This window comes from Hemitrygon akajei, unplaced genomic scaffold (assembly GCF_048418815.1).
Source record: "Hemitrygon akajei unplaced genomic scaffold, sHemAka1.3 Scf000066, whole genome shotgun sequence".
Lineage (NCBI taxonomy): Eukaryota > Metazoa > Chordata > Chondrichthyes > Myliobatiformes > Dasyatidae > Hemitrygon > Hemitrygon akajei.
In genome coordinates this window covers 1376636-1448724 of record NW_027331952.1, presented here as the reverse complement: position 1 = coordinate 1448724, position 72089 = coordinate 1376636, and positions in this window count along the sequence as shown.

Here is a 72089-nt window from a genome sequence, read left to right as displayed (position 1 = left end):
CCATGTCACACCGGAACGCACCATTGCAGAACGCCACACAAATATGCCCTGAACGTGTTCCCGCCCATAACCTCCTTGTCTCACTGGAACGTACCAATGCAGAACTCCACACAAATATGCCCTGAACCTGTACCCGACCATAACCTCCCTGTCTCACTGGACCGTACCACTGCAGAACTCCACACAAATATGCGCTGAACCTGTACCCTCCATAACCTCCCTGTCTCACTGGAACGTACCAATGCAGAACTCCACACAAATGTGCCCTGAACCTGTACCCCTGCATAACCTCCCTGTCTCACTGGAACGTACCAATGTCGAACTCCATTCAAATATGCCCTGAACCTGTATCCCTCCATAACGTCCCTGTCTCACTGGAACGTACCAATGCAGAACTACACTCAAATATGCCCTGAACCTGTACCCCTCCATAACCTCCCAGTCTCTCTGGAACGTACCACTGCAGAACACCACGTAAATATGCCCTGAACGTGTACCCGCCCATAACCTCCTTGTCGAACTGGAACGCACCAATGCAGAACGCCACACAAATTTGCCCTGAACCTGTACCCCTCAATAACCTCCCTGTCTCACTGGAAAGCACGAATGCCGAACTCCACTCAAATATGCCCTGATCCTGTACCGTGCATAACCTCCCTGTCTCACTGGAACGTACCATTGCAGAACACCACACAAATATGCCCTGAACCTGTACCCCTCCATAACCTCCCTGTCTCACTGGAAAGTACCAATGCAGAACTCCACACAAATATGCCCTGAACCTGTACCCGACCATAACCTCCCTGTCTCACTGGAACGTACCACTGCAGAACTCCACACAAATATGCCCTGAATCTGTACCCTCCATAACCTCCCTGTCTCACTGGAACGTACCAATGCAGAACTACAAACAAATATGCCCTGAACCTGTACCCCTGCATAACTTGCCTGTCTCACTGGAACGTACCAATGCAGAACTACAAAAAATATGCCCTGAACCTGTACCCGTCCATAACCTCCCAGTCTCTCTGGAACGTACCACTGCAGAACACCACGTAAATATGCCCTGAACGTGTACCCGCCCATATCCTCCTTGTCTCACTGGAACGTACCAACGCAGAACTCCACACAAATATGCCCTGAACCTGTACCCCTCCATAACCTCCCTGCCTCACTGGAAAGTACCAATGCAGAACTCCACACAAATTTGCCCTGAACCGCTACACTCCATAACTTCCCTGTCTCACTGGAAAGCACGAATGCCGAACTCCACTCAAATATGCCCTGAACGTGTACCCGCCCATAACCTCCTTGTCGAACTGGAAAGCACCAATGCAGAACGCCACACAAATTTGCCCTGAACCTGTACCCCTCAATAACCTCCCTGTCTCACTGGAACGTACCAATGCAGAACTCCACTCAAATATGCCCTGATCCTGTACCGTGCATAATCTCCCTGTCTCACTGGAACGTACCAATGCAGAATTCCACACAAATATGCCCTGAACGTGTACCCGCCCATAACCTCCTTGTCTCACTGGAACGCACCAATGCAGAACTCCACACAAATTTGCCCTGAACCGCTACACTCCATAACCTCCCTGTCTCACTGGAAATCACGAATGCCGAACTCCACTCAAATATGCCCTGATCCTGTACCGTGCATAACCTCCCTGTCTCACTGGAACGTACCATTGCAGAACACCACACAAATATGCCCTGAACCTGTACCCCTCCATAACCTCCCTGTCTCACTGGAACGTACCAATGCAGAACTTCACACAAATATGCACTGAACCTGTACCCCTCCATAACGTCCCTGTCTCACTGGAACGTACCAATGCAGAATTCCACACAAATATGCCCTGAACGTGTACCCGCCCATAACCTCCTTGTCTCACTGGAACGTACCCATGCAGAACTCTACACAATTTGCCCTGAACCTGTACCGGTCCATAGCCTCCCTGTCTCATTGGATCGTCCCACTGCAGAACTCCACACAAATATGCCATGAACCTGTACCCTCCATAACCTCCCTGTCTCACTGGAAAGTACCAATGCAGAACTCCACACAAATATGCACTGAACCTGTGCCCGACCATAACCTCCCTGTCTCACTGGAACGTACCACTTCAGAACTCCACACAAATATGCCCTGAACCTGTACCCTCCATAACCTCCCTGTCTCACTGGAACGTACCAATGCAGAACTACACACAAATATGCCCTGAACCTGTACCCCTCCATAACCTCCCAATCTGACTGGAACGTGCCAATGCAGAACATCACACAAATATGCCCTGAGCCTGTACCCTCCATAACCTCCCTGTCTCACTGGAACGTACCAATGCAGAACTACACTCAAATATGCCATGGAACTGTACCCCTCCATAGCCTCCATGTCACACCGGAACGCACCATTGCAGAACGCCACACAAATATGCCCTGAACGTGTTCCCGCCCATAACCTCCTTGTCTCACTGGACCGTACCACTGCAGAACTCCACACAAATATGCGCTGAACCTGTACCCTCCATAACCTCCCTGTCTCACTGGAACGTACCAATGCAGAACTCCACACAAATGTGCCCTGAACCTGTACCCCTGCATAACCTCCCTGTCTCACTGGAACGTACCAATGTCGAACTCCATTCAAATATGCCCTGAACCTGTATCCCTCCATAACGTCCCTGTCTCACTGGAACGTACCAATGCAGAACTACACTCAAATATGCACTGAACCTGTACCCCTCCATAACCTCCCAGTCTCTCTGGAACGTACCACTGCAGAACACCACGTAAATATGCCCTGAACGTGTACCCGCCCATAACCTCCTTGTCGAACTGGAACGCACCAATGCAGAACGCCAAACAAATTTGCCCTGAACCTGTACCCCTCAATAACCTCCCTGTCTCACTGGAAAGCACGAATGCCGAACTCCACTCAAATATGCCCTGATCCTGTACCGTGCATAACCTCCCTGTCTCACTGGAACGTACCATTGCAGAACACCACACAAATATGCCCTGGACCTGTACCCCTCCATAACCTCCCTGTCTCACTGGAAAGTACCAATGCAGAACTCCACACAAATATGCCCTGAACCTGTACCCGACCATAACCTCCCTGTCTCACTGGAACGTACCACTGCAGAACTCCACACAAATATGCCCTGAATCTGTACCCTCCATAACCTCCCTGTCTCACTGGAACGTACCAATGCAGAACTACAAACAAATATGCCCTGAACCTGTACCCCTGCATAACCTGCCTGTCTCACTGGAACGTACCAATGCAGAACTACAAACAAATATGCCCTGAACCTGTACCCCTCAATAACCTCCCTGTCTCACTGGAACGTACCAATGCAGAACTCCACTCAAATATGCCCTGATCCTGTACCGTGCATAATCTCCCTGTCTCACTGGAACGTACCATTGCAGAACACCACACAAATATGCCCTGAACCTGTACCCGACCATAACCTCCCTGTCTCAATGGACCGTACCACTGCAGAACTCCACACAAATATGCGCTGAATCTGTACCCTCCATAACCTCCCTGTCTCGCTGGAACGTACCAATGCAGAACTCCACACAAATGTGCCCTGAACCTGTACCCCTCCATAACCTCCCTGTCTCACTCGAACGTACCAATGCAGAACTCCACACAAATATTCCCTGAACCTGTAAACCTCCATAACGTCCCTGGCTCACTGGAACGTACCAATGCAGAACTACACTCAAATATGCCCTGAACCTGTACCCGTCCATAACCTCCCAGTCTCTCTGGAACGTACCACTGCAGAACACCACGTAAATATGCCCTGAACGTGTACCCGCCCATATCCTCCTTGTCTCACTGGAACGTACCAACGCAGAACTCCACACAAATATGCCCTGAACCTGTACCCCTCCATAACCTCCCTGCCTCACTGGAAAGTACCAATGCAGAACTCCACACAAATTTGCCCTGAACCGCTACACTCCATAACTTCCCTGTCTCACTGGAAAGCACGAATGCCGAACTCCACTCAAATATGCCCTGATCCTGTACCGTGCATAACCACCCTGTCTCACTGGAACGTACCATTGCAGAACACCACACAAATATGCCCTGAACCTATACCCCTCCATAACCTCCCTGTCTCATTGGATCGTCCCACTGCAGAACTCCACACAAATATGCCATGAACCGGTACCCTCCATAACCTCCCTGTCTCACTGGAACGTACCAATGCAGAACTCCACACAAATATGCCCTGAACCTGTACCCCTCCATAACCTCCCTGTCTCACTGGAACGTACCAATGCAGAACAACACACAAATATGCCCTGAACCTGTACCCCTCCATAACCTCCCAATCTGACTGGAACGTGCCAATGCAGAACATCACACAAATATGCCCTGAGCCTGTACCCTCCATAACCTCCCTGTCTCACTGGAACGTACCAATGCAGAACTACACTCAAATATGCCATGAAACTGTACCCCTCCATAGCCTCCATGTCACACCGGAACGCACCATTGCAGAACGCCACACAAATATGCCCTGAACGTGTTCCCGCCCATAACCTCCTTGTCTCACTGGAACGTACCAATGCAGAACTCCACACAAATATGCCCTGAACCTGTACCCGACCATAACCTCCCTGTCTCACTGGACCGTACCACTGCAGAACTCCACACAAATATGCGCTGAACCTGTACCCTCCATAACCTCCCTGTCTCACTGGAACGTACCAATGCAGAACTCCACACAAATGTGCCCTGAACCTGTACCCCTGCATAACCTCCCTGTCTCACTGGAACGTACCAATGTCGAACTCCATTCAAATATGCCCTGACCCTGTATCCCTCCATAACGTCCCTGTCTCACTGGAACGTACCAATGCAGAACTACACTCAAATATGCCCTGAACCTGTACCCCTCCATAACCTCCCAGTCTCTCTGGAACGTACCACTGCAGAACACCACGTAAATATGCCCTGAACGTGTACCCGCCCATAACCTCCTTGTCGAACTGGAACGCACCAATGCAGAACGCCACACAAATTTGCCCTGAACCTGTACCCCTCAATAACCTCCCTGTCTCACTGGAAAGCACGAATGCCGAACTCCACTCAAATATGCCCTGATCCTGTACCGTGCATAACCTCCCTGTCTCACTGGAACGTACCATTGCAGAACACCACACAAATATGCCCTGAACCTGTACCCCTCCATAACCTCCCTGTCTCACTGGAAAGTACCAATGCAGAACTCCACACAAATATGCCCTGAACCTGTACCCGACCATAACCTCCCTGTCTCACTGGAACGTACCACTGCAGAACTCCACACAAATATGCCCTGAATCTGTACCCTCCATAACCTCCCTGTCTCACTGGAACGTACCAATGCAGAACTACAAACAAATATGCCCTGAACCTGTACCCCTGCATAACTTGCCTGTCTCACTGGAACGTACCAATGCAGAACTACAAAAAATATGCCCTGAACCTGTACCCGTCCATAACCTCCCAGTCTCTCTGGAACGTACCACTGCAGAACACCACGTAAATATGCCCTGAACCGCTACACTCCATAACTTCCCTGTCTCACTGGAAAGCACGAATGCCGAACTCCACTCAAATATGCCCTGAACGTGTACCCGCCCATAACCTCCTTGTCGAACTGGAAAGCACCAATGCAGAACGCCACACAAATTTGCCCTGAACCTGTACCCCTCAATAACCTCCCTGTCTCACTGGAACGTACCAATGCAGAACTCCACTCAAATATGCCCTGATCCTGTACCGTGCATAATCTCCCTGTCTCACTGGAACGTACCAATGCAGAATTCCACACAAATATGCCCTGAACGTGTACCCGCCCATAACCTCCTTGTCTCACTGGAACGCACCAATGCAGAACTCCACACAAATTTGCCCTGAACCGCTACACTCCATAACCTCCCTGTCTCACTGGAAATCACGAATGCCGAACTCCACTCAAATATGCCCTGATCCTGTACCGTGCATAACCTCCCTGTCTCACTGGAACGTACCATTGCAGAACACCACACAAATATGCCCTGAACCTGTACCCCTCCATAACCTCCCTGTCTCACTGGAACGTACCAATGCAGAACTTCACACAAATATGCACTGAACCTGTACCCCTCCATAACGTCCCTGTCTCACTGGAACGTACCAATGCAGAATACCACACAAATATGCCCTGAACGTGTACCCGCCCATAACCTCCTTGTCTCACTGGAACGCACCAATGCAGAACTCCACACAAATTTGCCCTGAACCTGTACCCCTCCATAAACTCCCTGTCTCACTGGAACGTACCAATGCAGAACTCCACACAAAATTGCCCTGAACCGGTACCCTCCATAACCTCCCTGTCTCACTGGAACGTACCAATGCAGAATTCCACACAAATATGCCCTGAACGTGTACCCGCCCATAACCTCCTTGTCTCACTGGAACGCACCAATGCAGAACGCCACACAAATTTGCCCTGAACCTGTACCCCTCAATAACGTCCCTGTCTCACGGGAACGTACCAATGCAGAATTCCACACAAATATGCCCTGAACGTGTACCCGCCCATAACCTCCTTGTCTCACTGGAACGCACCAATGCAGAACTCAACACAAATTTGCCCTGAACCTGTACCCCTCCATAACCTCCCTGTCTCACTGGAACGTACCAATGCCGAACTCCACTCAAATATGCCCTGATCCTGTACCGTGCATAACCTCCCAGTCTCACTGGAACGTACCATTGCAGAACACCACACAAATATGCCCTGAACCTGTACCCCTCCATAACCTCCCAGTCTCTCTGGAACGTACCACTGCAGAACACCACGTAAATATGCCCTGAACGTGTACCCGCCCATAACCTCCTTGTCGAACTGGAACGCACCAATGCAGAACGCCAAACAAATTTGCCCTGAACCTGTACCCCTCAATAACCTCCCTGTCTCACTGGAAAGCACGAATGCCGAACTCCACTCAAATATGCCCTGATCCTGTACCGTGCATAACCTCCCTGTCTCACTGGAACGTACCATTGCAGAACACCACACAAATATGCCCTGGACCTGTACCCCTCCATAACCTCCCTGTCTCACTGGAAAGTACCAATGCAGAACTCCACACAAATATGCCCTGAACCTGTACCCGACCATAACCTCCCTGTCTCACTGGAACGTACCACTGCAGAACTCCACACAAATATGCCCTGAATCTGTACCCTCCATAACCTCCCTGTCTCACTGGAACGTACCAATGCAGAACTACAAACAAATATGCCCTGAACCTGTACCCCTGCATAACCTGCCTGTCTCACTGGAACGTACCAATGCAGAACTACAAACAAATATGCCCTGAACCTGTACCCCTCAATAACCTCCCTGTCTCACTGGAACGTACCAATGCAGAACTCCACTCAAATATGCCCTGATCCTGTACCGTGCATAATCTCCCTGTCTCACTGGAACGTACCATTGCAGAACACCACACAAATATGCCCTGAACCTGTACCCGACCATAACCTCCCTGTCTCAATGGACCGTACCACTGCAGAACTCCACACAAATATGCGCTGAATCTGTACCCTCCATAACCTCCCTGTCTCGCTGGAACGTACCAATGCAGAACTCCACACAAATGTGCCCTGAACCTGTACCCCTCCATAACCTCCCTGTCTCACTCGAACGTACCAATGCAGAACTCCACACAAATATTCCCTGAACCTGTAAACCTCCATAACGTCCCTGGCTCACTGGAACGTACCAATGCAGAACTACACTCAAATATGCCCTGAACCTGTACCCGTCCATAACCTCCCAGTCTCTCTGGAACGTACCACTGCAGAACACCACGTAAATATGCCCTGAACGTGTACCCGCCCATATCCTCCTTGTCTCACTGGAACGTACCAACGCAGAACTCCACACAAATATGCCCTGAACCTGTACCCCTCCATAACCTCCCTGCCTCACTGGAAAGTACCAATGCAGAACTCCACACAAATTTGCCCTGAACCGCTACACTCCATAACTTCCCTGTCTCACTGGAAAGCACGAATGCCGAACTCCACTCAAATATGCCCTGATCCTGTACCGTGCATAACCACCCTGTCTCACTGGAACGTACCATTGCAGAACACCACACAAATATGCCCTGAACCTATACCCCTCCATAACCTCCCTGTCTCATTGGATCGTCCCACTGCAGAACTCCACACAAATATGCCATGAACCGGTACCCTCCATAACCTCCCTGTCTCACTGGAACGTACCAATGCAGAACTCCACACAAATATGCCCTGAACCTGTACCCCTCCATAACCTCCCTGTCTCACTGGAACGTACCAATGCAGAACAACACACAAATATGCCCTGAACCTGTACCCCTCCATAACCTCCCAATCTGACTGGAACGTGCCAATGCAGAACATCACACAAATATGCCCTGAGCCTGTACCCTCCATAACCTCCCTGTCTCACTGGAACGTACCAATGCAGAACTACACTCAAATATGCCATGAAACTGTACCCCTCCATAGCCTCCATGTCACACCGGAACGCACCATTGCAGAACGCCACACAAATATGCCCTGAACGTGTTCCCGCCCATAACCTCCTTGTCTCACTGGAACGTACCAATGCAGAACTCCACACAAATATGCCCTGAACCTGTACCCGACCATAACCTCCCTGTCTCACTGGACCGTACCACTGCAGAACTCCACACAAATATGCGCTGAACCTGTACCCTCCATAACCTCCCTGTCTCACTGGAACGTACCAATGCAGAACTCCACACAAATGTGCCCTGAACCTGTACCCCTGCATAACCTCCCTGTCTCACTGGAACGTACCAATGTCGAACTCCATTCAAATATGCCCTGAACCTGTATCCCTCCATAACGTCCCTGTCTCACTGGAACGTACCAATGCAGAACTACACTCAAATATGCCCTGAACCTGTACCCCTCCATAACCTCCCAGTCTCTCTGGAACGTACCACTGCAGAACACCACGTAAATATGCCCTGAACGTGTACCCGCCCATAACCTCCTTGTCGAACTGGAACGCACCAATGCAGAACGCCACACAAATTTGCCCTGAACCTGTACCCCTCAATAACCTCCCTGTCTCACTGGAAAGCACGAATGCCGAACTCCACTCAAATATGCCCTGATCCTGTACCGTGCATAACCTCCCTGTCTCACTGGAACGTACCATTGCAGAACACCACACAAATATGCCCTGAACCTGTACCCCTCCATAACCTCCCTGTCTCACTGGAAAGTACCAATGCAGAACTCCACACAAATATGCCCTGAACCTGTACCCGACCATAACCTCCCTGTCTCACTGGAACGTACCACTGCAGAACTCCACACAAATATGCCCTGAATCTGTACCCTCCATAACCTCCCTGTCTCACTGGAACGTACCAATGCAGAACTACAAACAAATATGCCCTGAACCTGTACCCCTGCATAACTTGCCTGTCTCACTGGAACGTACCAATGCAGAACTACAAAAAATATGCCCTGAACCTGTACCCGTCCATAACCTCCCAGTCTCTCTGGAACGTACCACTGCAGAACACCACGTAAATATGCCCTGAACCGCTACACTCCATAACTTCCCTGTCTCACTGGAAAGCACGAATGCCGAACTCCACTCAAATATGCCCTGAACGTGTACCCGCCCATAACCTCCTTGTCGAACTGGAAAGCACCAATGCAGAACGCCACACAAATTTGCCCTGAACCTGTACCCCTCAATAACCTCCCTGTCTCACTGGAACGTACCAATGCAGAACTCCACTCAAATATGCCCTGATCCTGTACCGTGCATAATCTCCCTGTCTCACTGGAACGTACCAATGCAGAATTCCACACAAATATGCCCTGAACGTGTACCCGCCCATAACCTCCTTGTCTCACTGGAACGCACCAATGCAGAACTCCACACAAATTTGCCCTGAACCGCTACACTCCATAACCTCCCTGTCTCACTGGAAATCACGAATGCCGAACTCCACTCAAATATGCCCTGATCCTGTACCGTGCATAACCTCCCTGTCTCACTGGAACGTACCATTGCAGAACACCACACAAATATGCCCTGAACCTGTACCCCTCCATAACCTCCCTGTCTCACTGGAACGTACCAATGCAGAACTTCACACAAATATGCACTGAACCTGTACCCCTCCATAACGTCCCTGTCTCACTGGAACGTACCAATGCAGAATACCACACAAATATGCCCTGAACGTGTACCCGCCCATAACCTCCTTGTCTCACTGGAACGCACCAATGCAGAACTCCACACAAATTTGCCCTGAACCTGTACCCCTCCATAAACTCCCTGTCTCACTGGAACGTACCAATGCAGAACTCCACACAAAATTGCCCTGAACCGGTACCCTCCATAACCTCCCTGTCTCACTGGAACGTACCAATGCAGAATTCCACACAAATATGCCCTGAACGTGTACCCGCCCATAACCTCCTTGTCTCACTGGAACGCACCAATGCAGAACGCCACACAAATTTGCCCTGAACCTGTACCCCTCAATAACGTCCCTGTCTCACGGGAACGTACCAATGCAGAATTCCACACAAATATGCCCTGAACGTGTACCCGCCCATAACCTCCTTGTCTCACTGGAACGCACCAATGCAGAACTCAACACAAATTTGCCCTGAACCTGTACCCCTCCATAACCTCCCTGTCTCACTGGAACGTACCAATGCCGAACTCCACTCAAATATGCCCTGATCCTGTACCGTGCATAACCTCCCAGTCTCACTGGAACGTACCATTGCAGAACACCACACAAATATGCCCTGAACCTGTACCCCTCCATAACCTCCCTGTCTCACTGGAAAGTACCAATGCAGAACTCCACACAAATATGCCCTGAACCTGTACCCGACCATAACCTCCCTGTCTCACTGGAACGTACCACTGCAGAACTCCACACAAATATGCCCTGAATCTGTACCCTCCATAACCTCCCTGTCTCACTGGAACGTACCAATGCAGAACTACAAAAAATATGCCCTGAACCTGTACCCCTCCATAACCTCCCTGTCTCACTGGAACGTACCAATGCAGAATTCCACACAAATATGCCCTGAACGTGTACCCGCCCATAACCTCCTTGTCTCACTGGAACGTACCCATGCAGAACTCTACACAATTTGCCCTGAACCTGTACCGGTCCATAGCCTCCCTGTCTCATTGGATCGTCCCACTGCAGAACTCCACACAAATATGCCATGAACCTGTACCCTCCATAACCTCCCTGTCTCACTGGAAAGTACCAATGCAGAACTCCACACAAATATGCACTGAACCTGTGACCGACCATAACCTCCCTGTCTCACTGGAACGTACCACTGCAGAACTCCACACAAATATGCCCTGAACCTGTACCCTCCATAACCTCCCTGTCTCACTGGAACGTACCAATGCAGAACTACACACAAATATGCCCTGAACCTGTACCCCTCCATAACCTCCCAATCTGACTGGAACGTGCCAATGCAGAACATCACACAAATATGCCCTGAGCCTGTACCCTCCATAACCTCCCTGTCTCACTGGAACGTACCAATGCAGAACTACACTCAAATATGCCATGAAACTGTACCCCTCCATAGCCTCCATGTCACACCGGAACGCACCATTGCAGAACGCCACACAAATATGCCCTGAACGTGTTCCCGCCCATAACCTCCTTGTCTCACTGGAACGTACCAATGCAGAACTCCACACAAATATGCCCTGAACCTGTACCCGACCATAACCTCCCTGTCTCACTGGACCGTACCACTGCAGAACTCCACACAAATATGCGCTGAACCTGTACCCTCCATAACCTCCCTGTCTCACTGGAACGTACCAATGCAGAACTCCACACAAATGTGCCCTGAACCTGTACCCCTGCATAACCTCCCTGTCTCACTGGAACGTACCAATGTCGAACTCCATTCAAATATGCCCTGAACCTGTATCCCTCCATAACGTCCCTGTCTCACTGGAACGTACCAATGCAGAACTACACTCAAATATGCCCTGATCCTGTACCCCTCCATAACCTCCCAGTCTCTCTGGAACGTACCACTGCAGAACACCACGTAAATATGCCCTGAACGTGTACCCGCCCATAACCTCCTTGTCTCACTGGAACGTACCAACGCAGAACTCCACACAAATATGCCCTGAACCTGTACCCCTCCATAACCTCCCTGCCTCACTGGAAAGTACCAATGCAGAACTCCACACAAATTTGCCCTGAACCGCTACACTCCATAACTTCCCTGTCTCACTGGAAAGCACGAATGCCGAACTCCACTCAAATATGCCCTGATCCTGTACCGTGCATAACCACCCTGTCTCACTGGAACGTACCATTGCAGAACACCACACAAATATGCCCTGAACCTATACCCCTCCATAACCTCCCTGTCTCATTGGATCGTCCCACTGCAGAACTCCACACAAATATGCCATGAACCGGTACCCTCCATAACCTCCCTGTCTCACTGGAACGTACCAATGCAGAACTCCACACAAATATGCCCTGAACCTGTACCCCTCCATAACCTCCCTGTCTCACTGGAACGTACCAATGCAGAACTACACACAAATATGCCCTGAACCTGTACCCCTCCATAACCTCCCAATCTGACTGGAACGTGCCAATGCAGAACATCACACAAATATGCCCTGAGCCTGTACCCTCCATAACCTCCCTGTCTCACTGGAACGTACCAATGCAGAACTACACTCAAATATGCCATGAAACTGTACCCCTCCATAGCCTCCATGTCACACCGGAACGCACCATTGCAGAACGCCACACAAATATGCCCTGAACGTGTTCCCGCCCATAACCTCCTTGTCTCACTGGAACGTACCAATGCAGAACTCCACACAAATATGCCCTGAACCTGTACCCGACCATAACCTCCCTGTCTCACTGGACCGTACCACTGCAGAACTCCACACAAATATGCTCTGAACCTGTACCCTCCATAACCTCCCTGTCTCACTGGAACGTACCAATGCAGAACTCCACACAAATGTGCCCTGAACCTGTACCCCTGCATAACCTCCCTGTCTCACTGGAACGTACCAATGTCGAACTCCATTCAAATATGCCCTGAACCTGTATCCCTCCATAACGTCCCTGTCTCACTGGAACGTACCAATGCAGAACTACACTCAAATATGCCCTGAACCTGTACCCCTCCATAACCTCCCAGTCTCTCTGGAACGTACCACTGCAGAACACCACGTAAATATGCCCTGAACGTGTACCCGCCCATAACCTCCTTGTCGAACTGGAACGCACCAATGCAGAACGCCACACAAATTTGCCCTGAACCTGTACCCCTCAATAACCTCCCTGTCTCACTGGAAAGCACGAATGCCGAACTCCACTCAAATATGCCCTGATCCTGTACCGTGCATAACCTCCCTGTCTCACTGGAACGTACCATTGCAGAACACCACACAAATATGCCCTGAACCTGTACCCCTCCATAACCTCCCTGTCTCACTGGAAAGTACCAATGCAGAACTCCACACAAATATGCCCTGAACCTGTACCCGACCATAACCTCCCTGTCTCACTGGAACGTACCACTGCAGAACACCACGTAAATATGCCCTGAACGTGTACCCGCCCATAACCTCCTTGTCGAACTGGAACGCACCAATGCAGAACGCCACACAAATTTGCCCTGAACCTGTACCCCTCAATAACCTCCCTGTCTCACTGGAAAGCACGAATGCCGAACTCCACTCAAATATGCCCTGATCCTGTACCGTGCATAACCTCCCTGTCTCACTGGAACGTACCATTGCAGAACACCACACAAATATGCCCTGAACCTGTAACCCTCCATAACCTCCCTGTCTCACTGGAAAGTACCAATGCAGAACTCCACACAAATATTCCCTGAACCTGTACCCGACCATAACCTCCCTGTCTCACTGGAACGTACCACTGCAGAACTCCACACAAATATGCCCTGAATCTGTACCCTCCATAACCTCCCTGTCTCACTGGAACGTACCAATGCAGAACTACAAACAAATATGCCCTGAACCTGTACCCCTGCATAACCTGCCTGTCTCACTGGAACGTACCAATGCAGAACTACAAAAAATTTGCCCTGAACCTGTACCCCTCAATAACCTCCCTGTCTCACTGGAACGTACCAATGCAGAACTCCACTCAAATATGCCCTGATCCTGTACCGTGCATAATCTCCCTGTCTCACTGGAACGTACCAATGCAGAATTCCACACAAATATGCCCTGAACGTGTACCCGCCCATAACCTCCTTGTCTCACTGGAACGCACCAATGCAGAACTCCACACAAATTTGCCCTGAACCTGTACCCCTCCATAAACTCCCTGTCTCACTGGAACGTACCAATGCAGAACTCCACACAAAATTGCCCTGAACCGGTACCCTCCATAACCTCCCTGTCTCACTGGAACGTACCAATGCAGAATTCCACACAAATATGCCCTGAACGTGTACCCGCCCATAACCTCCTTGTCTCACTGGAACGCACCAATGCAGAACGCCACACAAATTTGCCCTGAACCTGTACCCCTCAATAACGTCCCTGTCTCACGGGAACGTACCAATGCAGAATTCCACACAAATATGCCCTGAACGTGTACCCGCCCATAACCTCCTTGTCTCACTGGAACGCACCAATGCAGAACTCAACACAAATTTGCCCTGAACCTGTACCCCTCCATAACCTCCCTGTCTCACTGGAACGTACCAATGCAGAACTCCACACAAATATGCCCTGAACCTGTACCCCTCCATAACCTCGCTGTCCCACTGGAAAGCACGAATGCCGAACTCCACTCAAATATGCCCTGATCCTGTACCGTGCATAACCTCCCAGTCTCACTGGAACGTACCATTGCAGAACACCACACAAATATGCCCTGAACCTGTACCCCTCCATAACCTCCCTGTCTCACTGGAAAGTACCAATGCAGAACTCCACACAAATATGCCCTGAACCTGTACCCGACCATAACCTCCCTGTCTCACTGGAACGTACCACTGCAGAACTCCACACAAATATGCCCTGAATCTGTACCCTCCATAACCTCCCTGTCTCACTGGAACGTACCAATGCAGAACTACAAAAAATATGCCCTGAACCTGTACCCCTCCATAACCTCCCTGTCTCACTGGAACGTACCAATGCAGAATTCCACACAAATATGCCCTGAACGTGTACCCGCCCATAACCTCCTTGTCTCACTGGAACGTACCCATGCAGAACTCTACACAATTTGCCCTGAACCTGTACCGGTCCATAGCCTCCCTGTCTCATTGGATCGTCCCACTGCAGAACTCCACACAAATATGCCATGAACCTGTACCCTCCATAACCTCCCTGTCTCACTGGAAAGTACCAATGCAGAACTCCACACAAATATGCACTGAACCTGTGACCGACCATAACCTCCCTGTCTCACTGGAACGTACCACTGCAGAACGCCACACAAATATGCCCTGAACCTGTACCCTCCATAACCTCCCTGTCTCACTGGAACGTACCAATGCAGAACTACACACAAATATGCCCTGAACCTGTACCCCTCCATAACCTCCCAATCTGACTGGAACGTGCCAATGCAGAACATCACACAAATATGCCCTGAGCCTGTACCCTCCATAACCTCCCTGTCTCACTGGAACGTACCAATGCAGAACTACACTCAAATATGCCATGAAACTGTACCCCTCCATAGCCTCCATGTCACACCGGAACGCACCATTGCAGAACGCCACACAAATATGCCCTGAACGTGTTCCCGCCCATAACCTCCTTGTCTCACTGGAACGTACCAATGCAGAACTCCACACAAATATGCCCTGAACCTGTACCCGACCATAACCTCCCTGTCTCACTGGACCGTACCACTGCAGAACTCCACACAAATATGCGCTGAACCTGTACCCTCCATAACCTCCCTGTCTCACTGGAACGTACCAATGCAGAACTCCACACAAATGTGCCCTGAACCTGTACCCCTGCATAACCTCCCTGTCTCACTGGAACGTACCAATGTCGAACTCCATTCAAATATGCCCTGAACCTGTATCCCTCCATAACGTCCCTGTCTCACTGGAACGTACCAATGCAGAACTACACTCAAATATGCCCTGAACCTGTACCCCTCCATAACCTCCCAGTCTCTCTGGAACGTACCACTGCAGAACACCACGTAAATATGCCCTGAACGTGTACCCGCCCATAACCTCCTTGTCGAACTGGAACGCACCAATGCAGAACGCCACACAAATTTGCCCTGAACCTGTACCCCTCAATAACCTCCCTGTCTCACTGGAAAGCACGAATGCCGAACTCCACTCAAATATGCCCTGATCCTGTACCGTGCATAACCTCCCTGTCTCACTGGAACGTACCATTGCAGAACACCACACAAATATGCCCTGAACCTGTACCCCTCCATAACCTCCCTGTCTCACTGGAAAGTACCAATGCAGAACTCCACACAAATATGCCCTGAACCTGTACCCGACCATAACCTCCCTGTCTCACTGGAACGTACCACTGCAGAACTCCACACAAATATGCCCTGAATCTGTACCCTCCATAACCTCCCTGTCTCACTGGAACGTACCAATGCAGAACTACAAACAAATATGCCCTGAACCTGTACCCCTGCATAACCTGCCTGTCTCATTGGAACGTACCAATGCAGAACTACAAAAAATATGCCCTGAACCTGTACCCGTTCATAACCTCCCAGCCTCACTGGAACGTACCAACGCAGAACTCCACACAAATATGCCCTGAACCTGTATCCCTCCATAACCTCCCTGCCTCACTGGAAAGTACCAATGCAGAACTCCACACAAATTTGCCCTGAACCGCTACACTCCATAACTTCCCTGTCTCACTGGAAAGCACGAATGCCGAACTCCACTCAAATATGCCCTGAACGTGTACCCGCCCATAACCTCCTTGTCGAACTGGAACGCACCAATGCAGAACGCCACACAAATTTGCCCTGAACCTGTACCCCTCAATAACCTCCCTGTCTCACTGGAACGTACCAATGCCGAACTCCACTCAAATATGCCCTGATCCTGTACCGTGCATAACCTCCCTGTCTCACTGGAACGTACCATTGCAGAACACCACACAAATATGCCCTGAACCTGTACCCGACCATAACCTCCCTGTCTCAATGGACCGTACCACTGCAGAACTCCACACAAATATGCGCTGAATCTGTACCCTCCATAACCTCCCTGTCTCACTGGAACGTACCAATGCAGAACTCCACACAAATGTGCCCTGAACCTGTACCCCTCCATAACTTCCCTGTCTTACTCGAACGTACCAATGCAGAACTCCACACAAATATGCCCTGAACCTGTAAACCTCCATAACGTCCCTGGCTCACTGGAACGTACCAATGCAGAACTACACTCAAATATGCCCTGAACCTGTACCCGTCCATAACCTCCCAGTCTCTCTGGAACGTACCAATGCAGAACTCCACACAAAATTGCCCTGAACCGGTACCCTCCATAACCTCCCTGTCTCACTGGAACGTACCAATGCAGAATTCCACACAAATATGCCCTGAACGTGTACCCGCCCATAACCTCCTTGTCTCACTGGAACGCACCAATGCAGAACGCCACACAAATTTGCCCTGAACCTGTACCCCTCAATAACGTCCCTGTCTCACGGGAACGTACCAATGCAGAATTCCACACAAATATGCCCTGAACGTGTACCCGCCCATAACCTCCTTGTCTCACTGGAACGCACCAATGCAGAACTCAACACAAATTTGCCCTGAACCTGTACCCCTCCATAACCTCCCTGTCTCACTGCAACGTACCAATGCAGAACTCCACACAAATATGCCCTGAACCTGTACCCCTCCATAACCTCCCTGTCCCACTGGAAAGCACGAATGCCGAACTCCACTCAAATATGCCCTGATCCTGTACCGTGCATAACCTCCCAGTCTCACTGGAACGTACCATTGCAGAACACCACACAAATATGCCCTGAACCTGTACCCCTCCATAACCTCCCTGTCTCACTGGAAAGTACCAATGCAGAACTCCACACAAATATGCCCTGAACCTGTACCCGACCATAACCTCCCTGTCTCACTGGAACGTACCACTGCAGAACTCCACACAAATATGCCCTGAATCTGTACCCTCCATAACCTCCCTGTCTCACTGGAACGTACCAATGCAGAACTACAAAAAATATGCCCTGAACCTGTACCCCTCCATAACCTCCCTGTCTCACTGGAACGTACCAATGCAGAATTCCACACAAATATTCCCTGAACGTGTACCCGCCCATAACCTCCTTGTCTCACTGGAAAGTACCCATGCAGAACTCTACACAATTTGCCCTGAACCTGTACCGGTCCATAGCCTCCCTGTCTCATTGGATCGTCCCACTGCAGAACTCCACACAAATATGCCATGAACCTGTACCCTCCATAACCTCCCTGTCTCACTGGAAAGTACCAATGCAGAACTCCACACAAATATGCACTGAACCTGTGACCGACCATAACCTCCCTGTCTCACTGGAACGTACCACTGCAGAACTCCACACAAATATGCCCTGAACCTGTACCCTCCATAACCTCCCTGTCTCACTGGAACGTACCAATGCAGAACTACACACAAATATGCCCTGAATCTGTACCCTCCATAACCTCCCTGTCTCACTGGAACGTACCAATGCAGAACTCCACACAAATATGCCCTGAACCTGTAAACCTCCATAACGTCCCTGGCTCACTGGAACGTACCAATGCAGAACTACACTCAAATATGCCCTGAACCTGTACCCGTCCATAACCTCCCAGTCTCTCTGGAACGTACCAATGCAGAACTCCACACAAAATTGCCCTGAACCGGTACCCTCCATAACCTCCCTGTCTCACTGGAACGTACCAATGCAGAATTCCACACAAATATGCCCTGAACGTGTACCCGCCCATAACCTCCCTGTCTCACTGGAACGTACCACTGCAGAACTCCACACAAATATGCCCTGAATCTGTACCCTCCATAACCTCCCTGTCTCACTGGAACGTACCAATGCAGAACTCCACACAAATATGCCCTGAACCTGTAAACCTCCATAACGTCCCTGGCTCACTGGAACGTACCAATGCAGAACTACACTCAAATATGCCCTGAACCTGTACCCGTCCATAACCTCCCAGTCTCTCTGGAACGTACCAATGCAGAACTCCACACAAAATTGCCCTGAACCGGTACCCTCCATAACCTCCCTGTCTCACTGGAACGTACCAATGCAGAATTCCACACAAATATGCCCTGAACGTGTACCCGCCCATAACCTCCTTGTCTCACTGGAACGCACCAATGCAGAACGCCACACAAATTTGCCCTGAACCTGTACCCCTCAATAACGTCCCTGTCTCACGGGAACGTACCAATGCAGAATTCCACACAAATATGCCCTGAACGTGTACCCGCCAATAACCTCCTTGTCTCACTGGAACGCACCAATGCAGAACTCCACACAAATATGCCCTGAACCTGTACCCCTCCATAACCTCCCTGTCCCACTGGAAAGCACGAATGCCGAACTCCACTCAAATATGCCCTGATCCTGTACCGTGCATAACCTCCCAGTCTCACTGGAACGTACCATTGCAGAACACCACACAAATATGCCCTGAACCTGTACCCCTCCATAACCTCCCTGTCTCACTGGAAAGTACCAATGCAGAACTCCACACAAATATGCCCTGAACCTGTACCCGACCATAACCTCCCTGTCTCACTGGAACGTACCACTGCAGAACTCCACACAAATATGCCCTGAATCTGTACCCTCCATAACCTCCCTGTCTCACTGGAACGTACCAATGCAGAACTCCACACAAATATGCCCTGAACCTGTAAACCTCCATAACGTCCCTGGCTCACTGGAACGTACCAATGCAGAACTACACTCAAATATGCCCTGAACCTGTACCCGTCCATAACCTCCCAGTCTCTCTGGAACGTACCAATGCAGAACTCCACACAAAATTGCCCTGAACCGGTACCCTCCATAACCTCCCTGTCTCACTGGAACGTACCAATGCAGAATTCCACACAAATATGCCCTGAACGTGTACCCGCCCATAACCTCCTTGTCTCACTGGAACGCACCAATGCAGAACGCCACACAAATTTGCCCTGAACCTGTACCCCTCAATAACGTCCCTGTCTCACGGGAACGTACCAATGCAGAATTCCACACAAATATGCCCTGAACGTGTACCCGCCAATAACCTCCTTGTCTCACTGGAACGCACCAATGCAGAACTCAACACAAATTTGCCCTGAACCTGTACCCCTCCATAACCTCCCTGTGTCACTGCAACGTACCAATGCAGAACTCCACACAAATATGCCCTGAACCTGTACCCCTCCATAACCTCCCTGTCCCACTGGAAAGCACGAATGCCGAACTCCACTCAAATATGCCCTGATCCTGTACCGTGCATAACCTCCCAGTCTCACTGGAACGTACCATTGCAGAACACCACACAAATATGCCCTGAACCTGTACCCCTCCATAACCTCCCTGTCTCACTGGAAAGTACCAATGCAGAACTCCACACAAATATGCCCTGAACCTGTACCCGACCATAACCTCCCTGTCTCACTGGAACGTACCACTGCAGAACTCCACACAAATATGCCCTGAATCTGTACCCTCCATAACCTCCCTGTCTCACTGGAACGTACCAATGCAGAACTCCACACAAATATGCCCTGAACCTGTAAACCTCCATAACGTCCCTGGCTCACTGGAACGTACCAATGCAGAACTACACTCAAATATGCCCTGAACCTGTACCCGTCCATAACCTCCCAGTCTCTCTGGAACGTACCAATGCAGAACTCCACACAAAATTGCCCTGAACCGGTACCCTCCATAACCTCCCTGTCTCACTGGAACGTACCAATGCAGAATTCCACACAAATATGCCCTGAACGTGTACCCGCCCATAACCTCCTTGTCTCACTGGAACGCACCAATGCAGAACGCCACACAAATTTGCCCTGAACCTGTACCCCTCAATAACGTCCCTGTCTCACGGGAACGTACCAATGCAGAATTCCACACAAATATGCCCTGAACGTGTACCCGCCCATAACCTCCTTGTCTCACTGGAACGCACCAATGCAGAACTCAACACAAATTTGCCCTGAACCTGTACCCCTCCATAACCTCCCTGTCTCACTGCAACGTACCAATGCAGAACTCCACACAAATATGCCCTGAACCTGTACCCCTCCATAACCTCCCTGTCCCACTGGAAAGCACGAATGCCGAACTCCACTCAAATATGCCCTGATCCTGTACCGTGCATAACCTCCCAGTCTCACTGGAACGTACCATTGCAGAACACCACACAAATATGCCCTGAACCTGTACCCCTCCATAACCTCCCTGTCTCACTGGAAAGTACCAATGCAGAACTCCACACAAATATGCCCTGAACCTGTACCCGACCATAACCTCCCTGTCTCACTGGAACGTACCACTGCAGAACTCCACACAAATATGCCCTGAATCTGTACCCTCCATAACCTCCCTGTCTCACTGGAACGTACCAATGCAGAACTACAAAAAATATGCCCTGAACCTGTACCCCTCCATAACCTCCCTGTCTCACTGGAACGTACCAATGCAGAATTCCACACAAATATTCCCTGAACCTGTACCCCTGCATAACCTCCCTGTCTCACTGGAACGTACCAATGTCGAACTCCATTCAAATATGCCCTGAACCTGTATCCCTCCATAACCTCCCTGTCTCACTGGAACGTACCAATGCAGAACTACACACAAATATGCCCTGAACCTGTACCCCTCCATAACCTCCCAATCTGACTGGAACGTGCCAATGCAGAACATCACACAAATATGCCCTGAGCCTGTACCCTCCATAACCTCCCTGTCTCACTGGAACGTACCAATGCAGAACTACACTCAAATATGCCATGAAACTGTACCCCTCCATAGCCTCCATGTCACAGCGGAACGCACCATTGCAGAACGCCAAACAAATATGCCCTGAACGTGTTCCCGCCCATAACCTCCTTGTCTCACTGGAACGTACCAATGCAGAACTCCACACAAATATGCCCTGAACCTGTACCCGACCATAACCTCCCTGTCTCACTGGACCGTACCACTGCAGAACTCCACACAAATATGCGCTGAACCTGTACCCTCCATAACCTCCCTGTCTCACTGGAACGTACCAATGCAGAACTCCACACAAATGTGCCCTGAACCTGTACCCCTGCATAACCTCCCTGTCTCACTGGAACGTACCAATGTCGAACTCCATTCAAATATGCCCTGAACCTGTATCCCTCCATAACGTCCCTGTCTCACTGGAACGTACCAATGCAGAACTACACTCAAATATGCCCTGAACCTGTACCCCTCCATAACCTCCCAGTCTCTCTGGAACGTACCACTGCAGAACACCACGTAAATATGCCCTGAACGTGTACCCGCCCATAACCTCCTTGTCGAACTGGAACGCACCAATGCAGAACGCCACACAAATTTGCCCTGAACCTGTACCCCTCAATAACCTCCCTGTCTCACTGGAAAGCAGGAATGCCGAACTCCACTCAAATATGCCCTGATCCTGTACCGTGCATAACCTCCCTGTCTCACTGGAACGTACCATTGCAGAACACCACACAAATATGCCCTGAACCTGTACCCGACCATAACCTCCCTGTCTCAATGGACCGTACCACTGCAGAACTCCACACAAATATGCGCTGAATCTGTACCCTCCATAACCTCCCTGTCTCACTGGAACGTACCAATGCAGAACTCCACACAAATGTGCCCTGAACCTGTACCCCTCCATAACTTCCCTGTCTTACTCGAACGTACCAATGCAGAACTCCACACAAATATGCCCTGAACCTGTAAACCTCCATAACGTCCCTGGCTCACTGGAACGTACCAATGCAGAACTACACTCAAATATGCCCTGAACCTGTACCCGTCCATAACCTCCCAGTCTCTCTGGAACGTACCAATGCAGAACTCCACACAAAATTGCCCTGAACCGGTACCCTCCATAACCTCCCTGTCTCACTGGAACGTACCAATGCAGAATTCCACACAAATATGCCCTGAACGTGTACCCGCCCATAACCTCCTTGTCTCACTGGAACGCACCAATGCAGAACGCCACACAAATTTGCCCTGAACCTGTACCCCTCAATAACGTCCCTGTCTCACGGGAACGTACCAATGCAGAATTCCACACAAATATGCCCTGAACGTGTACCCGCCAATAACCTCCTTGTCTCACTGGAACGCACCAATGCAGAACTCAACACAAATTTGCCCTGAACCTGTACCCCTCCATAACCTCCCTGTGTCACTGCAACGTACCAATGCAGAACTCCACACAAATATGCCCTGAACCTGTACCCCTCCATAACCTCCCTGTCCCACTGGAAAGCACGAATGCCGAACTCCACTCAAATATGCCCTGATCCTGTACCGTGCATAACCTCCCAGTCTCACTGGAACGTACCATTGCAGAACACCACACAAATATGCCCTGAACCTGTACCCCTCCATAACCTCCCTGTCTCACTGGAAAGTACCAATGCAGAACTCCACACAAATATGCCCTGAACCTGTACCCGACCATAACCTCCCTGTCTCACTGGAACGTACCACTGCAGAACTCCACACAAATATGCCCTGAATCTGTACCCTCCATAACCTCCCTGTCTCACTGGAACGTACCAATGCAGAACTCCACACAAATATGCCCTGAACCTGTAAACCTCCATAACGTCCCTGGCTCACTGGAACGTACCAATGCAGAACTACACTCAAATATGCCCTGAACCTGTACCCGTCCATAACCTCCCAGTCTCTCTGGAACGTACCAATGCAGAACTCCACACAAAATTGCCCTGAACCGGTACCCTCCATAACCTCCCTGTCTCACTGGAACGTACCAATGCAGAATTCCACACAAATATGCCCTGAACGTGTACCCGCCCATAACCTCCTTGTCTCACTGGAACGCACCAATGCAGAACGCCACACAAATTTGCCCTGAACCTGTACCCCTCAATAACGTCCCTGTCTCACGGGAACGTACCAATGCAGAATTCCACACAAATATGCCCTGAACGTGTACCCGCCCATAACCTCCTTGTCTCACTGGAACGCACCAATGCAGAACTCAACACAAATTTGCCCTGAACCTGTACCCCTCCATAACCTCCCTGTCTCACTGCAACGTACCAATGCAGAACTCCACACAAATATGCCCTGAACCTGTACCCCTCCATAACCTCCCTGTCCCACTGGAAAGCACGAATGCCGAACTCCACTCAAATATGCCCTGATCCTGTACCGTGCATAACCTCCCAGTCTCACTGGAACGTACCATTGCAGAACACCACACAAATATGCCCTGAACCTGTACCCCTCCATAACCTCCCTGTCTCACTGGAAAGTACCAATGCAGAACTCCACACAAATATGCCCTGAACCTGTACCCGACCATAACCTCCCTGTCTCACTGGAACGTACCACTGCAGAACTCCACACAAATATGCCCTGAATCTGTACCCTCCATAACCTCCCTGTCTCACTGGAACGTACCAATGCAGAACTACAAAAAATATGCCCTGAACCTGTACCCCTCCATAACCTCCCTGTCTCACTGGAACGTACCAATGCAGAATTCCACACAAATATTCCCTGAACGTGTACCCGCCCATAACCTCCTTGTCTCACTGGAAAGTACCCATGCAGAACTCTACACAATTTGCCCTGAACCTGTACCGGTCCATAGCCTCCCTGTCTCATTGGATCGTCCCACTGCAGAACTCCACACAAATATGCCATGAACCTGTACCCTCCATAACCTCCCTGTCTCACTGGAAAGTACCAATGCAGAACTCCACACAAATATGCACTGAACCTGTGACCGACCATAACCTCCCTGTCTCACTGGAACGTACCACTGCAGAACTCCACACAAATATGCCCTGAACCTGTACCCTCCATAACCTCCCTGTCTCACTGGAACGTACCAATGCAGAACTACACACAAATATGCCCTGAACCTGTACCCCTCCATAACCTCCCAATCTGACTGGAACGTGCCAATGCAGAACATCACACAAATATGCCCTGAGCCTGTACCCTCCATAACCTCCCTGTCTCACTGGAACGTACCAATGCAGAACTACACTCAAATATGCCATGAAACTGTACCCCTCCATAGCCTCCATGTCACAGCGGAACGCACCATTGCAGAACGCCAAACAAATATGCCCTGAACGTGTTCCCGCCCATAACCTCCTTGTCTCACTGGAACGTACCAATGCAGAACTCCACACAAATATGCCCTGAACCTGTACCCGACCATAACCTCCCTGTCTCACTGGACCGTACCACTGCAGAACTCCACACAAATATGCGCTGAACCTGTACCCTCCATAACCTCCCTGTCTCACTGGAACGTACCAATGCAGAACTCCACACAAATGTGCCCTGAACCTGTACCCCTGCATAACCTCCCTGTCTCACTGGAACGTACCAATGTCGAACTCCATTCAAATATGCCCTGAACCTGTATCCCTCCATAACGTCCCTGTCTCACTGGAACGTACCAATGCAGAACTACACTCAAATATGCCCTGAACCTGTACCCCTCCATAACCTCCCAGTCTCTCTGGAACGTACCACTGCAGAACACCACGTAAATATGCCCTGAACGTGTACCCGCCCATAACCTCCTTGTCGAACTGGAACGCACCAATGCAGAACGCCACACAAATTTGCCCTGAACCTGTACCCCTCAATAACCTCCCTGTCTCACTGGAAAGCAGGAATGCCGAACTCCACTCAAATATGCCCTGATCCTGTACCGTGCATAACCTCCCTGTCTCACTGGAACGTACCATTGCAGAACACCACACAAATATGCCCTGAACCTGTACCCGACCATAACCTCCCTGTCTCAATGGACCGTACCACTGCAGAACTCCACACAAATATGCGCTGAATCTGTACCCTCCATAACCTCCCTGTCTCACTGGAACGTACCAATGCAGAACTCCACACAAATGTGCCCTGAACCTGTACCCCTCCATAACTTCCCTGTCTTACTCGAACGTACCAATGCAGAACTCCACACAAATATGCCCTGAACCTGTAAACCTCCATAACGTCCCTGGCTCACTGGAACGTACCAATGCAGAACTACACTCAAATATGCCCTGAACCTGTACCCGTCCATAACCTCCCAGTCTCTCTGGAACGTACCAATGCAGAACTCCACACAAAATTGCCCTGAACCGGTACCCTCCATAACCTCCCTGTCTCACTGGAACGTACCAATGCAGAATTCCACACAAATATGCCCTGAACGTGTACCCGCCCATAACCTCCTTGTCTCACTGGAACGCACCAATGCAGAACGCCACACAAATTTGCCCTGAACCTGTACCCCTCAATAACGTCCCTGTCTCACGGGAACGTACCAATGCAGAATTCCACACAAATATGCCCTGAACGTGTACCCGCCAATAACCTCCTTGTCTCACTGGAACGCACCAATGCAGAACTCAACACAAATTTGCCCTGAACCTGTACCCCTCCATAACCTCCCTGTGTCACTGCAACGTACCAATGCAGAACTCCACACAAATATGCCCTGAACCTGTACCCCTCCATAACCTCCCTGTCCCACTGGAAAGCACGAATGCCGAACTCCACTCAAATATGCCCTGATCCTGTACCGTGCATAACCTCCCAGTCTCACTGGAACGTACCATTGCAGAACACCACACAAATATGCCCTGAACCTGTACCCCTCCATAACCTCCCTGTCTCACTGGAAAGTACCAATGCAGAACTCCACACAAATATGCCCTGAACCTGTACCCGACCATAACCTCCCTGTCTCACTGGAACGTACCACTGCAGAACTCCACACAAATATGCCCTGAATCTGTACCCTCCATAACCTCCCTGTCTCACTGGAACGTACCAATGCAGAATTCCACACAAATATGCCCTGAACGTGTACCCGCCCATAACCTCCTTGTCTCACTGGAAAGTACCCATGCAGAACTCTACACAATTTGCCCTGAACCTGTACCGGTCCATAGCCTCCCTGTCTCATTGGATCGTCCCACTGCAGAACTCCACACAAATATGCCATGAACCTGTACCCTCCATAACCTCCCTGTCTCACTGGAAAGTACCAATGCAGAACTCCACACAAATATGCACTGAACCTGTGACCGACAATAACCTCCCTGTCTCACTGGAACGTACCACTGCAGAACTCCACACAAATATGCCCTGAACCTGTACCCTCCATAACCTCCCTGTCTCACTGGAACGTACCAATGCAGAACTACACACAAATATGCCCTGAACCTGTACCCCTCCATAACCTCCCAATCTGACTGGAACGTGCCAATGCAGAACATCACACAAATATGCCCTGAGCCTGTACCCTCCATAACCTCCCTGTCTCACTGGAACGTACCAATGCAGAACTACACTCAAATATGCCATGAAACTGTACCCCTCCATAGCCTCCATGTCACACCGGAACGCACCATTGCAGAACGCCAAACAAATATGCCCTGAACGTGTTCCCGCCCATAACCTCCTTGTCTCACTGGAACGTACCAATGCAGAACTCCACACAAATATGCCCTGAACCTGTACCCGACCATAACCTCCCTGTCTCACTGGACCGTACCACTGCAGAACTCCACACAAATATGCGCTGAACCTGTACCCTCCATAACCTCCCTGTCTCACTGGAACGTACCAATGCAGAACTCCACACAAATGTGCCCTGAACCTGTACCCCTGCATAACCTCCCTGTCTCACTGGAACGTACCAATGTCGAACTCCATTCAAATATGCCCTGAACCTGTATCCCTCCATAACGTCCCTGTCTCACTGGAACGTACCAATGCAGAACTACACTCAAATATGCCCTGAACCTGTACCCCTCCATAACCTCCCAGTCTCTCTGGAACGTACCACTGCAGAACACCACGTAAATATGCCCTGAACGTGTACCCGCCCATAACCTCCTTGTCGAACTGGAACGCACCAATGCAGAACGCCACACAAATTTGCCCTGAACCTGTACCCCTCAATAACCTCCCTGTCTCACTGGAAAGCACGAATGCCGAACTCCACTCAAATATGCCCTGATCCTGTACCGTGCATAACCTCCCTGTCTCACTGGAACGTACCATTGCAGAACACCACACAAATATGCCCTGAACCTGTACCCCTCCATAACCTCCCTGTCTCACTGGAAAGTACCAATGCAGAACTCCACACAAATATGCCCTGAACCTGTACCCGACCATAACCTCCCTGTCTCACTGGAACGTACCACTGCAGAACTCCACACAAATATGCCCTGAATCTGTACCCTCCATAACCTCCCTGTCTCACTGGAACGTACCAATGCAGAACTACAAACAAATATGCCCTGAACCTGTACCCGTCCATAACCTCCCAGTCTCTCTGGAACGTACCACTGCAGAACACCACGTAAATATGCCCTGAACGTGTACCCGCCCATATCCTCCTTGTCTCACTGGAACGTACCAACGCAGAACTCCACACAAATATGCCCTGAACCTGTACCCCTCCATAACCTCCCTGCCTCACTGGAAAGTACCAATGCAGAACTCCACACAAATTTGCCCTGAACCGCTACACTCCATAACTTCCCTGTCTCACTGGAAAGCACGAATGCCGAACTCCACTCAAATATGTCCTGAACGTGTACCCGCCCATAACCTCCTTGTCGAACTGGAACGCACCAATGCAGAACGCCACACAAATTTGCCCTGAACCTGTACCCCTCAATAACCTCCCTGTCTCACTGGAACGTACCAATGCAGAACTCCACTCAAATATGCCCTGATCCTGTACCGTGCATAATCTCCCTGTCTCACTGGAACGTACCAATGCAGAATTCCACACAAATATGCCCTGAACGTGTACCCGCCCATAACCTCCTTGTCTCACTGGAACGCACCAATGCAGAACTCCACACAAATTTGCCCTGAACCGCTACACTCCATAACCTCCCTGTCTCACTGGAAATCACGAATGCCGAACTCCACTCAAATATGCCCTGATCCTGTACCGTGCATAACCTCCCTGTCTCACTGGAACGTACCATTGCAGAACACCACACAAATATGCCCTGAACCTGTACCCGACCATAACCTCCCTGTCTCAATGGACCGTACCACTGCAGAACTCCACACAAATATGCGCTGAATCTGTACCCTCCATAACCTCCCTGTCTCACTGGAACGTACCAATGCAGAACTCCACACAAATGTGCCCTGAACCTGTACCCCTCCATAACCTCCCTGTCTTACTCGAACGTACCAATGCAGAACTCCACACAAATATGCCCTGAACCTGTAAACCTCCATAACGTCCCTGGCTCACTGGAACGTACCAATGCAGAACTACACTCAAATATGCCCTGAACCTGTACCCGTCCATAACCTCCCAGTCTCTCTGGAACGTACCAATGCAGAACTCCACACAAATATGCCCTGAATCTGTACCCTCCATAACCTCCCTGTCTCACTGGAACGTACCAATGCAGAACTACACACAAATATGCCCTGAACCTGTACCCCTCCATAACCTCCCAATCTGACTGGAACGTGCCAATGCAGAACATCACACAAATATGCCCTGAGCCTGTACCCTCCATAACCTCCCTGTCTCACTGGAACGTACCAATGCAGAACTCCGCACAAATATGCCCTGAACCTGTACCCGACCATAACCTCCCTGTCTCACTGGAACGTACCACTGCAGAACTCCACACAAATATGCCCTGAATCTGTACCCTCCATAACCTCCCTGTCTCACTGGAACGTACCAATGCAGAACTACAAAAAATATGCCCTGAACCTGTACCCCTCCATAACCTCCCTGTCTCACTGGAACGTACCAATGCAGAATTCCACACAAATATTCCCTGAACGTGTACCCGCCCATAACCTCCTTGTCTCACTGGAAAGTACCCATGCAGAACTCTACACAATTTGCCCTGAACCTGTACCGGTCCATAGCCTCCCTGTCTCATTGGATCGTCCCACTGCAGAACTCCACACAAATATGCCATGAACCTGTACCCTCCATAACCTCCCTGTCTCACTGGAAAGTACCAATGCAGAACTCCACACAAATATGCACTGAACCTGTGACCGACCATAACCTCCCTGTCTCACTGGAACGTACCACTGCAGAACTCCACACAAATATGCCCTGAACCTGTACCCTCCATAACCTCCCTGTCTCACTGGAACGTACCAATGCAGAACTACACACAAATATGCCCTGAACCTGTACCCCTCCATAACCTCCCAATCTGACTGGAACGTGCCAATGCAGAACATCACACAAATATGCCCTGAGCCTGTACCCTCCATAACCTCCCTGTCTCACTGGAACGTACCAATGCAGAACTACACTCAAATATGCCATGAAACTGTACCCCTCCATAGCCTCCATGTCACAGCGGAACGCACCATTGCAGAACGCCAAACAAATATGCCCTGAACGTGTTCCCGCCCATAACCTCCTTGTCTCACTGGAACGTACCAATGCAGAACTCCACACAAATATGCCCTGAACCTGTACCCGACCATAACCTCCCTGTCTCACTGGACCGTACCACTGCAGAACTCCACACAAATATGCGCTGAACCTGTACCCTCCATAACCTCCCTGTCTCACTGGAACGTACCAATGCAGAACTCCACACAAATGTGCCCTGAACCTGTACCCCTGCATAACCTCCCTGTCTCACTGGAACGTACCAATGTCGAACTCCATTCAAATATGCCCTGAACCTGTATCCCTCCATAACGTCCCTGTCTCACTGGAACGTACCAATGCAGAACTACACTCAAATATGCCCTGAACCTGTACCCCTCCATAACCTCCCAGTCTCTCTGGAACGTACCACTGCAGAACACCACGTAAATATGCCCTGAACGTGTACCCGCCCATAACCTCCTTGTCGAACTGGAACGCACCAATGCAGAACGCCACACAAATTTGCCCTGAACCTGTACCCCTCAATAACCTCCCTGTCTCACTGGAAAGCAGGAATGCCGAACTCCACTCAAATATGCCCTGATCCTGTACCGTGCATAACCTCCCTGTCTCACTGGAACGTACCATTGCAGAACACCACACAAATATGCCCTGAACCTGTACCCGACCATAACCTCCCTGTCTCAATGGACCGTACCACTGCAGAACTCCACACAAATATGCGCTGAATCTGTACCCTCCATAACCTCCCTGTCTCACTGGAACGTACCAATGCAGAACTCCACACAAATGTGCCCTGAACCTGTACCCCTCCATAACTTCCCTGTCTTACTCGAACGTACCAATGCAGAACTCCACACAAATATGCCCTGAACCTGTAAACCTCCATAACGTCCCTGGCTCACTGGAACGTACCAATGCAGAACTACACTCAAATATGCCCTGAACCTGTACCCGTCCATAACCTCCCAGTCTCTCTGGAACGTACCAATGCAGAACTCCACACAAAATTGCCCTGAACCGGTACCCTCCATAACCTCCCTGTCTCACTGGAACGTACCAATGCAGAATTCCACACAAATATGCCCTGAACGTGTACCCGCCCATAACCTCCTTGTCTCACTGGAACGCACCAATGCAGAACGCCACACAAATTTGCCCTGAACCTGTACCCCTCAATAACGTCCCTGTCTCACGGGAACGTACCAATGCAGAATTCCACACAAATATGCCCTGAACGTGTACCCGCCAATAACCTCCTTGTCTCACTGGAACGCACCAATGCAGAACTCAACACAAATTTGCCCTGAACCTGTACCCCTCCATAACCTCCCTGTGTCACTGCAACGTACCAATGCAGAACTCCACACAAATATGCCCTGAACCTGTACCCCTCCATAACCTCCCTGTCCCACTGGAAAGCACGAATGCCGAACTCCACTCAAATATGCCCTGATCCTGTACCGTGCATAACCTCCCAGTCTCACTGGAACGTACCATTGCAGAACACCACACAAATATGCCCTGAACCTGTACCCCTCCATAACCTCCCTGTCTCACTGGAAAGTACCAATGCAGAACTCCACACAAATATGCCCTGAACCTGTACCCGACCATAACCTCCCTGTCTCACTGGAACGTACCACTGCAGAACTCCACACAAATATGCCCTGAATCTGTACCCTCCATAACCTCCCTGTCTCACTGGAACGTACCAATGCAGAATTCCACACAAATATGCCCTGAACGTGTACCCGCCCATAACCTCCTTGTCTCACTGGAAAGTACCCATGCAGAACTCTACACAATTTGCCCTGAACCTGTACCGGTCCATAGCCTCCCTGTCTCATTGGATCGTCCCACTGCAGAACTCCACACAAATATGCCATGAACCTGTACCCTCCATAACCTCCCTGTCTCACTGGAAAGTACCAATGCAGAACTCCACACAAATATGCACTGAACCTGTGACCGACAATAACCTCCCTGTCTCACTGGAACGTACCACTGCAGAACTCCACACAAATATGCCCTGAACCTGTACCCTCCATAACCTCCCTGTCTCACTGGAACGTACCAATGCAGAACTACACACAAATATGCCCTGAACCTGTACCCCTCCATAACCTCCCAATCTGACTGGAACGTGCCAATGCAGAACATCACACAAATATGCCCTGAGCCTGTACCCTCCATAACCTCCCTGTCTCACTGGAACGTACCAATGCAGAACTACACTCAAATATGCCATGAAACTGTACCCCTCCATAGCCTCCATGTCACACCGGAACGCACCATTGCAGAACGCCAAACAAATATGCCCTGAACGTGTTCCCGCCCATAACCTCCTTGTCTCACTGGAACGTACCAATGCAGAACTCCACACAAATATGCCCTGAACCTGTACCCGACCATAACCTCCCTGTCTCACTGGACCGTACCACTGCAGAACTCCACACAAATATGCGCTGAACCTGTACCCTCCATAACCTCCCTGTCTCACTGGAACGTACCAATGCAGAACTCCACACAAATGTGCCCTGAACCTGTACCCCTGCATAACCTCCCTGTCTCACTGGAACGTACCAATGTCGAACTCCATTCAAATATGCCCTGAACCTGTATCCCTCCATAACGTCCCTGTCTCACTGGAACGTACCAATGCAGAACTACACTCAAATATGCCCTGAACCTGTACCCCTCCATAACCTCCCAGTCTCTCTGGAACGTACCACTGCAGAACACCACGTAAATATGCCCTGAACGTGTACCCGCCCATAACCTCCTTGTCGAACTGGAACGCACCAATGCAGAACGCCACACAAATTTGCCCTGAACCTGTACCCCTCAATAACCTCCCTGTCTCACTGGAAAGCACGAATGCCGAACTCCACTCAAATATGCCCTGATCCTGTACCGTGCATAACCTCCCTGTCTCACTGGAACGTACCATTGCAGAACACCACACAAATATGCCCTGAACCTGTACCCCTCCATAACCTCCCTGTCTCACTGGAAAGTACCAATGCAGAACTCCACACAAATATGCCCTGAACCTGTACCCGACCATAACCTCCCTGTCTCACTGGAACGTACCACTGCAGAACTCCACACAAATATGCCCTGAATCTGTACCCTCCATAACCTCCCTGTCTCACTGGAACGTACCAATGCAGAACTACAAACAAATATGCCCTGAACCTGTACCCGTCCATAACCTCCCAGTCTCTCTGGAACGTACCACTGCAGAACACCACGTAAATATGCCCTGAACGTGTACCCGCCCATATCCTCCTTGTCTCACTGGAACGTACCAACGCAGAACTCCACACAAATATGCCCTGAACCTGTACCCCTCCATAACCTCCCTGCCTCACTGGAAAGTACCAATGCAGAACTCCACACAAATTTGCCCTGAACCGCTACACTCCATAACTTCCCTGTCTCACTGGAAAGCACGAATGCCGAACTCCACTCAAATATGTCCTGAACGTGTACCCGCCCATAACCTCCTTGTCGAACTGGAACGCACCAATGCAGAACGCCACACAAATTTGCCCTGAACCTGTACCCCTCAATAACCTCCCTGTCTCACTGGAACGTACCAATGCAGAACTCCACTCAAATATGCCCTGATCCTGTACCGTGCATAATCTCCCTGTCTCACTGGAACGTACCAATGCAGAATTCCACACAAATATGCCCTGAACGTGTACCCGCCCATAACCTCCTTGTCTCACTGGAACGCACCAATGCAGAACTCCACACAAATTTGCCCTGAACCGCTACACTCCATAACCTCCCTGTCTCACTGGAAATCACGAATGCCGAACTCCACTCAAATATGCCCTGATCCTGTACCGTGCATAACCTCCCTGTCTCACTGGAACGTACCATTGCAGAACACCACACAAATATGCCCTGAACCTGTACCCGACCATAACCTCCCTGTCTCAATGGACCGTACCACTGCAGAACTCCACACAAATATGCGCTGAATCTGTACCCTCCATAACCTCCCTGTCTCACTGGAACGTACCAATGCAGAACTCCACACAAATGTGCCCTGAACCTGTACCCCTCCATAACCTCCCTGTCTTACTCGAACGTACCAATGCAGAACTCCACACAAATATGCCCTGAACCTGTAAACCTCCATAACGTCCCTGGCTCACTGGAACGTACCAATGCAGAACTACACTCAAATATGCCCTGAACCTGTACCCGTCCATAACCTCCCAGTCTCTCTGGAACGTACCAATGCAGAACTCCACACAAATATGCCCTGAATCTGTACCCTCCATAACCTCCCTGTCTCACTGGAACGTACCAATGCAGAACTACACACAAATATGCCCTGAACCTGTACCCCTCCATAACCTCCCAATCTGACTGGAACGTGCCAATGCAGAACATCACACAAATATGCCCTGAGCCTGTACCCTCCATAACCTCCCTGTCTCACTGGAACGTACCAATGCAGAACTACACTCAAATATGCCATGAAACTGTACCCCTCCATAGCCTCCATGTCACACCGGAACGCACCATTGCAGAACGCCAAACAAATATGCCCTGAACGTGTTCCCGCCCATAACCTCCTTGTCTCACTGGAACGTACCAATGCAGAACTCCACACAAATATGCCCTGAACCTGTACCCGACCATAACCTCCCTGTCTCACTGGACCGTACCACTGCAGAACTCCACACAAATATGCGCTGAACCTGTACCCTCCATAACCTCCCTGTCTCACTGGAACGTACCAATGCAGAACTCCACACAAATGTGCCCTGAACCTGTACCCCTGCATAACCTCCCTGTCTCACTGGAACGTACCAATGTCGAACTCCATTCAAATATGCCCTGAACCTGTATCCCTCCATAACGTCCCTGTCTCACTGGAACGTACCAATGCAGAACTACACTCAAATATGCCCTGAACCTGTACCCCTCCATAACCTCCCAGTCTCTCTGGAACGTACCACTGCAGAACACCACGTAAATATGCCCTGAACGTGTACCCGCCCATAACCTCCTTGTCGAACTGGAACGCACCAATGCAGAACGCCACACAAATTTGCCCTGAACCTGTACCCCTCAATAACCTCCCTGTCTCACTGGAAAGCACGAATGCCGAACTCCACTCAAATATGCCCTGATCCTGTACCGTGCATAACCTCCCTGTCTCACTGGAACGTACCATTGCAGAACACCACACAAATATGCCCTGAACCTGTACCCCTCCATAACCTCCCTGTCTCACTGGAAAGTACCAATGCAGAACTCCACACAAATATGCCCTGAACCTGTACCCGACCATAACCTCCCTGTCTCACTGGAACGTACCACTGCAGAACTCCACACAAATATGCCCTGAATCTGTACCCTCCATAACCTCCCTGTCTCACTGGAACGTACCAATGCAGAACTACAAACAAATATGCCCTGAACCTGTACCCGTCCATAACCTCCCAGTCTCTCTGGAACGTACCACTGCAGAACACCACGTAAATATGCCCTGAACGTGTACCCGCCCATATCCTCCTTGTCTCACTGGAACGTACCAACGCAGAACTCCACACAAATATGCCCTGAACCTGTACCCCTCCATAACCTCCCTGCCTCACTGGAAAGTACCAATGCAGAACTCCACACAAATTTGCCCTGAACCGCTACACTCCATAACTTCCCTGTCTCACTGGAAAGCACGAATGCCGAACTCCACTCAAATATGTCCTGAACGTGTACCCGCCCATAACCTCCTTGTCGAACTGGAACGCACCAATGCAGAACGCCACACAAATTTGCCCTGAACCTGTACCCCTCAATAACCTCCCTGTCTCACTGGAACGTACCAATGCAGAACTCCACTCAAATATGCCCTGATCCTGTACCGTGCATAATCTCCCTGTCTCACTGGAACGTACCAATGCAGAATTCCACACAAATATGCCCTGAACGTGTACCCGCCCATAACCTCCTTGTCTCACTGGAACGCACCAATGCAGAACTCCACACAAATTTGCCCTGAACCGCTACACTCCATAACCTCCCTGTCTCACTGGAAATCACGAATGCCGAACTCCACTCAAATATGCCCTGATCCTGTACCGTGCATAACCTCCCTGTCTCACTGGAACGTACCATTGCAGAACACCACACAAATATGCCCTGAACCTGTACCCGACCATAACCTCCCTGTCTCAATGGACCGTACCACTGCAGAACTCCACACAAATATGCGCTGAATCTGTACCCTCCATAACCTCCCTGTCTCACTGGAACGTACCAATGCAGAACTCCACACAAATGTGCCCTGAACCTGTACCCCTCCATAACCTCCCTGTCTTACTCGAACGTACCAATGCAGAACTCCACACAAATATGCCCTGAACCTGTAAACCTCCATAACGTCCCTGGCTCACTGGAACGTACCAATGCAGAACTACACTCAAATATGCCCTGAACCTGTACCCGTCCATAACCTCCCAGTCTCTCTGGAACGTACCAATGCAGAACTCCACACAAATATGCCCTGAATCTGTACCCTCCATAACCTCCCTGTCTCACTGGAACGTACCAATGCAGAACTACAAACAAATATGCCCTGAACCTGTACCCCTGCATAACCTGCCTGTCTCACTGGAACGTACCAATGCAGAACTACAAAAAATATGCCCTGAACCTGTACCCCTCCATAACCTCCCTGTCTCACTGGAACGTACCAATGCAGAATTCCACACAAATATGCCCTGAACGTGTACCCGCCCATAACCTCCTTGTCTCACTGGAACGTACCCATGCAGAACTCTACACAATTTGCCCTGAACCTGTACCGGTCCATAGCCTCCCTGTCTCATTGGATCGTCCCACTGCAGAACTCCACACAAATATGCCATGAACCTGTACCCTCCATAACCCCCCTGTCTCACTGGAAAGTACCAATGCAGAACTCCACACAAATATGCACTGAACCTGTGCCCGACCATAACCTCCCTGTCTCACTGGAACGTACCACTGCAGAACTCCACACAAATATGCCCTGAACCTGTACCCTCCATAACCTCCCTGTCTCACTGGAACGTACCAATGCAGAACTACACACAAATATGCCCTGAACCTGTACCCCTCCATAACCTCCCAATCTGACTGGAACGTGCCAATGCAGAACATCACACAAATATGCCCTGAGCCTGTACCCTCCATAACCTCCCTGTCTCACTGGAACGTACCAATGCAGAACTACACTCAAATATGCCATGAAACTGTACCCCTCCATAGCCTCCATGTCACACCGGAACGCACCATTGCAGAACGCCACACAAATATGCCCTGAACGTGTTCCCGCCCATAACCTCCTTGTCTCACTGGAACGTACCAATGCAGAACTCCACACAAATATGCCCTGAACCTGTACCCGACCATAACCTCCCTGTCTCACTGGACCGTACCACTGCAGAACTCCACACAAATATGCGCTGAACCTGTACCCTCCATAACCTCCCTGTCTCACTGGAACGTACCAATGCAGAACTCCACACAAATGTGCCCTGAACCTGTACCCCTGCATAACATCCCTGTCTCACTGGAACGTACCAATGTCGAACTCCATTCAAATATGCCCTGAACCTGTATCCCTCCATAACGTCCCTGTCTCACTGGAACGTACCAATGCAGAACTACACTCAAATATGCCCTGAACCTGTACCCCTCCATAACCTCCCAGTCTCTCTGGAACGTACCACTGCAGAACACCACGTAAATATGCCCTGAACGTGTACCCGCCCATAACCTCCTTGTCGAACTGGAACGCACCAATGCAGAACGCCACACAAATTTGCCCTGAACCTGTACCCCTCAATAACCTCCCTGTCTCACTGGAAAGCACGAATGCCGAACTCCACTCAAATATGCCCTGATCCTGTACCGTGCATAACCTCCCTGTCTCACTGGAACGTACCATTGCAGAACACCACACAAATATGCCCTGAACCTGTACCCCTCCATAACCTCCCTGTCTCACTGGAAAGTACCAATGCAGAACTCCACACAAATATGCCCTGAACCTGTACCCGACCATAACCTCCCTATCTCACTGGAACGTACCACTGCAGAACTCCACACAAATATGCCCTGAATCTGTACCCTCCATAACCTCCCTGTCTCACTGGAACGTACCAATGCAGAACTACAAACAAATATGCCCTGAACCTGTACCCCTGCATAACCTGCCTGTCTCACTGGAACGTACCAATGCAGAACTACAAAAAATATGCCCTGAACCTGTACCCGTCCATAACCTCCCAGTCTCTCTGGAACGTTCCACTGCAGAACACCACGTAAATATGCCCTGAACGTGTACCCGCCCATATCCTCCTTGTCTCACTGGAACGTACCAACGCAAAACTCCACACAAATATGCCCTGAACCTGTACCCCTCCATAACCTCCCTGCCTCACTGGAAAGTACCAATGCAGAACTCCACACAAATTTGCCCTGAACCGCTACACTCCATAACTTCCCTGTCTCACTGGAAAGCACGAATGCAGAACTCCACTCAAATATGCCCTGATCCTGTACCGTGCATAATCTCCCTGTCTCACTGGAACGTACCAATGCAGAATTCCACACAAATATGCCCTGAACGTGTACCCGCCCATAACCTCCTTGTCTCACTGGAACGCACCAATGCAGAACTCCACACAAATTTGCCCTGAACCGCTACACTCCATAACCTCCCTGTCTCACTGGAAATCACGAATGCCGAACTCCACTCAAATATGCCCTGATCCTGTACCGTGCATAACCTCCCTGTCTCACTGGAACGTACCATTGCAGAACACCACACAAATATGCCCTGAACCTGTACCCGACCATAACCTCCCTGTCTCAATGGACCGTACCACTGCAGAACTCCACACAAATATGCGCTGAATCTGTACCCTCCATAACCTCCCTGTCTCACTGGAACGTACCAATGCAGAACTCCACACAAATGTGCCCTGAACCTGTACCCCTCCATAACCTCCCTGTCTTACTCGAACGTACCAATGCAGAACTCCACACAAATATGCCCTGAACCTGTAAACCTCCATAACGTCCCTGGCTCACTGGAACGTACCAATGCAGAACTACACTCAAATATGCCCTGAACCTGTACCCGTCCATAACCTCCCAGTCTCTCTGGAACGTACCAATGCAGAACTCCACACAAATATGCCCTGAACCTGTACCCCTCCATAACCTCCCTGTCTCACTGGAAAGCACGAATGCCGAACTCCACTCAAATATGCCCTGATCCTGTACCGTGCATAACCTCCCAGTCTCACTGGAACGTACCATTGCAGAACACCACACAAATATGCCCTGAACCTGTACCCGTCCATAACCTCCCTGTCTCACTGGAACGCACCAATGCAGAACTCCACACAAATTTGCCCTGAACCTGTACCCCTCCATAAACTCCCTGTCTCACTGGAACGTACCAATGCAGAACTCCACACAAAATTGCCCTGAACCGGTACCCTCCATAACCTCCCTGTCTCACTGGAACGTACCAATGCAGAATTCCACACAAATATGCCCTGAACGTGTACCCGCCCATAACCTCCTTGTCTCACTGGAACGCACCAATGCAGAACGCCACACAAATTTGCCCTGAACCTGTACCCCTCAATAACGTCCCTGTCTCACGGGAACGTACCAATGCAGAATTCCACACAAATATGCCCTGAACCTGTACCCCTCCATAACCTCCCTGTCCCACTGGAAAGCACGAATGCCGAACTCCACTCAAATATGCCCTGATCCTGTACCGTGCATAACCTCCCAGTCTCACTGGAAAGTACCAATGCAGAACTCCACACAAATATGCCCTGAACCTGTACCCGACCATAACCTCCCTGTCTCACTGGAACGTACCACTGCAGAACTCCACACAAATATGCCCTGAATCTGTACCCTCCATAACCTCCCTGTCTCACTGGAACGTACCAATGCAGAACTACAAACAAATATGCCCTGAACCTGTACCCGTCCATAACCTCCCAGTCTCTCTGGAACGTACCACTGCAGAACACCACGTAAATATGCCCTGAACGTGTACCCGCCCATATCCTCCTTGTCTCACTGGAACGTACCAACGCAGAACTCCACACAAATATGCCCTGAACCTGTACCCCTCCATAACCTCCCTGCCTCACTGGAAAGTACCAATGCAGAACTCCACACAAATTTGCCCTGAACCGCTACACTCCATAACTTCCCTGTCTCACTGGAAAGCACGAATGCCGAACTCCACTCAAATATGTCCTGAACGTGTACCCGCCCATAACCTCCTTGTCGAACTGGAACGCACCAATGCAGAACGCCACACAAATTTGCCCTGAACCTGTACCCCTCAATAACCTCCCTGTCTCACTGGAACGTACCAATGCAGAACTCCACTCAAATATGCCCTGATCCTGTACCGTGCATAATCTCCCTGTCTCACTGGAACGTACCAATGCAGAATTCCACACAAATATGCCCTGAACGTGTACCCGCCCATAACCTCCTTGTCTCACTGGAACGCACCAATGCAGAACTCCACACAAATTTGCCCTGAACCGCTACACTCCATAACCTCCCTGTCTCACTGGAAATCACGAATGCCGAACTCCACTCAAATATGCCCTGATCCTGTACCGTGCATAACCTCCCTGTCTCACTGGAACGTACCATTGCAGAACACCACACAAATATGCCCTGAACCTGTACCCGACCATAACCTCCCTGTCTCAATGGACCGTACCACTGCAGAACTCCACACAAATATGCGCTGAATCTGTACCCTCCATAACCTCCCTGTCTCACTGGAACGTACCAATGCAGAACTCCACACAAATGTGCCCTGAACCTGTACCCCTCCATAACCTCCCTGTCTTACTCGAACGTACCAATGCAGAACTCCACACAAATATGCCCTGAACCTGTAAACCTCCATAACGTCCCTGGCTCACTGGAACGTACCAATGCAGAACTACACTCAAATATGCCCTGAACCTGTACCCGTCCATAACCTCCCAGTCTCTCTGGAACGTACCAATGCAGAACTCCACACAAATATGCCCTGAACCTGTACCCCTCCATAACCTCCCTGTCTCACTGGAAAGCACGAATGCCGAACTCCACTCAAATATGCCCTGATCCTGTACCGTGCATAACCTCCCAGTCTCACTGGAACGTACCATTGCAGAACACCACACAAATATGCCCTGAACCTGTACCCGTCCATAACCTCCCTGTCTCACTGGAACGCACCAATGCAGAACTCCACACAAATTTGCCCTGAACCTGTACCCCTCCATAAACTCCCTGTCTCACTGGAACGTACCAATGCAGAACTCCACACAAAATTGCCCTGAACCGGTACCCTCCATAACCTCCCTGTCTCACTGGAACGTACCAATGCAGAATTCCACACAAATATGCCCTGAACGTGTACCCGCCCATAACCTCCTTGTCTCACTGGAACGCACCAATGCAGAACGCCACACAAATTTGCCCTGAACCTGTACCCCTCAATAACGTCCCTGTATCACGGGAACGTACCAATGCAGAACTCCACACAAATATGCCCTGAACCTGTACCCCTCCATAACCTCCCTGCCTCACTGGAAAGTACCAATGCAGAACTCCACACAAATATGCCCTGAACGTGTACCCGCCCATATCCTCCTTGTCTCACTGGAACGTACCAACGCAGAACTCCACACAAATATGCCCTGAACCTGTACCCCTCCATAACCTCCCTGCCTCACTGGAAAGTACCAATGCAGAACTCCACACAAATTTGCCCTGAACCGCTACACTCCATAACTTCCCTGTCTCACTGGAAAGCACGAATGCCGAACTCCACTCAAATATGTCCTGAACGTGTACCCGCCCATAACCTCCTTGTCGAACTGGAACGCACCAATGCAGAACGCCACACAAATTTGCCCTGAACCTGTACCCCTCAATAACCTCCCTGTCTCACTGGAACGTACCAATGCAGAACTCCACTCAAATATGCCCTGATCCTGTACCGTGCATAATCTCCCTGTCTCACTGGAACGTACCAATGCAGAATTCCACACAAATATGCCCTGAACGTGTACCCGCCCATAACCTCCTTGTCTCACTGGAACGCACCAATGCAGAACTCCACACAAATTTGCCCTGAACCGCTACACTCCATAACCTCCCTGTCTCACTGGAAATCACGAATGCCGAACTCCACTCAAATATGCCATGATCCTGTACCGTGCATAACCTCCCTGTCTCACTGGAACGTACCATTGCAGAACACCACACAAATATGCCCTGAACCTGTACCCGACCATAACCTCCCTGTCTCAATGGACCGTACCACTGCAGAACTCCACACAAATATGCGCTGAATCTGTACCCTCCATAACCTCCCTGTCTCACTGGAACGTACCAATGCAGAACTCCACACAAATGTGCCCTGAACCTGTACCCCTCCATAACCTCCCTGTCTTACTCGAACGTACCAATGCAGAACTCCACACAAATATGCCCTGAACCTGTAAACCTCCATAACGTCCCTGGCTCACTGGAACGTACCAATGCAGAACTACACTCAAATATGCCCTGAACCTGTACCCGTCCATAACCTCCCAGTCTCTCTGGAACGTACCAATGCAGAACTCCACACAAATATGCCCTGAATCTGTACCCTCCATAACCTCCCTGTCTCACTGGAACGTACCAATGCAGAACTACAAACAAATATGCCCTGAACCTGTACCCCTGCATAACCTGCCTGTCTCACTGGAACGTACCAATGCAGAACTACAAAAAATATGCCCTGAACCTGTACCCCTCCATAACCTCCCTGTCTCACTGGAACGTACCAATGCAGAATTCCACACAAATATGCCCTGAACGTGTACCCGCCCATAACCTCCTTGTCTCACTGGAACGTACCCATGCAGAACTCTACACAATTTGCCCTGAACCTGTACCGGTCCATAGCCTCCCTGTCTCATTGGATCGTCCCACTGCAGAACTCCACACAAATATGCCATGAACCTGTACCCTCCATAACCCCCCTGTCTCACTGGAAAGTACCAATGCAGAACTCCACACAAATATGCACTGAACCTGTGCCCGACCATAACCTCCCTGTCTCACTGGAACGTACCACTGCAGAACTCCACACAAATATGCCCTGAACCTGTACCCTCCATAACCTCCATGTCTCACTGGAACGTACCAATGCAGAACTACACACAAATATGCCCTGAACCTGTACCCCTCCATAACCTCCCAATCTGACTGGAACGTGCCAATGCAGAACATCACACAAATATGCCCTGAGCCTGTACCCTCCATAACCTCCCTGTCTCACTGGAACGTACCAATGCAGAACTACACTCAAATATGCCATGAAACTGTACCCCTCCATAGCCTCCATGTCACACCGGAACGCACCATTGCAGAACGCCACACAAATATGCCCTGAACGTGTTCCCGCCCATAACCTCCTTGTCTCACTGGAACGTACCAATGCAGAACTCCACACAAATATGCCCTGAACCTGTACCCGACCATAACCTCCCTGTCTCACTGGACCGTACCACTGCAGAACTCCACACAAATATGCGCTGAACCTGTACCCTCCATAACCTCCCTGTCTCACTGGAACGTACCAATGCAGAACTCCACACAAATGTGCCCTGAACCTGTACCCCTGCATAACATCCCTGTCTCACTGGAACGTACCAATGTCGAACTCCATTCAAATATGCCCTGAACCTGTATCCCTCCATAACGTCCCTGTCTCACTGGAACGTACCAATGCAGAACTACACTCAAATATGCCCTGAACCTGTACCCCTCCATAACCTCCCAGTCTCTCTGGAACGTACCACTGCAGAACACCACGTAAATATGCCCTGAACGTGTACCCGCCCATAACCTCCTTGTCGAACTGGAACGCACCAATGCAGAACGCCACACAAATTTGCCCTGAACCTGTACCCCTCAATAACCTCCCTGTCTCACTGGAAAGCACGAATGCCGAACTCCACTCAAATATGCCCTGATCCTGTACCGTGCATAACCTCCCTGTCTCACTGGAACGTACCATTGCAGAACACCACACAAATATGCCCTGAACCTGTACCCCTCCATAACCTCCCTGTCTCACTGGAAAGTACCAATGCAGAACTCCACACAAATATGCCCTGAACCTGTACCCGACCATAACCTCCCTATCTCACTGGAACGTACCACTGCAGAACTCCACACAAATATGACCTGAATCTGTACCCTCCATAACCTCCCTGTCTCACTGGAACGTACCAATGCAGAACTACAAACAAATATGCCCTGAACCTGTACCCCTGCATAACCTGCCTGTCTCACTGGAACGTACCAATGCAGAACTACAAAAAATATGCCCTGAACCTGTACCCGTCCATAACCTCCCAGTCTCTCTGGAACGTTCCACTGCAGAACACCACGTAAATATGCCCTGAACGTGTACCCGCCCATATCCTCCTTGTCTCACTGGAACGTACCAACGCAAAACTCCACACAAATATGCCCTGAACCTGTACCCCTCCATAACCTCCCTGCCTCACTGGAAAGTACCAATGCAGAACTCCACACAAATTTGCCCTGAACCGCTACACTCCATAACTTCCCTGTCTCACTGGAAAGCACGAATGCAGAACTCCACTCAAATATGCCCTGATCCTGTACCGTGCATAATCTCCCTGTCTCACTGGAACGTACCAATGCAGAATTCCACACAAATATGCCCTGAACGTGTACCCGCCCATAACCTCCTTGTCTCACTGGAACGCACCAATGCAGAACTCCACACAAATTTGCCCTGAACCGCTACACTCCATAACCTCCCTGTCTCACTGGAAATCACGAATGCCGAACTCCACTCAAATATGCCCTGATCCTGTACCGTGCATAACCTCCCTGTCTCACTGGAACGTACCATTGCAGAACACCACACAAATATGCCCTGAACCTGTACCCGACCATAACCTCCCTGTCTCAATGGACCGTAAAACTGCAGAACTCCACACAAATATGCGCTGAATCTGTACCCTCCATAACCTCCCTGTCTCACTGGAACGTACCAATGCAGAACTCCACACAAATGTGCCCTGAACCTGTACCCCTCCATAACCTCCCTGTCTTACTCGAACGTACCAATGCAGAACTCCACACAAATATGCCCTGAACCTGTAAACCTCCATAACGTCCCTGGCTCACTGGAACGTACCAATGCAGAACTACACTCAAATATGCCCTGAACCTGTACCCGTCCATAACCTCCCAGTCTCTCTGGAACGTACCAATGCAGAACTCCACACAAATATGCCCTGAACCTGTACCCCTCCATAACCTCCCTGTCTCACTGGAAAGCACGAATGCCGAACTCCACTCAAATATGCCCTGATCCTGTACCGTGCATAACCTCCCAGTCTCACTGGAACGTACCATTGCAGAACACCACACAAATATGCCCTGAACCTGTACCCGTCCATAACCTCCCTGTCTCACTGGAACGCACCAATGCAGAACTCCACACAAATTTGCCCTGAACCTGTACCCCTCCATAAACTCCCTGTCTCACTGGAACGTACCAATGCAGAACTCCACACAAAATTGCCCTGAACCGGTACCCTCCATAACCTCCCTGTCTCACTGGAACGTACCAATGCAGAATTCCACACAAATATGCCCTGAACGTGTACCCGCCCATAACCTCCTTGTCTCACTGGAACGCACCAATGCAGAACGCCACACAAATTTGCCCTGAACCTGTACCCCTCAATAACGTCCCTGTCTCACGGGAACGTACCAATGCAGAATTCCACACAAATATGCCCTGAACCTGTACCCCTCCATAACCTCCCTGTCCCACTGGAAAGCACGAATGCCGAACTCCACTCAAATATGCCCTGATCCTGTACCGTGCATAACCTCCCAGTCTCACTGGAACGTACCATTGCAGAACACCACACAAATATGCCCTGAACCTGCACCCCTCCATAACCTCCCTGTCTCACTGGAAAGTACCAATGCAGAACTCCACACAAATATGCCCTGAACCTGTACCCGACCATAACCTCCCTGTCTCACGGGAACGTACCAATGCAGAACTCCACACAAATATGCCCTGAACCTGTACCCCTCCATAACCTCCCTGTCCCACTGGAAAGCACGAATGCCGAACTCCACTCAAATATGCCCTGATCCTGTACCGTGCATAACCTCCCAGTCTCACTGGAACGTACCATTGCAGAACACCACACAAATATGCCCTGAACCTGTACCCCTCCATAACCTCCCTGTCTCACTGGAAAGTACCAATGCAGAACTCAACACAAATATGCCCTGAACCTGTACCCGACCATAACCTCCCTGTCTCACTGGAACGTACCACTGCAGAACTCCACACAAATATGCCCTGAATCTGTACCCTCCATAACCTCCCTGTCTCACTGGAACGTACCAATGCAGAACTACAAACAAATATGCCCTGAACCTGTACCCCTGCATAACCTGCCTGTCTCACTGGAACGTACCAATGCAGAACTACAAAAAATATGCCCTGAACCTGTACCCCTCCATAACCTCCCTGTCTCACTGGAACGTACCAATGCAGAATTCCACACAAATATGCCCTGAACGTGTACCCGCCCATAACCTCCTTGTCTCACTGGAACGTACCCATGCAGAACTCTACACAATTTGCCCTGAACCTGTACCGGTCCATAGCCTCCCTGTCTCATTGGATCGTCCCACTGCAGAACTCCACACAAATATGCCATGAACCTGTACCCTCCATAACCTCCCTGTCTCACTGGAAAGTACCAATGCAGAACTCCACACAAATATGCACTGAACCTGTGCCCGACCATAACCTCCCTGTCTCACTGGAACGTACCACTGCAGAACTCCACACAAATATGCCCTGAACCTGTACCCTCCATAACCTCCCTGTCTCACTGGAACGTACCAGTGCAGAACTACACACAAATATGCCCTGAACCTGTACCCCTCCATAACCTCCCAATCTGACTGGAACGTGCCAATGCAGAACATCACACAAATATGCCCTGAGCCTGTACCCTCCATAACCTCCCTGTCTCACTGGAACGTACCAATGCAGAACTACACTCAAATATGCCATGAAACTGTACCCCTCCATAGCCTCCATGTCACACCGGAACGCACCATTGCAGAACGCCACACAAATATGCCCTGAACGTGTTCCCGCCCATTACCTCCTTGTCTCACTGGACCGTACCACTGCAGAACTCCACACAAATATGCGCTGAACCTGTACCCTCCATAACCTCCCTGTCTCACTGGAACGTACCAATGCAGAACTCCACACAAATGTGCCCTGAACCTGTACCCCTGCATAACCTCCCTGTCTCACTGGAACGTACCAATGTCGAACTCCATTCAAATATGCCCTGAACCTGTATCCCTCCATAACGTCCCTGTCTCACTGGAACGTACCAATGCAGAACTACACTCAAATATGCCCTGAACCTGTACCCCTCCATAACCTCCCAGTCTCTCTGGAACGTACCACTGCAGAACACCACGTAAATATGCCCTGAACGTGTACCCGCCCATAACCTCCTTGTCGAACTGGAACGCACCAATGCAGAACGCCACACAAATTTGCCCTGAACCTGTACCCCTCAATAACCTCCCTGTCTCACTGGAAAGCACGAATGCCGAACTCCACTCAAATATGCCCTGATCCTGTACCGTGCATAACCTCCCTGTCTCACTGGAACGTACCATTGCAGAACACCACACAAATATGCCCTGAACCTGTACCCCTCCATAACCTCCCTGTCTCACTGGAAAGTACCAATGCAGAACTCCACACAAATATGCCCTGAACCTGTACCCGACCATAACCTCCCTGTCTCACTGGAACGTACCACTGCAGAACTCCACACAAATATGCCCTGAATCTGTACCCTCCATAACCTCCCTGTCTCACTGGAACGTACCAATGCAGAACTACAAACAAATATGCCCTGAACCTGTACCCCTGCATAACCTGCCTGTCTCACTGGAACGTACCAATGCAGAACTACAAACAAATATGCCCTGAACCTGTACCCCTCAATAACCTCCCTGTCTCACTGGAACGTACCAATGCAGAACTCCACTCAAATATGCCCTGATCCTGTACCGTGCATAATCTCCCTGTCTCACTGGAACGTACCAATGCAGAATTCCACACAAATATGCCCTGAACTTGTACCCGCCCATAACCTCCTTGTCTCACTGGAACGCACCAATGCAGAACTCCACACAAATTTGCCCTGAACCGCTACACTCCATAACCTCCCTGTCTCACTGGAAATCACGAATGCCGAACTCCACTCAAATATGCCCTGATCCTGTACCGTGCATAACCTCCCTGTCTCACTGGAACGTACCATTGCAGAACACCACACAAATATGCCTTGAACCTGTACCCTACCATAACCTCCCTGTCTCAATGGACCGTACCACTGCAGAACTCCACACAAATATGCGCTGAATCTGTACCCTCCATAACCTCCCTGTCTCACTGGAACGTACCAATGCAGAACTCCACACAAATGTGCCCTGAACCTGTACCCCTCCATAACCTCCCTGTCTCACTCGAACGTACCAATGCAGAACTCCACACAAATATGCCCTGAACCTGTAAACCTCCATAACGTCCCTGGCTCACTGGAAAGTACCAATGCAGAACTACACTCAAATATGCCCTGAACCTGTACCCGTCCATAACCTCCCAGTCTCTCTGGAACGTACCACTGCAGAACACCACGTAAATATGCCCTGAACGTGTACCCGCCCATATCCTCCTTGTCTCACTGGAACGTACCAACGCAGAACTCCACACAAATATGCCCTGAACCTGTACCCCTCCATAACCTCCCTGCCTCACTGGAAAGTACCAATGCAGAACTCCACACAAATTTGCCCTGAACCGCTACACTCCATAACTTCCCTGTCTCACTGGAAAGCACGATTGCCGAACTCCACTCAAATATGCCCTGATCCTGTACCGTGCATAACCACCCTGTCTCACTGGAACGTACCATTGCAGAACACCACACAAATATGCCCTGAACCTATACCCCTCCATAACCTCCCTGTCTCATTGGATCGTCCAACTGCAGAACTCCACACAAATATGCCATGAACCGGTACCCTCCATAACCTCCCTGTCTCACTGGAACGTACCAATGCAGAACTCCACACAAATATGCCCTGAACCTGTACCCCTCCATAACCTCCCTGTCTCACTGGAACGTACCAATGCAGAACTTCACACAAATATGCCCTGAACCTGTACCCCTCCATAACCTCCCAATCTGACTGGAACGTGCCAATGCAGAACATCACACAAATATGCCCTGAGCCTGTACACTCCATAACCTCCCTGTCTCACTGGAACGTACCAATGCAGAACTACACTCAAATATGCCATGAAACTGTACCCCTCCATAGCCTCCATGTCACACCGGAACGCACCATTGCAGAACGCCACACAAATATGCCCTGAACGTGTTCCCGCCCATAACCTCCTTGTCTCACTGGAACGTACCAATGCAGAATTCCACACAAATATGCCCTGAACCTGTACCCGACTATAACCTCCCTGTCTCACTGGACCGTACCACTGCAGAACTCCACACAAATATGCGCTGAACCTGTACCCTCCATAACCTCCCTGTCTCACTGGAACGTACCAATGCAGAACTCCACACAAATGTGCCCTGAACCTGTACCCCTGCATAACCTCCCTGTCTCACTGGAACGTACCAATGTCGAACTCCATTCAAATATGCCCTGAACCTGTATCCCTCCATAACGTCCCTGTCTCACTGGAACGTACCAATGCAGAACTACACTCAAATATGCCCTGAACCTGTACCCCTCCATAACCTCCCAGTCTCTCTGGAACGTACCACTGCAGAACACCACGTAAATATGCCCTGAACGTGTACCCGCCCATAACCTCCTTGTCGAACTGGAACGCACCAATGCAGAACGCCACACAAATTTGCCCAGAACCTGTACCCCTCAATAACCTCCCTGTCTCACTGGAAAGCACGAATGCCGAACTCCACTCAAATATGCCCTGATCCTGTACCGTGCATAACCTCCCTGTCTCACTGGAACGTACCATTGCAGAACACCACACAAATATGCCCTGAACCTGTACCCCTCCATAACCTCCCTGTCTCACTGGAAAGTACCAATGCAGAACTCCACACAAATATGCCCTGAACCTGTACCCGACCATAACCTCCCTGTCTCACTGGAACGTACCACTGCAGAACTCCACACAAATATGCCCTGAATCTGTACCCTCCATAACCTCCCTGTCTCACTGGAACGTACCAATGCAGAACTACAAACAAATATGCCCTGAACCTGTACCCCTGCATAACCTGCCTGTCTCACTGGAACGTACCAATGCAGAACTACAAAAAATATGCCCTGAACCTGTACCCGTCCATAACCTCCCAGTCTCTCTGGAACGTACCACTGCAGAACACCACGTAAATATGCCCTGAACGTGTACCCGCCCATATCCTCCTTGTCTCACTGGAACGTACCAACGCAGAACTCCACACAAATATGCCCTGAACCTGTACCCCTCCATAAACTCCCTGCCTCACTGGAAAGTACCAATGCAGAACTCCACACAAATTTGCCCTGAACCGCTACACTCCATAACTTCCCTGTCTCACTGGAAAGCACGAATGCCGAACTCCACTCAAATATGCCCTGAACGTGTACCCGCCCATAACCTCCTTGTCGAACTGGAAAGCACCAATGCAGAACGCCACACAAATTTGCCCTGAACCTGTACCCCTCAATAACCTCCCTGTCTCACTGGAACGTACCAATGCAGAACTCCACTCAAATATGCCCTGATCCTGTACCGTGCATAATCTCCCTGTCTCACTGGAACGTACCAATGCAGAATTCCACACAAATATGCCCTGAACGTGTACCCGCCCATAACCTCCTTGTCTAACTGGAACGCACCAATGCAGAACTCCACACAAATTTGCCCTGAACCGCTACACTCCATAACCTCCCTGTCTCACTGGAAATCACGAATGCCGAACTCCACTCAAATATGCCCTGAACCTGTACCCGACCATAACCGCCCTGTCTCAATGGACCGTACCACTGCAGAACTCCACACAAATATGCGCTGAATCTGTACCGTGCATAACCTCCCTGTCTCACTGGAACGTACCATTGCAGAACACCACACAAATATGCCCTGAACCTGTACCCGACCATAACCTCCCTGTCTCAATGGACCGTACCACTGCAGAACTCCACACAAATATGCGCTGAATCTGTACCCTCCATAACCTCCCTGTCTCACTGGAACGTACCAATGCAGAACTCCACACAAATGTGCCCTGAACCTGTACCCCTCCATAACCTCCCTGTCTCACTCGAACGTACCAATGCAGAACTCCACACAAATATGCCCTGAACCTGTAAACCTCCATAACGTCCCTGGCTCACTGGAACGTACCAATGCAGAACTACACTCAAATATGCCCTGAACCTGTACCCGTCCATAACCTCCCAGTCTCTCTGGAACGTACCACTGCAGAACACCACGTAAATATGCCCTGAACGTGTACCCGCCCATATCCTCCTTGTCTCACTGGAACGTACCAACGCAGAACTCCACACAAATATGCCCTGAACCTGTACCCCTCCATAACCTCCCTGCCTCACTGGAAAGTACCAATGCAGAACTCCACACAAATTTGCCCTGAACCGCTACACTCCATAACTTCCCTGTCTCACTGGAAAGCACGAATGCCGAACTCCACTCAAATATGCCCTGATCCTGTACCGTGCATAACCACCCTGTCTCACTGGAACGTACCATTGCAGAACACCACACAAATATGCCCAGAACCTATACCCCTCCATAACCTCCCTGTCTCATTGCATCGTCCCACTGCAGAACTCCACACAAATATGCCATGAACCGGTACCCTCCATAACCTCCCTGTCTCACTGGAACGTACCAATGCAGAACTCCACACAAATATGCCCTGAACCTGTACCCCTCCATAACCTCCCTGTCTCACTGGAACGTACCAATGCAGAACTTCACACAAATATGCACTGAACCTGTACCCGTCCATAACCTCCCAGTCTCTCTGGAACGTACCACTGCAGAACACCACCAAAATATGCCCTGAACGTGTACCCGCCCATATCCTCCTTGTCTCACTGGAACGTACCAACGCAGAACTCCACACAAATATGCCCTGAACCAGTACCCCTCCATAACCTCCCTGCCTCACTGGAAAGTACCAATGCAGAACTCCACACAAATTTGCCCTGAACCGCTACACTCCATAACTTCCCTGTCTCACTGGAAAGCACGAATGCCGAACTCCACTCAAATATGCCCTGATCCTGTACCGTGCATAACCTCCCTGTCTCACTGGAACGTACCATTGCAGAACAGCACACAAATATGCCCTGAACCTGTACCCCTCCATAACCTCCCTGTCTCATTGGATCGTCCCACTGCAGAACTCCACACAAATATGCCATGAACCGGTACCCTTAATAACCTCCCTGTCTCACTGGAACGTACCAATGCAGAACTCCACACAAATATGCCCTGAACCTGTACCCCTCCATAACCTCCCTGTCTCATTGGATCGTCCCACTGCAGAACTCCACACAAATATGCCATGAACCGGTACCCTCCATAACCTCCCTGTCTCACTGGAACGTACCAATGCAGAACTCCACACAAATATGCCCTGAACCTGTACCCCTCCATAACCTCCCTGTCTCACTGGAAAGCACGAATGCCGAACTCCACTCAAATATGCCCTGAACCTGTACCCGTCCATAACCTCCCTGTCTCATTGGATCGTCCCACTGCAGAACTCCACACAAATATGCCACGAACCGGTACCCTCCATAACCTCCCTGTCTCACTGGAACGTACCAATGCAGAACTTCACACAAATATGCACTGAACCTGTACCCCTCCATAACGTCCCTGTCTCACTGGAACGTACCAATGCAGAATACCACACAAATATGCCCTGAACGTGTACCCGCCCATAACCTCCTTGTCTCACTGGAACGCACCAATGCAGAACTCCACACAAATTTGCCCTGAACCTGTACCCCTCCATAAACTCCCTGTCTCACTGGAACGTACCAATGCAGAACTCCACACAAAATTGCCCTGAACCGGTACCCTCCATAAATTCCCTGTCTCACTGGAACGTACCAATGCAGAATTCCACACAAATATGCCCTGAACGTGTACCCGCCCATAACCTCCTTGTCTCACTGGAACGCACCAATGCAGAACGCCACACAAATTTGCCCTGAACCTGTACCCCTCAATAACCTCCTTGTCTCACTGGAACGTACCCATGCAGAACTCTACACAATTTGCCCTGAACCTGTACCGTTCCATAGCCTCCCTGTCTCATTGGATCGTCCCACTGCAGAACTCCACACAAATATGCCATGAACCTGTACCCTCCATAACCTCCCTGTCTCACTGGAAAGTACCAATGCAGAACTCCACACAAATATGCACTGAACCTGTGCCCGACCATAACCTCCCTGTCTCACTGGAACGTACCACTGCAGAACTCCACACAAATATGCCCTGAACCTGTACCTCCATAACCTCCCTGTCTCACTGGAACGTACCAATGCAGAACTACACACAAATATGCCCTGAACCTGTACCCCTCCATAACCTCCCAATCTGACTGGAACGTGCCAATGCAGAACATCACACAAATATGCCCTGCGCCTGTACCCTCCATAACCTCCCTGTCTCACTGGAACGTACCAATGCAGAACTACACTCAAATATGCCATGAAACTGTACCCCTCCATAGCCTCCATGTCACACCGGAACGCACCATTGCAGAACGCCACACAAATATGCCCTGAACGTGTTCCCGCCCATAACCTCCTTGTCTCACTGGAACGTACCAATGCAGAACTCCACACAAATATGCCCTGAACCTGTACCCGACCATAACCTCCCTGTCTCACTGGACCGTACCACTGCAGAACTCCACACAAATATGCGCTGAACCTGTACCCTCCATAACCTCCCTGTCTCACTGGAACGTACCAATGCAGAACTCCACACAAATGTGCCCTGAACGTGTACCCGCCCATAACCTCCTTGTCTCACTGGAACGCACCAATGCAGAACTCCACACAAATTTGCCCTGAACCGCTACACTCCATAACCTCCCTGTCTCACTGGAAATCACGAATGCGGAACTCCACTCAAATATGCCCTGATCCTGTACCGTGCATAACCTCCCTGTCTCACTGGAACGTACCATTGCAGAACACCACACAAATATGCCCTGAACCTGTACCCGACCATAACCTCCCTGTCTCAATGGACCGTACCACTGCAGAACTCCACACAAATATGCGCTGAATCTGTACCCTCCATAACCTCCCTGTCTCACTGGAACGTACCAATGCAGAACTCCACACAAATGTGCCCTGAACCTGTACCCCTCCATAACCTCCCTGTCTCACTCGAACGTACCAATGCAGAACTCCACACAAATATGTCCTGAACCTGTAAACCTCCATAACGTCCCTGGCTCACTGGAACGTACCAATGCAGAACTACACTCAAATATGCCCTGAACCTGTACCCGTCCATAACCTCCCAGTCTCTCTGGAACGTACCACTGCAGAACACCACGTAAATATGCCCTGAACGTGTACCCGCCCATATCCTCCTTGTCTCACTGGAACGTACCAACGCAGAACTCCACACAAATATGCCCTGAACCTGTACTCCTCCATAACCTCCCTGCCTCACTGGAAAGTACCAATGCAGAACTCCACACAAATTTGCCCTGAACCGCTACACTCCATAACTTCCCTGTCTCACTGGAAAGCACGAATGCCGAACTCCACTCAAATATGCCCTGATCCTGTACCGTGCATAACCACCCTGTCTCACTGGAACGTACCATTGCAGAACACCACACAAATATGCCCTGAACCTATACCCCTCCATAACCTCCCTGTCTCATTGGATCGTCCCACTGCAGAACTCCACACAAATATGCCATGAACCGGTACCCTCCATAACCTCCCTGACTCACTGGAACGTACCAATGCAGAACTCCACACAAATATGCCCTGAACCTGTACCCCTCCATAACCTCCCTGTCTCACTGGAACGTACCAATGCAGAACTACACACAAATATGCCCTGAACCTGTACCCCTCCATAACCTCCCAATCTGACTGGAACGTGCCAATGCAGAACATCACACAAATATGCCCTGAGCCTGTACCCTCCATAACCTCCCTGTCTCACTGGAACGTACCAATGCAGAACTACACTCAAATATGCCATGAAACTGTACCCCTCCATAGCCTCCATGTCACACCGGAACGCACCATTGCAGAACGCCACACAAATATGCCCTGAACGTGTTCCCGCCCATAACCTCCTTGTCTCACTGGAACGTACCAATGCAGAACTCCACACAAATATGCCCTGAACCTGTACCCGACCATAACCTCCCTGTCTCACTGGACCGTACCACTGCAGAACTCCACACAAATATGCGCTGAACTTGTACCCTCCATAACCTCCCTGTCTCACTGGAACGTACCAATGCAGAACTCCACACAAATGTGCCCTGAACCTGTACCCCTGCATAACCTCCCTGTCTCACTGGAACGTACCAATGTCGAACTCCATTCAAATATGCCCTGAACCTGTATCCCTCCATAACGTCCCTGTCTCACTGGAACGTACCAATGCAGAACTACACTCAAATATGCCCTGAACCTGTACCCCTCCATAACCTCCCAGTCTCTCTGGAACGTACCACTGCAGAACACCACGTAAATATGCCCTGAACGTGTACCCGCCCATAACCTCCTTGTCGAACTGGAACGCACCAATGCAGAACGCCACACAAATTTGCCCTGAACCTGTACCCCTCAATAACCTCCCTGTCTCACTGGAAAGCACGAATGCCGAACTCCACTCAAATATGCCCTGATCCTGTACCGTGCATAACCTCCCTGTCTCACTGGAACGTACCATTGCAGAACACCACACAAATATGCCCTGAACCTGTAACCCTCCATAACCTCCCTGTCTCACTGGAAAGTACCAATGCAGAACTCCACACAAATGTTCCCTGAACCTGTACCCGACCATAACCTCCCTGTCTCACTGGAACGTACCACTGCAGAACTCCACACAAATATGCCCTGAATCTGTACCCTCCATAACCTCCCTGTCTCACTGGAACGTACCAATGCAGAACTACAAACAAATATGCCCTGAACCTGTACCCCTGCATAACCTGCCTGTCTCACTGGAACGTACCAATGCAGAACTACAAAAAATATGCCCTGAACCTGTACCCGTCCATAACCTCCCAGTCTCTCTGGAACGTACCACTGCAGAACACCACGTAAATATGCCCTGAACGTGTACACGCCCATATCCTCCTTGTCTCACTGGAACGTACCAACGCAGAACTCCACACAAATATGCCCTGAACCTGTACCCCTCCATAACCTCCCTGCCTCACTGGAAAGTACCAATGCAGAACTCCACACAAATTTGCCCTGAACCGCTACACTCCATAACTTCCCTGTCTCACTGGAAAGCACGAATGCCGAACTCCACTCAAATATGCCCTGAACGTGTACCCGCCCATAACCTCCTTGTCGAACTGGAAAGCACCAATGCAGAACGCCACACAAATTTGCCCTGAACCTGTACCCCTCAATAACCTCCCTGTCTCACTGGAACGTACCAATGCAGAACTCCACTCAAATATGCCCTGATCCTGTACCGTGCATAATCTCCCTGTCTCACTGGAACGTACCAATGCAGAATTCCACACAAATATGCCCTGAACGTGTACCCGCCCATAACCTCCTTGTCTCACTGGAACGCACCAATGCAGAACTCCACACAAATTTGCCCTGAACTGCTACACTCCATAACCTCCCTGTCTCACTGGAAATCAAGAATGCCGAACTCCACTCAAATATGCCCTGAACCTGTACGCGACCATAACCTCCCTGTCTCAATGGACCGTACCACTGCAGAACTCCACACAAATATGCGCTGAATCTGTACCGTGCATAACCTCCCTGTCTCACTGGAACGTACCATTGCAGAACACCACACAAATATGCCCTGAACCTGTACCCGACCATAACCTCCCTGTCTCAATGGACCGTACCACTGCAGAACTCCACACAAATATGCGCTGAATCTGTACCCTCCATAACCTCCCTGTCTCACTGGAACGTACCAATGCAGAACTCCACACAAATGTGCCCTGAACCTGTACCCCTCCATAACCTCCCTGTCTCACTCGAACGTACCAATGCAGAACTCCACACAAATATGCCCTGAACCTGTAAACCTCCATAACGTCCCTGGCTCACTGGAACGTACCAATGCAGAACTACACTCAAATATGCCCTGAACCTGTACCCGTCCATAACCTCCCAGTCTCTCTGGAACGTACCACCGCAGAACACCACGTAAATATGCCCTGAACGTGTACCCGCCCATATCCTCCTTGTCTCACTGGAACGTACCAACGCAGAACTCCACACAAATATGCCCTGAACCTGTACCCCTCCTTAACCTCCCTGCCTCACTGGAAAGTACCAATGCAGAACTCCACACAAATTTGCCCTGAACCGCTACACTCCATAACTTCCCTGTCTCACTGGAAAGCACGAATGCCGAACTCCACTCAAATATGCCCTGATCCTGTACCGTGCATAACCACCCTGTCTCACTGGAACGTACCATTGCAGAACACCACACAAATATGCCCAGAACCTATACCCCTCCATAACCTCCCTGTCTCATTGGATCGTCCCACTGCAGAACTCCACACAAATATGCCATGAACCGGTACCCTCCATAACCTCCCTGTCTCACTGGAACGTACCAATGCAGAACTCCACACAAATATGCCCTGAACCTGTACCCCTCCATAACCTCCCTGTCTCACTGGAACGTACCAATGCAGAACTTCACACAAATATGCACTGAACCTGTACCCGTCCATAACCTCCCAGTCTCTCTGGAACGTACCACTGCAGAACACCACCAAAATATGCCCTGAACGTGTACCCGCCCATATCCTCCTTGTCTCACTGGAACGTACCAACGCAGAACTCCACACAAATATGCCCTGAACCAGTACCCCTCCATAACCTCCCTGCCTCACTGGAAAGTACCAATGCAGAACTCCACACAAATTTGCCCTGAACCGCTACACTCCATAACTTCCCTGTCTCACTGGAAAGCACGAATGCCGAACTCCACTCAAATATGCCCTGATCCTGTACCGTGCATAACCTCCCTGTCTCACTGGAACGTACCATTGCAGAACACCACACAAATATGCCCTGAACCTGTACCCCTCCATAACCTCCCTGTCTCATTGGATCGTCCCACTGCAGAACTCCACACAAATATGCCATGAACCGGTACCCTTAATAACCTCCCTGTCTCACTGGAACGTACCAATGCAGAACTCCACACAAATATGCCCTGAACCTGTACCCCTCCATAACCTCCCTGTCTCATTGGATCGTCCCACTGCAGAACTCCACACAAATATGCCATGAACCGGTACCCTCCATAACCTCCCTGTCTCACTGGAACGTACCAATGCAGAACTCCACACAAATATGCCCTGAACCTGTACCCCTCCATAACCTCCCTGTCTCACTGGAAAGCACGAATGCCGAACTCCACTCAAATATGCCCTGATCCTGTACCGTGCATAACCTCCCTGTCTCACTGGAACGTACCATTGCAGAACACCACACAAATATGCCCTGAACCTGTACCCGTCCATAACCTCCCTGTCTCATTGGATCGTCCCACTGCAGAACTCCACACAAATATGCCACGAACCGGTACCCTCCATAACCTCCCTGTCTCACTGGAACGTACCAATGCAGAACTTCACACAAATATGCACTGAACCTGTACCCCTCCATAACGTCCCTGTCTCACTGGAACGTACCAATGCAGAATACCACACAAATATGCCCTGAACGTGTACCCGCCCATAACCTCCTTGTCTCACTGGAACGCACCAATGCAGAACTCCACACAAATTTGCCCTGAACCTGTACCCCTCCATAAACTCCCTGTCTCACTGGAACGTACCAATGCAGAACTCCACACAAAATTGCCCTGAACCGGTACCCTCCATAACTTCCCTGTCTCACTGGAACGTACCAATGCAGAATTCCACACAAATATGCCCTGAACGTGTACCCGCCCATAACCTCCTTGTCTCACTGGAACGCACCAATGCAGAACGCCACACAAATTTGCCCTGAACCTGTACCCCTCAATAACCTCCTTGTCTCACTGGAACGTACCCATGCAGAACTCTACACAATTTGCCCTGAACCTGTACCGGTCCATAGCCTCCCTGTCTCATTGGATCGTCCCACTGCAGAACTCCACACAAATATGCCATGAACCTGTACCCTCCATAACCTCCCTGTCTCACTGGAAAGTACCAATGCAGAACTCCACACAAATATTCACTGAACCTGTGCCCGACCATAACCTCCCTGTCTCACTGGAACGTACCACTGCAGAACTCCACACAAATATGCCCTGAACCTGTACCTCCATAACCTCCCTGTCTCACTGGAACGTACCAATGCAGAACTACACACAAATATGCCCTGAACCTGTACCCCTCCATAACCTCCCAATCTGACTGGAACGTGTCAATGCAGAACATCACACAAATATGCCCTGCGCCTGTACCCTCCATAACCTCCCTGTCTCACTGGAACGTACCAATGCAGAACTACACTCAAATATGCCATGAAACTGTACCCCTCCATAGCCTCCATGTCACACCGGAACGCACCATTGCAGAACGCCACACAAATATGCCCTGAACGTGTTCCCGCCCATAACCTCCTTGTCTCACTGGAACGTACCATTGCAGAACGCCACACAAATATGCCCTGAACCTGTACCCTCCATAACCTCCCTGTCTCACTGGAACGCACCAATGCAGAACTACACACAAATATGCCCTGAACCTGTACCCCTCCATAACCTCCCTGTCTCACTGGAACGTACCAATGTCGAACTCCATTCAAATATGCCCTGAACCTGTATCGCTCCATAACGTCCCTGTCTCACTGGAACGTACCAATGCAGAACTACACTCAAATATGCCCTGAACCTGCACCCCTCCATAACCTCCCAGTCTCTCTGGAACGTACCACTGCAGAACACAACGTAAATATGCCCTGAACGTGTACCCGCCCATAACCTCCTTGTCTCACTGGAACGTACCAACGCAGAACTCCACACAAATATCCCCTGAACCTGTAGCCCTCCATAACCTCCCTGCCTCACTGGAACGTACCAATGCAGAACTCCACACAAATTTGCCCTGAACCGCTACACTCCATAACCTCCCTGTCTCACTGGAACGTACCAATGCAGAATTCCACACAAATATGCCCTGAACGTGTACCCGCCCATAACCTCCTTGTCTCACTGGAACGCACCCATGCAGAACTCTACACAATTTGCCCTGAACCTGTACCGGTCCATAGCCTCCCTGTCTCATTGGATCGTCCCACTGCAGAACTCCACACAAATATGCGATGAACCTGTACCCTCCATAACCTCCCTGTCTCACTGGAAAGTATCAATGCAGAACTCCACACAAATATGCACTGAACCTGTGCCCGACCATAACCTCCCTGTCTCACTGGAACGTACCACTGCAGAACTCCACACAAATATGCCCTGAACCTGTACCCTCCATAACCTCCCTGTCTCACTGGAACGTACCAATGCAGAACTACACAAAAATATGCCCTGAACCTGTACCCCTCCATAACCTCCCAATCTGACTGGAACGTGCCAATGCAGAACATCACACAAATATGCCCTGAACCTGTACCCTCCATAACCTCCCTGTCTCACTGGAACGTACCAATGCAGAACTACACTTAAATATGCCATGAAACTGTACCCCTCCATAACCTCCATGTCACACCGGAACGCACCATTGCAGAACGCCACACAAATATGCCCTGAACGTGTTCCCGCCCATAACCTCGTTGTCTCACTGGAACGTACCATTGCAGAACACCACACATATATGCGCTGAACCTGTACCCTCCATAACCTCCCTGTCTCACTGGAACGTACCAATGCAGAACTCCACACAAATGTGCCCTGAACCTGTACCCCTCCATAACCTCCCTGTCTCACTGGAACGTACCAATGTCGAACTCCATTCAAATATGCCCTGAACCTGTATCCCTCCATAACGTCCCTGTCTCACTGGAACGTACCAATGCAGAACTACACTCAAATATGCCCTGAACCTGTACCCCTGCATAACCTCCCAGTCTCTCTGGAACGTACCACTGCAGAGCACCACGTAAATATGCCCTGAACGTGTACCCGCCCATACACTCCTTGTCTCACTGGAACGTACCAACGCAGAACTCCACACAAATATGCCCTGAACCTGTAGCCCTCCATAACCTCCCTGCCTCACTGGAACGTACCAATGCAGAACTCCACACAAATTTGCCCTGAACCGCTACACTCCATAACCTCCCTGTCTCACTGGAACGTACCAATGCAGAATTCCACACAAATATGCCCTGAACGTGTACCCGCCCATAACCTCCTTGTCGAACTGGAACGCACCAATGCAGAACGCCACACAAATTTGCCCTGAACCTGTACCCCTCAATAACCTCCCTGTCTCACTGGAAAGTACCATTGCAGAACACCACACAAATATGCCCTGAACCTGTACCCCTCCATAACCTCCCTGTCTCACTGCAAAGTACCAATGCAGAACTCCACACAAATATGCACTGAACCTGTGCCCGACCATAACCTCCCTGTCTCACTGGAACGTACCACTGCAGAACTCCACACAAATATGCCCTGAACCTGTACCCTCCATAACCTCCCTGTCTCACTGGAACGTACCAATGCAGAACTACACACAAAAATGCCCTGAACCTGTACCCCTCCATAACCTCCCAATCTGACTGGAACGTGCCAATGCATAACATCACACAAATATGCCCTGAACCTGTACCCTCCATAACCTCCCTGTCTCACTGGAACGTACCAATGCAGAACTACACTCAAATATGCCATGAACCTGTACCCCTCCATAACCTTCATGTCACACCGGAACGCACCATTGCAGAACGCCACTCAAATATGCCCTGAACGTGTTCCCGCCCATAACCTCCTTGTCTCACTGGAACGTACCATTGCAGAACGCCACACAAATATGCCCTGAACCTGTACCCTCCATAACCTCCCTGTCTCACTGGAACGTACCAATGCAGAACTACACACAAATATGCCCTGAACCTGTACCCCTCCATAACCTCCCTGTCTCACTGGAACGTACCAATGTCGAACTCCATTCAAATATGCCCTGAACCTGTATCGCTCCATAACGTCCCTGTCTCACTGGAACGTACCAATGCAGAACTACACTCAAATATGTCCTGAACCTGTACCCCTCCATAACCTCCCAGTCTCTCTGGAACGTACCACTGCAGAACACAACGTAAATATGCCCTGAACGTGTACCCGCCCATAACCTCCTTGTCTCACTGGAACGTACCAACGCAGAACTCCACACAAATATCCCCTGAACCTGTGGCCCTCCATAACCTCCCTGCCTCACTGGACCGTACCAATGCAGAACTCCACACAAATTTGCCCTGAACCGCTACACTCCATAACCTCCCTGTCTCACTGGAACGTACCAATGCAGAATTCCACACAAATATGCCCTGAACGTGTACCCGCCCATAACCTCCTTGTCTCACTGGAACGCACCCATGCAGAACTCTACACAATTTGCCCTGAACCTGTACCGGTCCATAGCCTCCCTGTCTCATTGGATCGTCCCACTGCAGAACTCCACACAAATATGCGATGAACCTGTACCCTCCATAACCTCCCTGTCTCACTGGAAAGTACCAATGCAGAACTCCACACAAATATGCACTGAACCTGTGCCCGACCATAACCTCCCTGTCTCACTGGAACGTACCACTGCAGAACTCCACACAAATATGCCCTGAATCTGTACCCTCCATAACCTCCCTATCTCACTGGAACGTACCAATGCAGAACTACAAACAAATATGCCCTGAACCTGTACCCCTGCATAACCTGCCTGGCTCACTGGAACGTACCAATGCAGAACTACAAAAAATATGCCCTGAACCTGTACCCCTCCATAACCTCCCTGTCTCACTGGAACGTACCAATGCAGAATTCCACACAAATATGCCCTGAACGTGTACCCGCCCATAACCTCCTTGTCTCACTGGAACGTACCCATGCAGAACTCTACACAATTTGCCCTGAACCTGTACCGGTCCATAGCCTCCCTGTCTCATTGGATCGTCCCACTGCAGAACTCCACACAAATATGCCATGAACCTGTACCCTCCATAACCTCCCTGTCTCACTGGAAAGTACCAATGCAGAACTCCACACAAATATGCACTGAACCTGTGCCCGACCATAACCTCCCTGTCTCACTGGAACGTACCAATGCAGAACTACACACAAATATGCCCTGAACCTGTACCCCTCCATAACCTCCCAATCTGACTGGAACGTGCCAATGCAGAACATCACACAAATATGCCCTGAGCCTGTACCCTCCATAACCTCCCTGTCTCACTGGAACGTACCAATGCAGAACTACACTCAAATATGCCATGAAACTGTACCCCTCCATAGCCTCCATGTCACACCGGAACGCACCATTGCAGAACGCCACACAAATATGCCCTGAACCGCTACACTCCATAACCTCCCTGTCTCACTGGAACGTACCAATGCAGAATTCCACACAAATATGCCCTGAACGTGTACCCGCCCATAACCTCCTTGTCGAACTGGAACGCACCAATGCAGAACGCCACACAAATTTGCCCTGAACCTGTACCCCTCAATAACCTCCCTGTCTCACTGGAAAGCACGAATGCCGAACTCCACTCAAATATGCCCTGATCCTGTACCGTGCATAACCTCCCTGTCTCACTGGAACGTACCATTGCAGAACACCACACAAATATGCCCTGAACCTGTACCCCTCCATAACCTCCCTGTCTCACTGGAAAGTACCACTGCAGAACTCCACACAAATATGCCCTGAATCTGTACCCTCCATAACCTCCCTGTCTCACTGGAACGTACCAATGCAGAACTACAAACAAATATGCCCTGAACCTGTACCCCTGCATAACCTGCCTGTCTCACTGGAACGTACCAATGCAGAACTACAAAAAATATGCCCTGAACCTGTACCCCTCCATAACCTCCCTGTCTCACTGGAACGTACCAATGCAGAATTCCACACAAATATGCCCTGAACGTGTACCCGCCCATAACCTCCTTGTCTCACTGGAACGCACCCATGCAGAACTCTACACAATTTGCCCTGAACCTGTACCGGTCCATAGCCTCCCTGTCTCATTGGATCGTCCCACTGCAGAACTCCACACAAATATGCCCTGAACCTGTACCCTCCATAACCTCCCTGTCTCACTGGAACGTACCAATGCAGAACTACACACAAATATGCCCTGAACCTGTACCCCTCCATAACCTCCCAATCTGACTGGAACGTGCCAATGCATAACATCAGACAAATATGCCCTGAACCTGTAACCTCCATAACCTCCCTGTCTCACTGGAACGTACCAATGCAGAACTACACTCAAATATGCCATGAACCTGTACCCCTCCATAACGGCCATGTCACACCGGAACGCACCATTGCAGAACGCAACACAAATATGCCCTGAACGTGTTCCCGCCCATAACCTCCTTGTCTCACTGGAACGTACCATTGCAGAACGCCACACAAATATGCCCTGAACCTGTACCCTCCATAACCTCCCTGTCTCACTGGAACGTACCAATGTCGAACTCCATTCAAATATGCCCTGAACCTGTATCGCTCCATAACGTCCCTGTCTCACTGGAACGTACCAATGCAGAACTACACTCAAATATGCCCTGAACCTGCACCCCTCCATAACCTCCCAGTCTCTCTGGAACGTACCACTGCAGAACACAACGTAAATATGCCCTGAACGTGTACCCGCACATAACCTCCTTGTCTCACTGGAACGTACCAACGCAGAACTCCACACAAATATCCCCTGAACCTGTAGCCCTCCATAACCTCCCTGCCTCACTGGAACGTACCAACGCAGAATTCCACACAAATATGCCCTGAACGTGTACCCGCCCATAACCTCCTTGTCTCACTGGAACGCACCCATGCAGAACTCTACACAATTTGCCCTGAACCTGTACCGGTCCATAGCCTCCCTGTCTCATTGGATCGTCCCACTGCAGAACTCCACACAAATATGCGATGAACCTGTACCCTCCATAACCTCCCTGTCTCACTGGAAAGTACCAATGCAGAACTCCACACAAATATGCCCTGAACCTGTACCCTCCATAACCTCCCTGTCTCACTGGAACGTAGCAATGCAGAACTACACACAAATATGCCCTGAACCTGTACCCCTCCATAACCTCCCAATCTGACTGGAACGTGCCAATCCAGAACATCACACAAATATGCCCTGAACCTGTACCCTCCATAACCTCCCTGTCTCACTGGAACGTACCAATGCAGAACTACACTTAAATATGCCATGAAACTGTACCCCTCCATAACCTCCATGTCACACCGGAACGCACCATTGCAGAACGCCACACAAATATGCCCTGAGCGTGTTCCCGCCCATAACCTCGTTGTCTCACTGGAACGTACCATTGCAGAACACCACACATATATGCGCTGAACCTGTACCCTCCATAACCTCCCTGTCTCACTGGAACGTACCAATGCAGAACTCCACACAAATGTGCCCTGAACCTGTACCCCTCCATAACCTCCCTGTCTCACTGGAACGTACCAATGTCGAACTCCATTCAAATATGCCCTGAACCTGTATCCCTCCATAACGTCCCTGTCTCAGTGGAACGTACCAATGCAGAACTACACTCAAATATGCCCTGAACCTGTACCCCTGCATAACCTCCCAGTCTCTCTGGAACGTACCACTGCAGAGCACCACGTAAATATGCCCTGAACGTGTACCCGCCCATACACTCCTTGTCTCACTGGAACGTACCAACGCAGAACTCCACACAAATATGCCCTGAACCTGTAGCCCTCCATAACCTCCCTGCCTCACTGGAACGTACCAATGCAGAACTCCACACAAATTTGCCCTGAACCGCTACACTCCATAACCTCCCTGTCTCACTGGAACGTACCAATGCAGAATTCCACACAAATATGCCCTGAACGTGTACCCGCCCATAACCTCCTTGTCGAACTGGAACGCACCAATGCAGAACGCCACACAAATTTGCCCTGAACCTGTACCCCTCAATAACCTCCCTGTCTCACTGGAAAGTACCATTGCAGAACACCACACAAATATGCCCTGAACCTGTACCCCTCCATAACCTCCCTGTCTCACTGCAAAGTACCAATGCAGAACTCCACACAAATATGCCCTGAACCTGTACCCGACCATAACCTCCCTGTCTCACTGGAACGTACCACTGCAGAACTCCACACAAATATGCCCTGAATCTGTACCCTCCATAACCTCCCTGTCTCACTGGAACGTACCAATGCAGAACTACAAACAAATATGCCCTGAACCTGTACCCCTGCATAACCTGCCTGTCTCACTGGAACGTACCAATGCAGAACTACAAAAAATATGCCCTGAACCTGTACCCCTCCATAACCTCCCTGTCTCACTGGAACGTACCAATGCAGAATTCCACACAAATATGCCCTGAACGTGTACCCGCCCATAACCTCCTTGTCTCACTGGAACGCACCCATGCAGAACTCTACACAATTTGCCCTGAACCTTTACCGGTCCATAGCCTCCCTGTCTCATTGGATCGTCCCACTGCAGAACTCCACACAAATATGCCATGAACCTGTACCCTCCATAACATCCCTGTCTCACTGGAAAGTACCAATGCAGAACTCCACACAAATATGCACTGAACCTGTGCCCGACCATAACCTCCCTGTCTCACTGGAACGTACCACTGCAGAACTCCACACAAATATGCCCAGAACCTGTACCCTCCATAACCTCCCTGTCTCACTGGAACGTACCAATGCAGAACTACACACAAATATGCCCTGAACCTGTACCCCTCCATAACCTCCCAATCTGACTGGAACGTGCCAATGCAGAACATCACACAAATATGCCCTGAACCTGTACCCTCCATAACCTCCCTGTCTCACTGGAACGTACCAATGCAGAACTACAAAAAATATGCCCTGAACCTGTACCCCTCCATAACCTCCCTGTCTCACTGGAACGTACCAATGCAGAATTCCACACAAATATGCCCTGAACGTGTACCCGCCCATAACCTCCTTGTCTCACTGGAACGCACCCATGCAGAACTCTACACAATTTGCCCTGAACCTTTACCGGTCCATAGCCTCCCTGTCTCATTGGATCGTCCCACTGCAGAACTCCACACAAATATGCCATGAACCTGTACCCTCCATAACCTCCCTGTCTCACTGGAAAGTACCAATGCAGAACTCCACACAAATATGCACTGAACCTGTGCCCGACCATAACCTCCCTGTCTCACTGGAACGTACCACTGCAGAACTCCACACAAATATGCCCAGAACCTGTACCCTCCATAACCTCCCTGTCTCACTGGAACGTACCAATGCAGAACTACACACAAATATGCCCTGAACCTGTACCCCTCCATAACCTCCCAATCTGACTGGAACGTGCCAATGTCGAACTCCATTCAAATATGCCCTGAACCTGTATCCCTCCATAACGTCCCTGTCTCACTGGAACGTACCAATGCAGAACTACATTCAAATATGCCCTGAACCTTTACCCCTGCATAACCTCCCAGTCTCTCTGGAACGTACCACTGCAGAGCACCACGTAAATATGCCCTGAACGTGTACCCGCCCATACACTCCTTGTCTCACTGGAACGTACCAACGCAGAACTCCACACAAATATGCCCTGAACCTGTAGCCCTCCATAACCTCCCTGCCTCACTGGAACGTACCAATGCAGAACTCCACACAAATTTGCCCTGAACCGCTACACTCCATAACCTCCCTGTCTCACTGGAACGTACCAATGCAGAATTCCACACAAATATGCCCTGAACGTGTACCCCTCAATAACCTCCCTGTCTCACTGGAAAGTACCATTGCAGAACACCACAAAAATATGCCCTGAACCTGTACCCCTCCATAACATCCCTGTCTCACTGCAAAGTACCAATGCAGAACTCCACACAAATATGCCCTGAACCTGTACCCGACCATAACCTCCCTGTCTCACTGGAACGTACCACTGCAGAACTCCACACAAATATGCCCTGAATCTGTACCCTCCATAACCTCCCTGTCTCACTGGAACGTACCAATGCAGAACTACAAACAAATATGCCCTGAACCTGTTCCCCTGCATAACCTGCCTGTCTCACTGGAACGTACCAATGCAGAACTACAAAAAATATGCCCTGAACCTGTACCCCTCCATAACCTCCCTGTCTCACTGGAACGTACCAATGCAGAATTCCACACAAATATGCCCTGAACGTGTACCCGCCCATAACCTCCTTGTCTCACTGGAACGCACCCATGCAGAACTCTACACAATTTGCCCTGAACCTTTACCGGTCCATAGCCTCCCTGTCTCATTGGATCGTCCCACTGCAGAACTCCACACAAATATGCCATGAACCTGTACCCTCCATAACCTCCCTGTCTCACTGGAAAGTACCAATGCAGAACTCCACACAAATATGCACTGAACCTGTGCCCGACCATAACCTCCCTGTCTCACTGGAACGTACCACTGCAGAACTCCACACAAAAATGCCCTGAACCGGTACACTCCATAACCTCCCTGTCTCACTGGAACGCACCAATGCAGAACTCCACACAAATTTGCCCTGAACCTGTACCCCTCCATAAACTCCCTGTCTCACTGGAACGTACCAATGCAGAACTCCACACAAAAATGCCCTGAACCGGTACACTCCATAACCTCCCTGTCTCACTGGAACGTACCAATGCAGAATTCCACACAAATATGCCCTGAACGTGTACCCGCCCATAACCTCCTTGTCTCACTGGAACGCACCAATGCAGAACTCAACACAAATTTGCCCTGAACCTGTACCCCTCCATAACCTCCCTGTCTCACTGGAACGTACCAATGCAGAACTCCACACAAATATGCCCTGAACCTGTACCCCTCCATAAACTCCCTGTCCCACTGGAAAGCACGAATGCCGAACTCCACTCAAATATGCCCTGATCCTGTACCGTGCATAACCTCCCAGTCTCACTGGAACGTACCATTGCAGAACACCACACAAATATGCCCTGAACCTGTACCCCTCCGTAACCTCCCTGTCTCACTGGAAAGTACCAATGCAGAACTCCACACAAATATGCCCTGAACCTGTACCCGACCATAACCTCCCTGTCTCACTGGAACGTACCACTGCAGAACTCCACACAAATATGCCCTGAATCTGTACCCTCCATAACCTCCCTGTCTCACTGGAACGTACCAATGCAGAACTACAAACAAATATGCCCTGAACCTGTACCCCTGCATAACCTGCCTGTCTCACTGGAACGTACCAATGCTGAACTACAAAAAATATGCCCTGAACCTGTACCCCTCCATAACCTCCCTGTCTCACTGGAACGTACCAATGCAGAATTCCACACAAATATGCCCTGAACGTGTACCCGCCCATAACCTCCTTGTCTCACTGGAACGTACCCATGCAGAACTCTACACAATTTGCCCTGAACCTGTACCGGTCCATAGCCTCCCTGTCTCATTGGATCGTCCCACTGCAGAACTCCACACAAATATGCCATGAACCTGTACCCTCCATAACCTCCCTGTCTCACTGGAAAGTACCAATGCAGAACTCCACACAAATATGCACTGAACCTGTGCCCGACCGTAACCTCCCTGTCTCACTGGAACGTACCACTGCAGAACTCCACACAAATATGCCCTGAACCTGTACCCTCCATAACCTCCCTGTCTCACTGGAACGTACCAATGCAGAACTACACACAAATATGCCCTGAACCTGTACCCCTCCATAACCTCCCAATCTGACTGGAACGTGCCAATGCAGAACATCACACAAATATGCCCTGAACCTGTACCCTCCATAACCTCCCTGTCTCACTGGAACGTACCAATGCAGAACTACACTCAAATATGCCATGGAACTGTACCCCTCCATAGCCTCCATGTCACACCGGAACGCACCATTGCAGAACGCCACACAAATATGCCCTGAACGTGTTCCCGCCCATAACCTCCTTGTCTCACTGGAACGTACCAATGCAGAACTCCACACAAATATGCCCTGAACCTGTACCCGACCATAACCTCCCTGTCTCACTGGACCGTACCACTGCAGAACTCCACACAAATATGCGCTGAACCTGTACCCTCCATAACCTCCCTGTCTCACTGGAACGTACCAATGCAGAACTCCACACAAATGTGCCCTGAACCTGTACCCCTCCATAACCTCCCTGTCTCACTGGAACGTACCAATGTCGAACTCCATTCAAATATGCCCTGAACCTGTATCCCTCCATAACGTCCCTGTCTCACTGGAACGTACCAATGCAGAACTACACTCAAATATGCCCTGAACCTGTACCCCTCCATAACCTCCCAGTCTCTCTGGAACGTACCACTGCAGAACACCACGTAAATATGCCCTGAACGTGTACCCGCCCATAACCTCCTTGTCTCACTGGAACGTACCAACGCAGAACTCCACACAAATATGCCCTGAACCTGTAGCCCTCCATAACCTCCCTGCCTCACTGGAACGTACCAATGCAGAACTCCACACAAATTTGCCCTGAACCGCTACACTCCATAACCTCCCTGTCTCACTGGAACGTACCAATGCAGAATTCCACACAAATATGCCCTGAACGTGTACCCGCCCATAACCTCCTTGTCTCACTGGAACGTACCAA